Source organism: Monodon monoceros, unplaced genomic scaffold (genome assembly GCF_005190385.1).
Source record: "Monodon monoceros isolate NGI ecotype Baffin Bay Population unplaced genomic scaffold, NGI_Narwhal_1 Super_Scaffold_2, whole genome shotgun sequence".
Lineage (NCBI taxonomy): Eukaryota > Metazoa > Chordata > Mammalia > Artiodactyla > Monodontidae > Monodon > Monodon monoceros.
This window is the reverse complement of record NW_021703776.1, coordinates 48,168,274-48,240,362: the sequence shown is the minus strand read 5'-3', so window position 1 is coordinate 48,240,362 and position 72,089 is coordinate 48,168,274. Positions and strand designations below refer to the sequence as shown.

Genomic DNA, 72,089 nt, shown 5'->3' with positions numbered 1-72,089 from the left:
AAGTACTTTAGTATTTTTCTAATTCATCAGTTTTCAGAGTAATGAGATAATGCCCTAGCAACCTCTAAGTGTCACCAAGGAGGTGTATGTGTAATTATTAACTCATGTTATATTCATATTCGTATACTTATATATTTGTGGTCATTTTTTGTTTTGATGCTCATATTGCCTCATTTTAGGTCAGTGGAAGTCCCCTAATGTTACTCTTCTGTTTTTGTGACGTGATTCATTAGTCTTTTTTTTTTTTTTAATTCATTAGTCTTTGATAGTTTCCTTGCTTTACAGTATAAGATGGCCCAGGTTCATCTTACACATTTCCTGTCCCAGACCTAGACTCAGCAAGCTCTGGTTTCTTTTAGTGACCATAATCTGGACAGTAGGTGTACTTACTCCTACTGGATTGTCAAAAGACTTTTCAATGAAAGGGTGGCAAATACATTTTTATAAAATATATAATATAGTATTCTATGTATGATAGGCTCAAAATAACAATATTACTAATCAGACTAAAAAATGTATTATTAGATATCTTCAGAATTTATTTGACTCTTAGATTATATCCTCCAAAAGATACAGAGTCAAAATACTAGTTTTGAAAGTCACTGAAAATAATTATATACCCTTTTTGTAGTTATGCCATTATTTGATATTCATTTAGGTTCAATTGTTTTGTCTTGTTTCCAGTTTTAGAAGGAATGCTTTTTATTCTTTTTGATTTAATTTTGTTTTTTAATTACACAAAATATTTACATGATCCAGGATCAAAATTATAGTAAGGTACATTCACATAAATTTCACTTCCATACCTGTCCAATCCTTTGTCTCCTACCTCATCTTATAGGTAAACATTTTTAATATCTTTGTATCTTCTGTGATTTGTGTGTGTGTGTGTGTGTGTATTTATTCATATTGTTCTAGACCGTGTTTTTCTTTAATGTATCCTGAGGATCAGATGATATCCACATATTGATAATTTGCTGATTTTTCATCCATAATTTCTTCAACGAACCCCCTATTGATGAGTATCTGGTTTGTTTCCAGTTTTCAGTTATTCCAAATAATATATCAACTATGGCATATAGCATTTTGGGGTTTTTTTTTGTCACAATACCTTTGGGATAGATTTTTAAAGGAGGGATTGCTCAAGAAAAGGGCAAATGTACTTATAATTTGGCCATATCAGGGGCATACTTTTAAACATTAATCTTGCCAAGAAAATGTAGGAATTTTAAAAACTCTTGTTGTTACAGAGAAAGAAAAAAACTGTTTAAAATGGGATGATCATATTTATCAGGAATATTTTATTAGTGGAATTTAAATTATTAAATTTATGCATTGTCTCTGGTATAGTATAAATAAGCACCTTGAACAGTACAAAAATTTTAACGCTGAGTGGGGATGGATGGATAGATGAAGAGAGAGAGAGACAGAGAATCCCCCCACCCCGACCCGAGGAGTGCATTTCTGGTTGTAATTACTTTACTAGCTTTTTAATTCAGTCAAAAAAGTTACTTTATTTTATTATCTTTTAAATGACACTGTAGAAATAGAAGTAAGTTAGCAGTGTCTACATAGTAGCATTTGTAACATTTTTTGAAGTGTTGGTAAGTCTGCAAGTTTGTCTCCTTGGCCCCAAAATATAATCTGACTTTTAAATGCAAAATTAAATATATTTGCTGGTCCTTTTTATAATCCTATGTGTTAAAAGAATATGATTATATTGTCTTATATTTTTCAGTTACTATCATCTTCTGAAATCAGGGAGAGCAACCCCAAGAACTGGGTGAGTCATATTTGCTTTTATATCTTATGCACAGCAAGAATTTAACCTCATAAAAAAATAGTTGAACATTAAATTTAAAATAATAGATTCGCATTTGAATAGCAGCTAGTTATGTATAAAAATACACAAATTTAAAAATATAAGAACTGGTGAATAAATCACTAATGATTCGCTTACTTGTGTTACCATATTATCCTTCAGATATAATCATAAAGGCATTCACAAGATGACATACGGGGAAAAAAAAAGGGGTTAAAATTGCTTCTTCTTAATTTTCAGTCTTCTACTTGCAAAGAGAAGCTTTGGCATCTTCTTGTTCTTTCCCTTTTTCAAGGCTAAGGTCAACAAAATAAAAACAAACATCGTATTACCCAGTCTGTAGGCTCGCTATAAATCACCACTTACGACATGCTTACAAACTCACCTCATTTTAATTTTAATGATTATAAAGTCAGTTTTACTCACTATCCACTTAGTCAATAACACTCTACCCAGCCAGTATAAGCATTTTGACAAAACTGACCAGTACTAAAGTGCTATCTATGTAGAAGTAGTCTAGAAATGGCAATATGTTATTAGTAAAATGGATACATCAAAATATAATTTTGCTTATGAGTTATTTATAGTTAGTTTAAAAACTGAATAAGAAAAAAATCCACTACCTTTTACACAAACGCGTTTGCAGTCCTTCACGTTAACAAAGTTATTGTTATTCCCTCCACAGCCAGTATAGGTGAAGGCCTCACAGGCTTTGTGTCTTGGATTAAAATAATAGCGAGTTGCATTAGCAGAGCATAGTCCCTCATCTTTTGGACTATAGCAAAATGATGGACCTTAATGAAAAAGAAAATAAAATTTAAAATGCAGTAATAGCATATTTACTAAACTGTGCTGATTACTGAAGTAACTGAAGAAAATCTAATCCCATAGAAGCTTCGTTCTGAATCCAAAATATACTACGCCATTTAAAAAGTGTGCCTTGAATTTCAAAACAGCTTACATGCCATATTTTGTTAACTCTAAATTTTTTATAAAGTGGACAGAATATCAAGCTATATCCTTGTATCGTTTGAATGTGTAAAGAAATTAAACCTGAAAAACAGATATGGCCAGGTAAAAATGGGCTACATTTCATGGGAAAATATGTGACATGCTTTGGTAAACTCTCTTGTGTTGGTAGTTTTATTTTAAATGTTTTTATCAGCTCTCCTTCCATTATTAATCAAGAATACATGTATCTAATTCCCAGGTAGCCACTGGAACACTTACATTTACATAAACAATTCAAAAGAACGCCAGCAACAACCATCTCCTCATTAATTCAAGATTTTGCATATTCAACACTGTATAGCTACAGAGCTTTATCAAAGTCTCTGCCAAAGCAAGATTTCCTTGTTTGTTGAACTTATTTATCTCTGTGTACGTGTCTCTGCTGTGCCTACGGAAAATGCCTGTACAAACGTTACATACTACCCAAGTAACCCATGATTTTAGGGATTGTGTGGGGGGAATGTAGGTAAGCAATGGGGAAGAGAGAAAAGAGGGATAGAGATCAATTTGTGCTACAATTTGTAACTACTAAAGAACACAGAAATCTAACCAAAAACTTTAGAAATTTTCAGGTTTCACCATGAAGTCTTTCTATCACACTATCTCATATATACAACTGATTTCATACAAACCTGAGGTCATGTCATTAATGAAGATTGTAATTTTTTACGTGTAAATTATGTAGATGAGAAATAGTTCTAAAGAAACAATGCAGAAGAGGAAGCAAAACTTGAATCATAGCTTTGTCACTTTCCAGCCCTGAGAACTTGGCAAGTTGTTAACTTCTAGCTTGCACTCTAATATGTAGAACAGGGGATAATAATACTCCCTCACAGGGCAGTAGTGTGAAGATTGATATCATATTATATGTGAAATCACCAGAACGCAAACCATGTTCATTCCACATCAAATTGTTAACTTTTTCACCCTAAAGCCTTAATAAAGAAATGAAATAGAAACACTGTAAAAAGAATATTTACCTTTCTTTGGTGCACAGAAGCCCATACAAGTAGCTTCATCCGGGAACCGGTTCTCACTGCTGTGACACCCGCCAGATATGAATTTTTCACATGCCATGGAACTTAGATTGAAGAAATACACTTCTCTGAGCTCCCCACACTGCCTCTTACTGACTTCCAACCGGCAAATCTTGGGAACTTCTAGGACAAGAAGAGCATAAAACAATGTTAGTAAAAATTTAACCTTCTTAGTATTACTTTCAAAACTTTACTGTATTTTCAGAAACAACTGGTGGTGGCCAGGGGTGGAGTGGGGGAAGGCATCATATTTAGTGCTGGGCTAGTAAACCCCCAAAAGACTGCCCACTAGTCCAGTTACAGTGAGACCTTGTATCCCTGGGCCCAGAATCCACAGATTCAACCAACCCCAGACAGAGAATATTCAGGAAAAAAAATTCCAGAAAGTTCAAAAAAAAAAAAAGCGAAACTTAAATTTGTCCTATGGTGGCAACTATATGCCTAGCATTTATGTTGTATTAGGCATTATAAGAAATCTAGAGATGATTTAAAGTATAAGGGAGGATGTGCATAGGTTATAGACAAACGCTGTGGATTTTGGTATGGGTGGGGTGGGGTCCTGGAACCAATCCCCACAGACACTGAGAGGCAACTGGATTCGGCTTTTTTTTTTTTTTTTTTTTTAACAGTGTCTCCAGACTTGGCTCAGCTATGATAAATTTTCAACTTCAGTGGAAAGACTATTTTCTCAGAGTATTCTGATTGTTTCTACATACGAAGTTAATCAGACTTATTCATAGGAATACACATTTTTCCCTGGCTCAATTCCTTGAATAGCAGAGCCCCAGGTTCTGTTACAGGCCTTAACAGAGATAATAAACATAATTAAAATAAAATCGAAAACAGCATCGTGAATCTCCACTATATCTCTATACTAATCTAAGACCTGATGGGGTATCGGGGACAAAAATAAGGTTATAATTAGCTAAATCACACTTTAATAACAAAATCCACTAAAAGTATTTCAGATTGATAGATAGTGGACACGAGAAAATGCTGTTCTCAAGGAGGCATAAAAACCATAGGTTTAGAACTATAATAAATACAGACAAGCCCTTATGTTGCACCTAATACATTATACTCTTGCAGTGTTATGTCTTACTGGTGAAATCTTTTCCTGAGTCTGCACACGCAGTGAATTATGATAAATGCCAGTTAGGAGAGAGGAGATGTCTTAGGCGTTGTAAACTTTGTGATCACTTGTGGTAAACTGAAAAGCATTAAAAGCCTTACTTAATATTTGAGAAAATTCAGGCTAAAACTTACTGTAGAAGATGGGATCTGGAAAATAAGCTAAGTTACTACTAGCCCTTCAGTGCAAGGAGCAGCACAAGAGTCTTGAGCGTGCGTGCGAGCACTTACTCTGTATCCTCCAGCAAGCTTCATCGCAGGCCTCCCAAGTTTCGAAATTGTTGGCATTGCCCTCGCAGCCCCCATACATGAACTCGCGGCAGCTCTGCGTATACCTGTCATAGTAGTAACTGGGGATCCGGGCCCGGCAGGGCCCTTCGTCCGGGGGCAGGAGGCAGATCTCCGCGTTATTTCCTACAGGAGGGGCAGAAGGAGAGCCAGAGAGTGAGAGAAGGAGGTCAGCCACATCTCCGCGGAGGGAGAGGCTTCCCGGGGAGTTCTGTCCCGGCAGCTTCCCAGCACAGCAGAAGGGCATCTGCAGAGAAAGACAGTGCAAACTTGGGTGCAAGTGCCCCGTTGCATGGTTGGTGCACGGCAGGGAGCGGGGAAAGCGGGGCACAGAGAGCGAGTGCAGGGGTCCGCGGAGCCCTCGCCGCCAGGCCGGGGCGATAAGGGGGTCCCCTGGGCAGGGAGATACCTGGCGGCGCTTGAGGAGCATCTCCCAGCGCAGTTCCCACCAGGAGCAGCGGCAGAAGCACCAGCCGGAGGGGGTGAACAGAGTACATGGTGTCTGGATTCAAGCCGCCCGTGGGGTGAGGCGTCCCCAGAATGTGCCAGCGGGAGGAAGGTGCACAGCGTCCAACCTCGAGGCAGTCTGAGTTCCAGCGTGGTGGGTGCCGCTGCTTTATGTGGGGTGAGCGTCCTTCTGACCCGGGACAGGGCGGAGCGTGCCTTTGCGGAGCCTGGAGGGGAGACTGATTCATGCCCTGAGAGCTCTGACCCTGCCGCCCCCTGGGCGTTGGAGAGTGTGGGCGGGGGAGAGGAATTCCCCACCAAGTTGAACCTGCCTCCCAAACTTTCTCCAGTGGCCGAGCGGGGATGACCAGATGGGGCACTGTGTCAGAGATGGGAAGTCCACAGGCTAGAGGGAAATGACCTGGGTGTGATTGCACAAGGTTCCAACTTGCAGCATCACGCTGAAGCTTGAATCCACACTTCGAAAGCACAAAGTCCACGTCTTTGAAGGGCAGAAAGTGTGAAATTCACAGGGCCAAGGGGAGCTGGGCTCATTGCATTAGACCCTTTAATAGAAATTTAAGTATATGTATTTCTTTACATTTATACATAGATATACACATTCATATTTCAATCGAGCTCTAATTTACATTTCATAAAAGACTCATAATATTACAGTTGGATCAGTTTTGACTATATATACCCTTGTAATCACCACTCCAATCAAGAATTAAACATTTCCATCACCCCAGAACATTCTCTCATGCCCTTTCCCAGTCAATCCTTCCAACCCCAGGCCAGGGGCAACCATTCTGAGCACCACAGATTGGTTTCACCTGTTGTAAATCTCATGCAAATGGAATCATAAGATATTTACTGTTTTGTACTTCTTTTACTCCGCTACTGTTTTTAAGACACACACGCTATTGTAGAGTTTGTTCCTTCTAAGTGTTGAGCAGTCTTCCAATGTATGAGTATACAACAAAGGTCCTATTATTGGACATTTGTGTTATTTCTAGTTTGGGGCAACTATGAATAAAGCTGCTTTGTGTGTGCAAACAACTTTTATTACTCTCGAGTAAAATATTTTAAAATATTAAAAACTGCCAAACAGTTTTCCAGAATGATTATACCATTTTACACCGCCATCAGCTATGTGTCAGTGTTTTAACTATGTTTTTGGAGCTGGAACATGAAAGTCCAAAGAGAGGTGGCCTTAGGCAGGGAGGATCCTGAAGCTTTGGCCAGATCAGCCCCTTCCCATACATTTCTTAGTGTCAGTGCATCTATTATAGTTAATTGTTCCTTTGATATATTAGCCTGAGCCTAACTTTTTATCTATACAAAACAAATTATCTACACTGGGATTTTACATGAAATATCAAGGATATTTTTGGAGAAGGTTTTAATGGGTTCTCTTGATGAATGTGTCTTCCCTTCCTCCCCCTTTTCCTCTTGCTCTATTTAATATTCTTAAGGCAATAATTATCCTTGGCTTCTCCTAAAGATACTGGAGGGAGTTTACAGGAGTTCTCTTTCAAGTTTCTGAGAATCTCTATGCTCACAGCGAGTTAATAGTCTGGGATGTTTTCACACTATAACCCCTTGGGCCAGTTTTCAGTTATCCTGATGCCATGACAGAGAACCATATTCCTAGGAAAACTAACCTGGTCTGGAAATGCTGTGTCATTTATGCTGTCAGATTACTAGATATCTATGATTAAGAATGACAGAGATGTAAGGATACATGTTTAACAACAAGCTCACCAGGAGAAAAAAAAAGGGCGGCGGGGCGGGGGGGGGCAATTGGTGGTTTGTATATTTTACTGATTTCCATGGAGTAAATGCTCTCACTTTGGCTTGATTTCAAGCTGCCAGAGTTGGAAATAGATGGATACAGTCAGTTCACCAGAGCCAGTGTGAGCTGAATCCAGCACGCCAAGCCCTGCGGCAGCCAGCTGGTTTTGGAAAAACACACTCATATGAGAATCAGATAAGACCTTCCCAATATCTCCCAAATATTATTAGGGGAGGAAAATTTTACCACACGTTTATACAGGATCATGTTCGGAAGAAAAGCTAATTCAGCGTCAAACTTAACCTATTTCCATTCTTCTGAATATGATTAAATATATCTCCGAAACAGACTAAAACAAATTCAAGGATGGAGACTCAGTCAGACTTACCATTTAGCATTAACTATTGTCACTTCTGTTCTTTGTTCTCAGCTGCTGGCAGTTTTTAATCATCTTTTGCTTCATGTAGAAAGAGAAATCTTTGGAATTAGGGCAGGTTATTTTGGGAAATTGCATGGTGCAATGGGAAAGCAGACTTGGGAGTCTGAGGAAACCTGGATTTTATTCCTTGTTCCTTTGGACAAGTTACATAAAATCTCAGAGCCTCAGTTTTCTTATCTGTGAAATGGATATAATCACTGTCCCGTACATGTGTGCTATAAGGATTAAAGGGAAAGCGCCTAGGAACTCTGAGAGATGTGCTTCTCACATACAGGCACAGAATCCATCGGAATCATCCCATGTCTCAGTTACCACTGAAAGCCTTGGCAGAGCATTTTAAGATGGAGCATTAACCACAATCAAGAAACACAGCAACATGATCTGGCCTTGCAGGACTACAACCTGTGGCTTTGCTCCCATCAGCTCTCCTCTTTGGCTGTGCTCAGAGGTCACCTCTCCACATAGGAAGGTGTCACACAATCAGATACCACTTTGTGATAGTCTCTTCTGGGGAAATGAGCTTCAGGGTTCTCTCAGCCCCAGCAGATACTCAGTCCACTCAGGCCTGCTGTGTAACAGATAAAGGCGGAGGGGTTCAAAACCAGGCTTTTCACCCCTCTGTGGTATGGAGTCTATAGACACAGGTTGAAATCTGTATTCAGAGATTCTCTAGAGATGTTAGTTTCCTCCCTTGTTCTATGCCAAATAGGGTGTGTCTCTAACACCTCTGTGACCGCTAAGCAGGGACAGGGAAGAAGAAGTGAACAAGTGCGGGGGGAGTCAGAAGTTTGAGATTGTCAAGCCAGATGATCAAGAAGGAAATTACTCCTCAATTGCAAAACACTTGAGTATTTTTATATCCATGAAAATATATTTTCCTATATAAGAGGAATCTAAAATTCCGGGGACTACTTTAAATTACTGGATTTATCCTTAGGACTATGTGAAAGTAGCCATGTGACCACCACGATCAGCCTCCCCATAGGGATGTCATAGTACTTCTATTTCCTTAAACCAGTGTCTAGGCCAAAAGGTTACCACAGCTGAGGAAAAGAATTCCTTAATCCAAAGTCAACAGGAAGTACAAGGGTGGAGGGATCAGGGAAGAACAGTCACCCAGATTGATTTGTCATTGCCAGACCAAGTGACAGCTCTAGTGGCTGCAGCTAAAGACAGAGGCTCAAAATAGTTTAGATCTCTGTAAAATAAGGCATGGAGTTCTTATAATTTGAATGCTGAAGAGAACTATCAATACCATCTGTTACAGTATTTTTATTTTACATTTACAAATTGAGACCTAGAAAGATAAAATGGCTGGTCATGTTTAATTACCTTAGTTTGTTGGCAGAGCTGAGACTAGAACCCACTAGAATTCCTGATACTCACTCAGTCTTGTATTCTTTCTGACATACCCAGACCTAGGCTCTTTCTACTGTATCAAGACCGTAGAGCAGAACACTAAACTCCAGAATTGAAACACACAAAGGCTCCCATGAGTTCAGGAGCAGCTTTGAGGTGTCAGACCCTTGCCTCTGTTCTTTTCCACACCCTCCCCCGCATTGGACCCAGAACAAGTAGATGTGAAGTTGACTTGGAACACAGTAGCTCCTAGAATTCCCAAGCCTTGAGCATGCTGTTCTACCCTCTGAGAGCTCCACAGTCTTGAAAGGTGACCGTGAATTTAAAGAAAAGATTGAGGTAGATGGTCTTCCTCTCTGTCAGATACCTTAGGGAGAGGTGGCATGTCTAACTTACGAGTGAATGAGGAGAATTAATTTAGCCCAGTGATTTGGGGTTGCGTATAACATAACATAGTGAGTTAAGGAGTTACACTGATAACTTCTTTTTTTTTTTGCGGTACGCGGGCCTCTCACTGTTGTGGCCTCTCCCGTTGCGGAGCACAGGCTCCGGACGTGCAGGCTCAGCGGCCATGGCTCACGGGCCCAGCCGCTCCGCGGCATGTGGGAGCTTCCCGGACCGGGGCATGAACCCGTGTCCCCTGCATCGGCAGGCGGACTCTCAACCACTGCGCCACCAGGGAAGCCCACTGATAACTTCGTAATAAACAAAGTTCTTGCTGCCCGTTAGTTTAGCCCTGTCAAAATAAAATCTGAAATGAGTCCAGCTGGCACTAACAAGGAGTTTGCACATCTGCTAAGAAAGGCAGTTAATCTCTTCTGAGAGATTAGGGGTCATGAGAGTTCTGTTAAAGTTTAGACAGCTCCTTCACCAACTAGACATTTTTCCAGCGGGTTGGGCCTTGTAGGAAATGTTTGCTCTAATGCACCCTCTGTCGGACACAGAGTGCATTTGTCAGTGTTGTAATAAAGTGGAGTCACTTAGAAGATGAGACATTCCCCATGCCTAATTTTATTATTCTCCTTCTCCCTAGGCAGAACAAGATAATGGAGTGTATAATGTGTCTCTTACCATGGTCATTCTTTCATTCACCTATTTTAAAAATAAGCAGATTAAACATTTAAAATGTGCCCAACTTTGTGCCTTTGTGCACATTTGGGATACAAAGATGAATAAACACATTAGGGATCTCACGGCAAAATAGGGTAGACAGATGAACACTCTATGACCCAGTCACAATATAGTGTTCTTATTATAATATTAAAAATATGTACCAGGTTCTATGGGACTATGAAGGATGAAATAAATAAAACTTAAGCAAGAGTTCAATTAGAAATAAAAACCAATCCACACAAACATATCTCACATTACATCTTCAGTGCCTGTGGGACACAGACACTTTTCTTCATCATCTAGTTGCTTTGGTTGGTTCTTTTAGCAGCTGTGGTTATGACAAAGCATTGCCTTCTGCAGAAGGGCAGAATCTCAGAAACCCCCTTTCTCTTCTTCCTAGATGTATGTTCCCTCAAAGGTCGTGCCTACGTAGGACGCGGACCATCTTTTTTCTCACTCAGGTGCTGCACGTTTAACTATGTAGGGCACACAGAAGGTTGGAACAGATTTTGGACTATTTTATCCAAGACTTTTCTGGCATAATGCAGCTTCACCACCTACCCAGAATTCTAGCTGGGGTTACCAGTCCACTAGAGAGTGATACATTAAGAATGGGAGAAGAAGGGGAAATTTTCCCCTAACTCTTGTATACCATGTGGAAACCTCAATAGCAATAACTACAATACTGGATAAAATGTTTATTATTGAGAGATTGCATTGTACCTTGCATTCATTAGCTCATTAAACCCCCCACGATAACCACTTGAGACAGGTACTTTATTCTCCCCACTCTGCAAATGACGAAGCTGAAGCTTTAGATAGATACATGACTTGGTCAAAACTATACAACTAGCAGTCTGAATTCTGGTCCCCTGGTCTCTGTGCACACATCCTTTTCTTCCACATTAGTGGGGACCAAAGCCAGGCTCATTACATAGAGCATGTGCCCGTGACCCTCGTTCAGTACGTGGACAGCTCTATCTCAGATTTCCTTTTACTTCAAACATGAAGTTTATAATTGAGAACTAACAGATAGCTACAATTTAATACCTTGCTCTAATGCTCTAAGAGAAACATCTGCCAAAGTTGGTAATCAGATTAGAGGATTGAGAGAGTTAATCCCTAAAGACCTTATTATCAGGGTTATATTTAGCAGTAAGTAATGGATCTTGACCTTTCAAGTATAAAGATACCCTTTCATGAAAATGCCTTGTTATTTTTACACTCTCACCCAAATCTCATGTTGCTTATACATTACTTACTAAAGTGTCATAAGCCCTCCAAATGTTCATTTGTTCTAGCTTTATGTAGAAAAGCTTTGTATATTAAATCACACAGGAGGGACAACCTGCCATTTGGGGGCAGGAGAAAACATTAGTTGCAGTTTGAAATGGGCATACATCTCCTAGCACTACCACTATTTTTTTCCTCTTATTGACTATCTATTAGCTGAGGGAAAAACTGAATTGAACTGAAATGTCTGTATTAGAAGAGAATTGAGTACACTAGTCTGGACTAGATATACTGAACCAGCCAGAGAAGGGTCAGTTGTTCCTACTGGGCAACTGAATGTCCTGTATTCTCTGTCTTGCTTTTTCTTACAGTGGAGGGCATGCCCTGGTCTGGTCAGAGACCAACCCCTTGGCTACTGCTCTGGTTCCTTTTCTCTCTTGCCTTCTCAAGGACTTCACTCACTCCTCTGCGACATTCAGCACATACACCCAGGTTTTACGTTTCCATTTGGAGTGCTCTATCTCTGATTCTTTTTCATCCCAAACTTAAAATTCTTATTTGATTCTACATCCCTTTCCTGTAAGGACCCCACTTCACTGCTCGCTCTCCCAGCAAAACTTATCAAAAATGTTATCTTCGCTTTCTGCCTCCACTTCCTCTCCCTTTTTTCCCACATTCCACTCAGTAAACTTTCATACTGGGAAGAGGAAGAACAGGAAGTGCTCTTGTCAAGAGCAACTCATCATGTTGCCACATCTTACTGGACCTCTCAATACGTATGACGAAGCAGCTGGCCCTAAGGTCACCAAAGAACACACTTTTCCATCTGCATTGTGTCTAACCTCTCAGCAGTATTTAACAATTTCAAATCCTTCGTCATTCTTGAAATGCCTTTTTTTTAGTCTTTACCATACCACATTCTTTTGTTTTTTTCCTACTTAGTTGACTGCTTTTCAATCAATCTGCCCTTCTCCTCTGCCTGCCAATTAAAGGTTGGGCTGACTCAAGGCTCTAACTCTACTCTCTCCTTATGTGATTTCAAGTACATATACACATAAACTTTACATACACGTAACATATACATATATTTATGGATAGTCTCGATCTCACCGCTGGATTCCAAACACTTTTATCTACTTAACATATCCACTTGGATGTCTAACAGGCATCTCAAATGCTATATGTCCTAAACTGGTGTGTTGGTGATAACCCCCAATCTTCCTCATTTCTGTAAATGACACACTTGGATTCTCAAGCTAAAAACTCTGGAATCATTCTTAACACCTCCCATCCATTCATTGCCCAGTCTATCAATAGTCCTGTCAGTTCTACCTCCAAATCACATTTTTAATTTGCCCATATCTCTTTATATCTACAGTCACCAGTTTAGTTCAAATCTATCTGTTTCTACAGGACCATTATGTTAGTTTAGTGGAAACTCCCAGTTTCCACTTTTGTTCTCCATTAAACCCCACAGAGCAGAGTATTTTTAACACATTAGACTATGTCACAACACCTGACGCCTTCAGAATAAAAATAAAGCCCCCCATTTAGCTCCTTATTTATTTCTCACCGTGGAAGTCACTAACTGAGTGACTATGGGATCTGACCACTGTCTCCCTTTACTGACCTCATCCCATCACTCTTTCTTGACCTTACGAGACTCAAGTTACACTGTGTGTTTTATTCTCCTCATACAAGTTCGTTCCCACCTCGGGTCCTTTGCATGAGCTGTTCCCTCTGCTTAGCCCTTATCCCTGCATGAAATGCTCATCTCCTGATCTTTACTTCACTGACTCCTTCTTGGCATTTGGGTGTTGGTCCCACTGGTACTACCTCTAATCAGCCTATATGATGTTGCCCAATATCTCAGTCACTCCTTATGACTTCATGGTATCACAAACTATCCTTATAGCTTTATCATTTGAAATCACTATGTTTATTATTTTAATTTGACTTGTCTAATCCTCTCACTATTATATAAGTTCTATGAGAACAGGAAACTTACCTGTCATACTCACCATTGTATCCCGATGCTAAGAACAAGACCCGGAAAGTAGGATCTCATAAATGTCTGTGGAACAAACGAATTACTTATTATTGCCACAATCACACTTCTTTCCAAATGTCTTGAAAACCCATCTGGCTCCGTAGAAACAGAGAAATAGAGTTGCTCTGGGGAAGAAAGCGAGTTGTCATAGAATATATTTGAATGTCTATGAGTCACATGTGTGTTAAGTATAGGCTGTAGGTTGAGAGAGATTGGTATTCATGTAACAAAAATAGCAACATATACAAAAGCAACTGGCTTTTTTTTTTTTATGTTGGAGTATAGCTGATTAACAATGTTGTGATAGTTTGAGGTGTATAGCAAAGGGACTCAGCCATACATATACATGTATCCATTCTCCCCTCAACTGGCTTTGAAAAACAAAATATGATAAAATGTGTGATCAACTTGATTAGATGGAAGAAAAAAACCCAAATACAAACTACCTTTTATGTGATAAGAAAAAAACCCTCAGCTGAAAAGAATGATTTATAGAGTGATGTAGTATAAACACAGTAAGAGAGAAAGTTGATTTTGTTTGCTGCTTCAACCCCTAGCAATCAAGAGTGCCTGGTCTGTGGTAGTTACTCAATAAATATTTGCTGAATAAACAAAAGCTTGTTAGCTGCTATCATTTTATTGGTCCACATACAAAGACAGAAGGAAGAAGAGTAGATACATACAGATATAAAGCGATAGAGGTATTGTATGTGTGTTCAGCACAGTGTCTGGCACATGGTGAATGCTCAGAAGTTATTAACTAATCATCACAACAAACTCACTTTCCTTTATTAATTTTGTCTCATCTCCCTCACTTTAGAGGGTTAGTGTTTAATCCTTTGTTCTCTTCTCTTTCCTATTCATCCTGGGTATTCCCATCCATTCTCATGGCTCCCTCCTAAGCTCTGGCCTTTCCCCTCAACTCCAGACTGCCCATTCAAATGAATGTGTAACAAGCATCTTAAACATGGGATTCCCTTTCTCAAGTCTTCCTCATCTCAGGAAACAGCATTCCTTCTTCATTTGTTCAGACCCAAATCATTGATGTTATCTTGACTTTTTCTTGACTTTTGATCTCTCAGCGTATCCTATTATCTCTACTTTCAAAATATATTTAGAATCTCACCACCCGTCCCCATCTCCACTGCTATTACCCTGGTTTTAGCCGCCATCATGTCTCACCTTAATTACCGAAATTGTCTCTTCTCTGCTTCTACCCTTGCCCTCTATGGTCTAACCTCAAAATAGCTGCCAGAATAATGCTACTAAAATATATGACAGATAGTATCACTCTATTACTCAAAACCCTCCAGTGTTCCCTAAGTCACTCAGAGTGAATCCAGAGTCTTTACAATGGCCCGAAAGACCCACGTGATCACTGATACCATAAACTACTCTTCCCCATATTCACTTGGCTCCTCCCAGTCGTACTAGCTCACTGCTCCCTGGAATAATCTTCTCTTATAATCAATAATAATCAATAAGCAATAAGCATTCATGGCTCACTCCTTCAGGTCTTCATTCAAATAGCATTGTCTCAGAGAAGCCTGCCCTGGCCACTCTCTCAATAATTGAAATACTTCTCTTGACACTTCCTATTCCTTCTCTGTTTTGTTTTTCTCCTTAGGACTTATCACACTATATTGCCTCATTTAATTTTTTTTAACCTTATTCATTGCCTGTCTCCTTCATTAGACTATAAGTTCCCTGTAGGCAAAGTTTTCTGATTTTTTTTTCTCTGCTCTACCCTCAAGCATCTAGAATAGTGTCTGGCACATAATAGCACTTGGTAAATATTTGTTGAATGAATGAATAAAATGTTAGCTGTTATTCTTTAATAGTCCCGAGTATAATGTCAGGATGAAAAAGAACAGTATGAGACAAAATTTATACCCATATGATTACAAGCTCATTGTACATAACAGAGTGGATTTGTTTCTGAAAAAAATGTGTCAAACTGAATGTTTATGAATCAACATATTTAAAGTGCTAACATTTCTATTTCAAAGAATCTGTGATTGACCCTCTGTATAAAACAAAGGACTTTTAAAAATCAATTTTAATAATTTCCCCTAATATAGCCCTTATAAGTTAAATATTTTATTAGTCAAGTTTTCTTTTTTTAAAAAATAAATTTATTTATTTTTGGCTGTATTGGGTCTTCGTTGCTGAGCGTGGACTTTCTTTAGCTACGTCGAGCAGGGACTACTCTTCATTGTGGTGCGTAGGCTTCTCACTGCGGTGGCTTCTCTTGTTGTGGAGCACGGGCTCTAGGCATGTGGGCTTCAGTAGTTGTGGCATGCACGTTCAGTAGTTACGGCACACGGGCTCTAGAGCACAGGCTTAGTAGTTGTGGCACACGGGCTTAGTTGCTCCATGGCATGTGGGATCTTCCTGGACCAGGGCTCGAACCCGTGTCCCCTGCATTGGCAGGTGAATTCTTAACCACTGCACCACCAGGGAAGCCCTAGTCAAGTTTTCTTACTTCAAAATACATTAGTCTATAATTGGTAAAAGCAAACAGGAAACAAGTAGCCTTTTGACTTTACACTAGGCCGTTTTAGTTCTAAATAAATTATCAAGAAACCTATGGAAACTCTGGAAGACATTAGTGAGACACTGAGCTACTCTACGTAGTTCTATCCTCAACATCCCTAACCGGTACCTACAAAACCAGTAGGGGGCACTATTGCTCCCATTGAGAACCAGTGCTCTGTGGATGGGGTACAGCTCTGAGATACTTTCTCCCCCTCCTCTTCTCTTCTTGGGCTTTTTGGGCCTTAGCTCCTCTGATAGTAGTAGTGCAGGATGGAGGAAGAAGTAAAAGGTGACATATATTCTACCTAATGAGGGTATGTTTCTCCCCTGAATTAGCTGTAACTGCTACCTTAGCTTGTTGGTCTATGAGTCTTCAGTCCTCCCGTTATATTCTGGTGAAAGTGGGAATGGGGATACTTGGTAAAAGTTCCAGCAATCTGATCTAGCCTCTCTTAGGTCTTCCCATGGAGGGTGGCCCAACCTGGAAGTTTAGAATATAAGTGGCCTAGTTAGTGGAGGCACTGGGGGATGGAGGTGGTTAGTGCCCTTGGTTGTCAACTCTGTGCTTTCTTTCTCTATGTAATTCTGGAGTGATGGAGTATATATATATATTAAAAAAAAAAAAAAAAAGCAAACCTGCTCTTTTAAACTAGTTTGAAGAGGGTAACTGAGAGAAGTGTGCTAGAGTGGAAAACATCCTAGACCAGAAAACAAACACTTGTGTTATAACCCCAGCTCTGTTGTCACCAACTGTGTGATTTGGGGCATTTCAATTCTCTGGATCACCTTTGCCTCATCTGCAAAATGGGACAAAGAGAAATTAAATGATAAAATGGCCAAAAAAACACATGAAAAGATGCTCAACATCACTAATTATTAGGGAAATGCAAATCAAAACTACAATGAGGTATCACCTCACACTGGTCAGAATAGCCATCATCAAAAAAATCTACAAACAATAAATGCTGGAGAGGGTGTGGAGAAAAGGGAACCCTCCTACACTGATGGTGGGAATGTAAATTGGTACAGCCACTATGCAGAACAGTATGGAGGTTCATTAAAATACTAAACATAAAACTACCATATAACCCAGCAATCCCACTCCTGGGCATATACCTGGAGAAAACCATAATTTGAAAAGATACATGCACCCCAGTGTTCATTGCAGCACTATTTACAATAGCCAGGACATGGAAGCAACCTAAATGTCCATCAACAGAGGAATGGATAAGGAAGATGTGGTACTATATACAATGGAATATTACTCAGCCATTAAGAAATAACAAAATAATGCCATTTGCAGCAACATGGATGGACCTAGAGATTGTTACACTGAGTGAAGTAAGTTAGACACAGAAAGACAAATATCATATGATATCGCTTATTTGTGGAATCTAAAAACGGGTACAAATTAACTTATTTACAAAACAGAAGTAGAGTCATGGATACAGAAAACAAACTTATGGTTACCAGGGGATAAGGTGGAGGAGGGATGAGATTGGGATTGACATATATACACTACAATATATAAAATAGGTAACTAGTAAGAACCTGCTGTATAGCACAAGGAACTCTACTCAATACTCTGTAATGGTGTATATGGGAAAAGAATCTAAAAAAGAGTGGATATATGTATATGTATAAATGATTCACTTTGCTGTACACCTGAAACTAACATAACATTGTAAATCAACTATACCCCAATAAAAATATTTTTTAAAAAGAGTAATTAAATCATATTATATCTGAATCTTTTATTTTTTGTTTGTAATTTTATATTTTCACTATTATTAAAATTAATATATGTATATAACTATATATTCAGTATAATAAATTTACATATAATTTTTAAAGATTCCACTTTTATAATTTTTGAAGGTTCTATATTATTATTTTATTTATTTTTTTAATACATCTTTATTGGAGTATAATTGCTTTAAAATGTTGTGTTATTTTCTGCTGTACAACAGAGTGAAACAGCTATATGCATACATATATCCCCATATCCCTTCCCTCTTGAGCCTCCCTCCCACCCTCCCTATCCTACCCTGCTAGGTCGTCACAGAGCATGGAGCTGATCTCCCTGTGCTATGCAGCTGCTTCCCACTAGCTATCTATTTTACATTTGATAGTGTATATATGTCAGTGCTACTCTCTCACTTCGTCCCAGCCTGCCCTTCCCCCTCTGTGTCCTCAAGTCCATTCTCAAAGTCTGCATTTTTATTTCTGCCCTACCACTAGGTTCCTCAGTACCATTTTTCTAGATTCCATATATATGCATTAGCATATGGTATTTGCTTTTCTCTTTCTGACTTACTTCACTCTGTATGACAGACTCTAGGTCCATCCATCTCACTACAAATAACTCAATTTCATTTCTTTTTATGGCTGAGTAATATTCCATTGTATATATGTGCCACATCTTCTTTATCCATTCCTCTGTCGATGGACACTTAGGTTGCTTCCATGTCCTGGCTATTGTAAATAGAGCTGCAATGAACATTTTGGTACATGACCCTTTTTGAATTATGGTTTTCTCAGGGTATATGCCCAATAGTGGGATTGCTGGGTCATATGGTAGTTCTATTTGTAGTTTTTTAAGGAATCTCCATACTGTTCTCCTTAGTGGCTGTATCTATTTACATTCCCACCATCAGTGTAGGAGGGTTCCCTTTTCTCCACACCCTCTCCAGAAGTTGTTGTTTCTAGGTTTTTTGATGTTGGCCATTCTGACTGGTGTGAGGTGGTACCTCATTGTGGTTTTGATTTGCATTTCTCTAATGATTAGTGATGTTGAGCACCTTTTCATATGCTTGTTGGCCATCTGTATGTTTTCTTTGAATCCTTTTAAATCCTTGACTTCAATACAACTCTGAGCATTTGAACTCTCCATGCGGACAATATATGCTGTGCTTCTCTGTGTATCTAGGTGTCCTTGAGGGTGGTGAGAGTTTTGATCCTCACTCTTTGAAATTTTTCATACAAGACCCATGGTATCAAATTTGGCAAGCGTTCTCAAATCTTCTAAGATTCACCTCCACCAAATGAAGTGTGTTTTGCTTAAATTATTATTAAATATGGTGAATCACAGCATTTTAGAGTTAAGAAATCATTTGTTATTAATATGAAGTTATATACTGGAGGGGAGCAGAATATGCCACCCCAAAGTATTCCTCTCTGGCATAAGGAGTATTTTGAGCTAATTATTTTTAAGAAACAGCAGACACAGGGGAAGCCATGAAAACCAAGTAGAAGTTATCCTCTTATAAGAGACATTTACATTTATAAGGGAAATCTCCATTTGTAATTGTGTCTCCCTCTCTGTACCAGAAAGAGGAGGATGAATCTAAATCTCTAAAAGCTCTTATCAATGGAGAAGGCAGCAACTCAACTCTCATAACTCTTGTTTACTGTGCTTTGCCTGCTAACCTCCCATGTCTGACTCCCCCTCCCCCTCCCCAGCATCTTCTTTTGTCTTTAGCTGGAAGCAGCGTTTAAGGTGGTGGCTTGGGCCATTTGTGGGAGTTACTCAGTTTTCCTGGGTCTCTCCCACGTATACAGGAGGTATATACGTTACTAAACTTCTGTTTGTTTTTCTTCTATTAATCTTTTATTACAGGATGGTCTCAGCCAAGAACCTAGAAGTATAGAGGGAAAATTATTTTTCCTCCCCTGCAACATCATGCACTTTTCTCTATGTTTAGGTGAATATTTCTGATGTAAGTTGCAAGTGACTTTATCAATACTTCATTATTCTCTTCTGTATACCAAACAATATACAAAACAATACACAGTGATAAGGACATAAGTTATGAAAGATACGGATGCTCTTGTAAAGGTCTTTACAATCCTTCGTCTCTTAGAGTTCTTAGAAGCAGAGCCTAAGACAGGGACACTTGTCCAAGTGATTTATTGATGGTGAGCTCTCAGGAGAAATCTCTGAAGGAAGGAGGAAAGCAGGATGAAGGAGGAGAAGACAGGCAAAGATGCGGTTTCAGAAGTCTAGCTTCATCCTGAACCCATGGGGTGCTCAGGAAGTTTCTCAATTACACCAAGGCTTTTCAGCCCAGAGGCAAGTTGTCTGGGCTATTAGAACCCCACTTCAGCCAGCCATTTGCTACAGGACACCCACAGGGGCCAGTTGTCATAATCTTCCAGACATCACCAGCTGAAGTGGCTTCCATCAGCTAAGGACAAACGTATGTAAAGGTTTGGTGGTCAACAACTGCAGCTTCTGGAGGTATAAATACCCCAAAAGGGAAAGGGGGGTCTGGGAAGGGCACCAACGGCATCTACTACACATGGTATTAAAGGAGCTAAATCATGTCCACATGATATCCTTTAAGAGCATTTATAAAGCCACCTATCAGCAAGTGACATGTAAGACAACACAATCTGAAACTCTAGAGGTACAGAGTGAGTAACATCAGCTAACATGTACTGAGGGCTTGCTCCATGCTATGCAGTGTTATGTGATCTTTATTCTTCTCAGAAAATATCTACAATGTAGGTACTATTATTGCTCCTATTTCCTAGTAAACTGAGGCACAGAGAGGTTACATAACTTGATCAGGACCACACAGCCAGCAAGTGCCAGTGAGTGATCATTTCATTGGCAATATATGGTGAAGCTTCTCTGGAACAGAGAAAATGAAATTCTAACCCCTACCCCAAATCAAAATCCCTTAAGTTGGGCCTCTATTTTAACAAATTCTTAAAGTGATTCTTCAAAGTCACTGCCAAGTGGAAAACATTTTCCAAGATGGAGAAAAGTTGTGCAAAAGACAACGTCAACAGGTAAAAATGATCAGCAGAAACAGAGGTGCTTGTGAATTTTTGCAGGTAGTCTGAAGGGAGTAAGAAGGAAGGTAAGAATAACCCTGAGAATGGGCTCTTGAATACCAAGCAATAATTACACAGGAAGAAATAACTTTTTTGTTGTCATATTGATTCTTAAAATAAGAACAGAATAAAATAAAAATTAAAAGGATAGGAAACATTGGCTTTGGGTACCCATCGGGTACCTCTGTGCTGGCCTATGTAGGTATTTATCCCTAAAAAATAGGTTAAACTACCTCCTTTCCAGAGAAGAACAGGATATTATAAAACAAAGAAGGAAAATAATATTTCCTCAAATGTTTTGGAAATGAAAATACTATATAAATGCAAGGAAGTAAGTTAATTGCTGAAATGTGATTAGCAGTGTATTTTTATGTAGATGTATGATGTTGTTTTCTGAAATAACATGTGACCTGAATGTGTCTACTTTAATAAAAATATGTCATCATAGAAGTTGGACCAGAGAAACAAAAGAGAAGAGAGGACCTAAAGAGGACAGATTATAAAGCATGATGCCACTTGGCTACAATGAAATATTTTCCAGGCAATTTCATACAGGAATCACTAGCTACTGTGCCGTCTTTCCCATTGCCCATTGATCTAATTAAGAAGAAGAAGACATTGCTAAAAGGGCAGAAGAGTCTGTTTTTTTATGATGTACATCAGGAGATCAGACTCCCCGCATCCCCTTTATCCTGCTGCATTTGCTCATCATTGCTGTCCAATTCGTTGTGACAATTACATACAAAAAAATTCCAGGAGAAACACATCTAAGTAGTATGCTAGTTTGTTTCTAACTAACAAGGTTATTTGTTTGTTATATTTTCATTCCATTGGTTTATATTTCAATCCATTATTTATAAGGAACTTATAATGACACTTTTTGTATGTTTCTCTGTTAATACCAGATCAGATACTCCAGCGAATTAGGGGATTAATGGGTAGTCCTCAGAATGACCTCAAACTAACTTAAATGGCATAAATCATATGAGGGAGGGCTTTGGAGTTGGGGATAAGGGTTGGAACCTCAAGTTTTTACACTGTGTCAAATAAACAGGGAAAAGGAGGAGCATTGGATATTTAAGATTATTTACTGACTGAACTGACCTCTCCCCACAAACCTACTAGCAGGTGTTTAGAGTCAAATACTTAGTTTAATCATATTAATGAAGATTATAAGGAAGCTTTAAAACCTCAAGGCTAGTGTGCAGTGCTAGAATTGTTCAAAGAGCATTCAAGAGAAATTGACTACCACAGGAAGTTAAAACAAACAGTTCATTTAGTAAGTTAAGAGCTGAGGGAAGGGTTGGCTAACATTAACTTGACGTGAGTCTAGCAATTCAGGTGTATGAACTTTCTACCTTTTCAGCAGGCAAAAGATGCCAGTGATCAATATTGAGGACCTGACAGAAAAGGACAAATTGAAGATGGAAGTTGACCAGCTCAAGAAAGAAGTGACACTGGAAAGAATGCTGGTAAACTGCTGCTCTGTTTTGAATTTTATTTTTAAACTAGAGATAACTGTAGCACTACCAGGTTAAAAACCATTGAAGGGGAGCAGAATTTGCCACCCCAAAATATGCCTTTTTGGCATATGGATTATTTTAGGCTGATTATTTTTGAAAAATAGCAGACGCAGGGGAAGCTCTGAAAACCAACTAGAAGTTTCCCTTTCCTAAGAGACAGTTACATTTATAAGGGAAATCTCCATTAGTAAGGGTGTCTCCTTCTCTGTATCAGGAGGAGAAGCATGACTCTAAATCTCTAGAAACTCTTATCATGGAGAACACAAGGATTAGATCTGCTTAACAGCCTTACCCTTGTTTGCTGTTGTTAAAAAACAAAATTCAACTGAGTAAATTTGAAGATATAATTGGCTTTATTAAATAATTCATGAATTGGGCAGCATCCCATCTAGCAAGTAGAAAGGCTCACCAAGGAACTGTACAAAATGGAAGGTTTTTATAGGCACAAAGGGGTGGGAGAAGGAAGTCATAAACAAAAGAAAGAATTATTTCAGGCAGGAGCAACTTCCTTTGTGGGAAGAGCAGGGGTCTATCATGCAGATTACCTCACTAGTGCTGATCAGGAAGTTACAGATTGATAGGTTTAAATTCCACTCCTGGGAAAGGCTGAAACTGCAGTTAAGTTAGGTATTAAGTTTTGGTTTGTTGATGTGGAGCTTTGTCCATTTAGGGACTGTTCTTTGTTTTTGCTTTGTTTTGTTTTTTTAATACTGTGCTTTTCCTTTTTTTTTTTTTTTTATTCCCAAATAAAAAACGTGTATTTGGGGTGTTAAGAATTACAGTTCAGGAGACAGATTTGGGTAAAACGGAAAGAGTGTTCCAGGGAAGAGAAAGAGTCAGGGGCTTACAAAGGCAAAGCCAAGAGGTTGTACTCTGACATAAGGGAGGAAATATTTGTCCTTAAGGGGTAGGCTGTCGTGAATTATTTTAGGGTAAGGTTCTGGTAATTATCTTAAGCCCATAACTGGCTCCCCACACCCCTGTCATCCACACCTACCATCTTCTTTGGTCTTTCACTGCAGTGGGATTTAAGATGGTGGCTTGGACTATTTCAGGGAGCTACTCAGTTTTCCTGAGTCTCTCCCTTGTATACAGAAGGTATACATGTTATTAAACTTCTGTTTGTTTTTCTCCTGTTAATCTGTCTTTCTTATTACAGGATTATCTCAGTCAAGAACCTAGAAGTGTAGAGGGAAAATTATTTTTCCTCTCCCACATCATTGACTGGAGAAACTCTATAGTTGAAAACAAGTTGTTCAGATAAAATTCATCAGAAATTAAGAAAATTAATAATCATAATTATCTTTTGATTTAGAGTTAAAATCAACAGTTTGGCAAACTATTTTCCATAAGCCAAATCCAGCACTTAGCCTGTTTTTCTATGGCCACTAAGCTAAAAATGTTTTAAAATTTTTATAGAGTTGCTTTATTTTTATTTATTTTTAAATTTTTTTTACATCTTTATTGGAGTATAATTGCTTTACAATGGTGTGTAAGTTTCTGCTTTATAACAAAGTGAATCAGTTATACATATACATATGTTCCCATATCTCTTCCCTCTTGCATCTCCCTCCCTCCCACCCTCCCTATACCACCCCTCCAGGCGGTCACAAAGCACCAAGCTGATCTCCCTGTGCTATGCGGCTGCTTCCCACTAGCTATCTACCTAACGTTTGGTAGTGTATATATGTCCATGCCTCTCTCTTGCTTTGTCACAGCTTACCCTTCCCCCTCCCCATATCCTCAAGTCCATTCTCTAGTAGGTCTGTGTCTTTATTCCTGTCTTACCTCTAGGTTCTTCATGACATTTTTTTTTCTTAAATTCCATATATATGTGTTAGCATACGGTATTTGTCTTTCTCTTTTGACTTACTTCACTCTGTATGACAGACTCTAGGTCTATCCACCTCATTACAAATAGCTCAATTTCGTTTCTTTTTATGGCTGAGTAATATTCCATTGTATATATGTGCCACATCTTCTTTACCCATTCATCCGATGATGGACACTGTCTTGATTACTGTAGCTTTGTAGTATAGCCTGAAGTCAAGGAGCCTGATTCCTCCAGCTCTGTTTTTCTTTCTCAAGATTGCTTTGGCTATTCAGGGTCTTTTGTGATTCCATACAAATTGTGAAATTTTTGTCCTAGTTCTGTGAAAAATGCCATTGGTAGTTTAATAGGGATTGCACTGAATCTGTAGAATGCTTTGGGTAGTGTAGTCATTTTCACAGTGTTGATTCTTCCAATCCAAGAACATGGTATATCTCTCCATCTGTTTGTATCATCTTTAATTTCTTTCATCAGTGTCTTATAGTTTTCTGCATATAGGTCTTTTGTTTCCTTAGGTAGGTTTGTTCCTAGTCCTAGGTATTTTATTCCTTTGGTTGCAGTGGTAAATGGGAGTGTTTCCTTAATTTCCCTTTAAGATTTTTCATCATTTGTGTATAGGAATGCAAGAGATTTCTGTGCATTAATTTTGTATCCTGCTACTTTACCAAATTCATTGATTAGCTCTAGTAGTTTTCTGGTAGTGTCTTTAGGATTCTCTATGTATAGTATCATGTCATCTGCAAACAGTGACAGCTTTACTTCTTTTCCAATTTGGATTCCTTTTATTTTTTTTTCCTCTCTGATCGCTGTGGCTAAAACTTCCAAAACTATGTTGAATACTAGTGGTGAGAGTGGGCAACCTTGTCTTGTTCCTGATCTTAGTGGAAATGATTTCAGTTTTTCACCATTGAGAATGATGTTGGCTGTGGATTTGTCATATATGGCCTTTATGATGTTGAGGAAAGTTCCCTCTATGCCTACTTTCTGGAGGGTTTTTATCATAAATGGGTGTGTAATTTTGTCGAAAGCTTTTTCAGCATCTATTGAGATGATCATATGGTTTTTATCCTTCAATTTGTAAATATGGTGTATCACATTGATTGATTGGCGTATATTGAAGAATCCTTGCATTCCTGGGATAAACCCCACTTGATCATGGTGTATGATCCTTTTAATATGCTGTTGGATTCTGTTTGCTAGTATTTTATTGAGGATTTTTGCATCTATGTTCATCGGTGATATTGGCCTGTAGTTTTCTTTTCTTGTGACATATTTGTTTGGTTTTGGTATCAGGTTGATGGTGGCCTCATAGAATGAGTTTGGGAGTGTTCCTCCCTCTGCTATATTTTGGAAGAGTTTGAGAAGGATAGGTGTTAGCTCTTCTCTAAATGTTTGATAGAATTTGCCTGTGAAGCCATCTGGTCCTGGGCTTTTGTTTGTTAGAAGATTTTTAGCCACAGTTTCAATTTCAGTGCTTGTGATTGGTCTGGTTATATTTTCTGTTTCTTCCTGGTTCAGTCCCGGAAGGTTGTGCTTTTCTAAGAATTTGTCCATTTCTTCCAGGTTGTCCATTTTATTGGCATATAGTGGCTTGTAGTAATCTCTCATGATCCTTTGCGTTTCTGCAGTGTCACTTACTTCTCCCTTTTCATTTCTAATTCTGTTGATTTGAGTCTTCTCCCTTTTTTTCTTGATGAGTCTGACTAATGGTTTATCAATTTTGTTTATCTTCTCAAAGAACCAGCTTTTAGTTTTATTGATCTTTACTATCGTTTCCTTCATTTCTTTTTCATTTATTTGTGATCTGATCTTTATGACTTCTTTCCTTCTGCTAACTTTGAGGTTTTTTGTTCTTCTTTCTCTAATTGCTTTAGGTATAAGGTTAGATTGTTTATTTGAGATGTTTCTTGAGGTAGGCTTGTATTGCTATAACTTCCCTCTTAGAACTGCCTTTGCTGCATCCCATAGGTTTTGGGTCATCGTGTTTTCATTGTCATTTGTTTCTAGGTATTTTTTGATTTCCTCTTTGATTTCTTCAGTGATCCCTTGGTTATTAAGTAGTGTATCCATGTGTTTGTATTTTTTACAGATTTTTTTCCTGTAATTGATATCTAGTCTCATAGTGTTGTGGTCAGAAAAGATACTTGATATGATTTCAATTTTCTTAAATTTACCAAGGCTTGATTTGTGACCCAAGACATGATCTATCGTGGAGAATGTTCCATGAGCACTTGAGCTGAAAGTGTATTCTGTTGGTTTTGGATGGAATGTCCTATAAATATCAATTAAGTCCATCTTGTTTAATGTATCATTTAAAGCTTGTTTTTCCTATTTATTTTCATTTTGGATGATTAGTCCATTGGTGAAAGTGGAGTGTTAAAGTCCCCTCCTATGCTTATGTTACTGTCGATTTCCCCTTTTAGGGCTGTTAGCATTTGCCTTATGTATTGAGGTGCTCCTATGTTGGGTGCATATATATTTATAATTGTTATATCTTCTTCTTGGATTGATCTCTTGATCATTATGTAATGTCCTTCTTTGTCTCTTGTTATATGAGAATTGCTACTCCAGCTTTCTTTTGATTTCCATTTTCATGGAATATCTTTTTCCATCCCCTCACTTTCAGTCTGTATGTGTCCCTAGGTCTGAAGTGGGTCTCTTGTAGACAGCAAATATATGGGTCTTGTTTTTGTATCCATTCAGCCAGTCTGTGTCTTTTGGTTGGAGCATTTAATCCATTTACATTTAAGGTAATATCGATATGTATCTTCCTATTACCATTTTCTTAATTTTGGGGTTTTGTTTTTGTAAGTCTTTTCTTTCTCTTGTGTTTCTTGCCTAGAGAAGTTCCTTTAGCATTTGTTGTAAAGCTGGTTGGGTGGTGCTGAATTCCTTTAGCTTTTGCTTGTCTGTAGAGGTTTTAATTTCTCTGTTGAATCTGAATGAGATCTTTGCTGGGTAGAATAATCTGGTTTGTAGGTTTTTCCCTTTCATCACTTTAAATATGTCCTGCCACTCCCTTCTGGCTTGCAGAGTTTCTGCTGAAAGATCAGCTGTTAACCTTATGGGGATTCCCTTGTATGTTATTTGTTGCTTTTCCCTTGCTGCTTTTAATATTTTTTATTTGTGTTTAATTTTTGATAGTTTGATTAATATGTGTCTTGGAGTGTTTCTCCTTGGATTTATCCTGTATGGGACTCTCTGTGCTTCCTGGACTTGATTGACTATTTCCTTTCCCATGTTAGGGAAGTTTTCAACTATAATCTCTTCAGATATTTTCTCAGTCCCTTTCTTTTTCTCTTCTTCTTCTGAGACCCCTATTATTCAATTGTTGGTGCATTTAATGTTGTCCAAAAGGTCTCTGAAACTGTCCTCAATTCTTTTCATTCTTTTTTCTTTATTCTGCTCTGTGGTAGTTATTTCTGCTAGTTTATCTTCCAGGTCAGTTATTCGTTCTTCTGCTTCAGTTATTCTGCTATTGATTCCTTTTAGAGAATTTTTAATCTCATTTATTGTGTTGTTCATCATTGTTTGTTTTCTCTTTAGTTCTTCTAGGTCCTTGTTAAATGTTTCTTGTATTTTCTCCATACTATTTCCAAGATTTTGGATCATCTTTACTGTCATTACTCTGAATTCTTTTTCAGGTACACTGCCTATTTCCTCTTTATTTGTTTGGTCTGCTAGGTTTTTACTTTGCTCCTTTATCTGCTGCATATTTCTCTGTGTTCTCATTTTGCTTAACTTACTGTGTTTGGGGTCTCCTTTTCACAGGCTGCAAGTTCATAGTTCCCATTGTTTTTGTGTCTGCCCCCAGTGGGTAAGGTTGGTTCAGTGGGTTGTGCAGGTTTCCTGGTGAAAGGGACTGGTGCCTGTGTTCTGGTGAATGAGGCTGGATTTTGTCTTTCTGGTGGGCAGGACCGTGTCCAGTGCTGAGTTTGGGGGTGTCTGTGAACTTATTATGATTTTAGGCAGCCTCTCTGCTAATGCGTGGGGATGTGTTCCTGTCTTGCTAGTTGCTTGTCATGGGGTGTCCAGCAGTGGAGCTTTTGGTTGTTGAGTGGAGCTGAGTCTTAGCGTTGAGACAGAGATCTCTGGGAGAGCTCTCACGATTGATATTACGTGGGGCCAGGAGGTCTCTGGTTTTCCACTGTCCTGAACTCGGCTCTCCCACCTCAAAGCCTCAGGCCTGACACCCCGCTGGAGCACCAAGACCCTGTCAGCCACACGGCTCAGAGTGAAAAGGGAAAAACACAAAAGAAAGAAAGAAAGCAAATAAATAAAGTTATTAAAATTTTAAATATTATTAAAATAAAAAAGTAATTTAAAAAAAGAAGAGAGCAACCAAACCAATAAACAAATCCACCAATGATAACAAGTGCTAAAAACTATACTAAGGTAAACATAAAAATCAGAATCTAGTCAGTCACATACAGCAAACCCCAAGTCTACAGTTGCTCCCAAAGTCCACCTCCTCAATTTTGGGATGATTTGTTATCTATTCAGGTACTCCACAGATGCAGGGTACATCAAGTTGATTGTGGAGATTTAATCCGCTGCTCCTCAGGCTGCTGGGAGAGATTTCCCTTTCTCTTTGTTCGCACAGCTCCTGGGGTTCAGCTTTGGATTTCGACCTGCCTCTGCGTGTAGGTTGCCTGAGGGTGTCTGTTCTTCGCTCAGACAGGACGGGGTTAAAGGAGCAGCTGATTCGGGGTCTCTGGCTCACTCAGGCCGGGGGGAGGGAGGGGTGCAGGATGCGGGGCAAGCCTGTGGTGGCAGAGGCCGGCGTGATGTTGCAACAGCTTGAGGTGTGCCATGTGTTCTCCTGGGGAAGTTGTCCCTGGATCACGGGACCCTGGCAGTGGTGGCTGCACAGGCTCCCGGGAGGGGAGGTGTGAATAGTGACCTGTGGTCGCACACAGGCTTCTTGGTGGCAGCAGCAGCAGCCTTAGCATCTCATGCCTGTCTCTGGGGTCCGCACTGATAGCTGTGGCTCGCGCCCATCTCTGGAGCTCGTTTAGGCGGTGCTCTGAATCCCCTCTCCTCACGCACCTCAAAACAATGGTCTCTTGCCTCCTAGGCAGCTCCAGACATTTTCCCAGATTCCCTCCTGGCTAGCCGTGGTGCACTAGCCCCATTCAGGCTGTGTTCATGCAGCCAACTCCAGTCCTCTCTGGGGTCTGACCTCCGAAGCCCGAGCCTCAGCTCCCAGCCCCTGTCCGCCCCAGTGGGTGAGCAGACAAGCCTCTCAGGCTGGTGAGTGCTGGTCGGCAGTGATTCTCTGTGCGGGAATCTCTCCGCTTTGTCCTCCGCACCTCCGTTGTAGTGCTCTCCTCCGCGGCTCCGAAGCTTTCCCCCTCCGCCACCCGCAGTCTCCGCCCGCGAAGGGGCTTCCTAGTGTGTGGAAACATTTCCTCCTTCACGGCTCCCTCCCACTGGTGCAGGCCCTGTCCCTATCCTTTTGTCTCTGTTTATTCTTTTTTCTTTTGCCCTACCCAGGTACATGGGGAGTTTCTTGCCTTTGGGGAAGCCTGAGGTCTTCTGCCAGCATTCAGTAGGTGTTCTGTAGGAGTTGTTCCATATGTAGATGTATTTCTGATGTGTTTGTGGGGAGGAAGGTGATCTACACGTCTTACTCCTCTGCCATCTTGAAGCGTCCTCCTATAGAGTTGTTTTAAATAAAAGGGAAAGAAAAATAAAATGAAGAATATGAGACATCATATTTTAGCTTAGCAATAAAGTAAAGCAATGCATATAGGCATTTTGTTTTTACTTTTCTAAATTGATAAGCTTCTCTTTATTTGATATTGTTCAAATACTTTTAGCCAAGACATCCCCTCCAGCACTGTCATGGCCAGTAATGAATGAATACATTCTATTCCTTCTTTGCAAATAAAAATGAGTTCAGGCACAAGAACTCACTAGTTTCTCCTAAAAATATTTGTCAGATCTTAGAAACGGTTACCAAAAGTCCTCTGCCAGTAGAAGGAGGAGAAATGGCAAAGGAATAAAAGTTTCCACCAAACAATGACTGAAGCTTAGAAAATGTAGATATGTATTTTAGATTTCTTTGTTTTGGGAACATCAGTAGAACAAAAACTCCTCCACAAGTGATAAGAGTATATTTCATATTTCTTAAAAAAAAAAAAAAACCTCATCAGGCCAAAGCAATAAAAGAAGCTTGTATTATCTTCATACTTTGCTCAAAACTCTTACTCCCAGTAAAAATTGGAATTTTGGCTTCTTTTATGTTTATAGTTGTCTCAAACTTCCCTGTTGCCCTTTCCATACAGGCAAAACATGTAATTTTTAAAAGATAAAATTAAATCTGTAAACAGCACAGAAGCTTGGAACGCACACCAAAAAAGTTTAAATCCTTATGTTTATAATTGGGGGAAAATAAAGTTTTGAGGTAAAGGAGGGTTATCTTTTTCTTCTTTATTTGAAACATCCAAAAGCTGTTTTGTTATTTATATACTCAGGATTGTTTTGTAGGCAGTTTGTTTGTCGTCATGTTTACTCTTCACTTGTGGCAAGTTCACCTGGGAATTTTTGTTTGGGATAAATATCGCATCCATCCCCATTTGTCAGGTTTTGGGGTTCCTTTGCCCTATTACTCAATGTGTCTTTGCTCTTGGAAGTCAATTTAATCTAATATCAGACTGCCAAAACTACACACACATGCACACACACAGAACTTTCCAAGCCTGAACCCAGAGCTCTGACACAGGATAGCATAGCGTCATCATAGTACGGGTAAGTGGGTATCCTCTGGAACCATATTCCTGGTTCAGATTGTGGCTCTACAACTTACTTCCTGTGTAATACTCACTTAAATGAGCTAACTCATCTGTGCCAGTTTCTTATTCTATAAAATGGGAATAGTAACAATATGTAATTATTATTACTTTAAAAATTATTATTTATATCTATGAACCAGACCGATTCATAATGTGCCTCAACCTACTTTGCTGTTAAGGCAGCATTATTGTCAGAGTAAGACAACTCTTTGCATCCAGTTTCTAAAGCTGAAAGATTTACGATGACTATAAGCGAATATAATAGGCAAAAACTAAAAGCAATCTTTATAGTAATAGCTACCATTTGATTGACTATCTCTGTATGCCAGGTACTTAATGCAATCTGTGCTGCTTCTCATATTTCATAGATGAAGTAACTATACCTTAGATAAACTATTTTAACTAAGGACACACAGCTGGTAAGTGGGCAGAGTCAAAATCAAACCTGGGATGGCCTGAATCCAATGCCCATGCTCCTTCTACCATGCCATGTAATCCTGTATTAAACTATATATACTTATAATAAGGCTCCGTGAAATAATTTTGAAGCACATCCACCCACATAGGATTTTAGGTAGTCTGTTCCTCAGGATCCTCAGATCCTAGCCAGGCACTGTCAAAACTAACCCCTCACTGAGTCCTATTCCTGACAACTGGTTGGGGCCCAAAGAGCTGGTGTTTGGAAGACAGGGGAAGAAGTGAATCTAAATCTCAAGTTTGAATTTTGAAGGGAAAAAAGTGAATCTAAAGTATTGCATATTTCAAATGTGTGCATAAACTCCAAGTATCGTCCTGTGAAGGAGCCACCTGAACAATGTCCTGCCCCCGATTAGAAATGATCTGTTCTAATATGTAGATAATGAGTTTGCAGAGTCTAAGTAATCTTAAGTCTTCTGTCTAATGTTGCCTAGAACTTTCATGCAAAAATGGTGTGAAGATTTTATTAAAACAAAACAATAAATTCCTTAGGTAACTTACAGAATGGTCACTTCATGGACTGCCAAAAATGAAGCAGTTTTGTGTTAATGTCATGAAGGATAAATTAAGTGAAAACAAAACAAGTTGACCATTAAAAGAAATGAATAATTTGGTCCCATGTGTGTATATGCATGTGTATACACACACACACACACACACACACGTACACATACTCATACTTACGCATGTATAGAACTTTGCCTCTCTCTAAACAGTATGTTACATGGTACATTAACAGGCTCTGGCTGAGTCCATTAAAATACTAAAGCCTGATTTTTCACAGGGTCATTACTATAATGGAGCAGATGACTAAGGAGCAAGCTCATAAGCAAAACTAATGATCTAGTTTAGCCAGTATTTATTTACCGAGCACCAACTAAATGCAGGCTCTGTTCTAGATGCCTGGGATACATGTGAACAAATCAGCCAAAGGTCCCTTTGGAGCTCACCTTCAAGTTTACAATCATGAGCAATCATTGTAGACCAGCTTAAAATAAAATTACATGTGTATACTTCTGAGAATCCAGGAGTGGTGATAAGCCTGGAATTTAACAATTATTCATTCCCTTCCACCTTCACAGGTCATATTTTTGGAATGAAGTCAACGATTTAATCAATGCTCACTCTGGTAACGTTCTTGACTTGTGCTGTCAGCTGTGTTCTGATCCCTGGACCCTGTCTCCTCTAAAGAAGCTGGAGGCAGCGTGCGCTGAGAGCCCTTAGCTGGAGTATGGCGGCTGGTTAGCCTTTGCCCAGAGATATCCACAAGGGTAGGGCAGGGAGCAGCTATTTCTTCTTCTCTCGTAGAAAGTACAAATGCATTGGCAGAAAGCAGAATCACATTAAAAAGATAGAACAGACACAAAAATTATTATTATAAATGCATTCTTGGATTCTGCAGTATTCTCTATTAAGCCAAATGAGTCATCTCTTTCCTTTTTTCCTTTAAGGTGTCCAAATGTTGTGAAGAAGTAAGGGATTATGTTGAAGAAAGATCTGGGGAGGATCCATTAGTAAAGGGTATCCCAGAGGACAAAAATCCCTTCAAGGAGCTCAAAGGAGGCTGTGTGATTTCATAAAAAAAATTTTTTTTAATTCCATGGAATACCTTGAGCTTTAATGACATACTGTTTGGTCATATGTAATAATACTGTTAAGCATGTACATGAATTTTTAAATTATAAATATGAGCATTTAATAAAATTTGGACTGTGATAATGCATAAGTCTATGCTTTTCTTAAAGTACTTAGCACAGGGTTTAACACATAATTGACAACAAATATTGATTGACCCATTTCTTTAACAATAATATGTTTTATAAATGAGTCTATATTATTCTGGATGCCAGCATATAGTTAATGTTTTATGTTTCTCCATTACCCTTTCAGCACTCTTAATTTCATGGTTAGACTTGTATTTTCCCCAACCTTTCACTTACTTAGAGAATTAAGAAATCTATTGTTTTGGTTCACGGAAAACCTATCTTGGCAGAATGTATGCTGTGAAGAGTTTTGTTGTTGATGTTCTGTTTTTTGTTTCCCTCTTTCAACCCCCAGTCAGCAGCAGTGGTTTTACCATAACCTCTTTCTGCATTCTTACCAATTCTACTTGTCACCAATGACATGACTTTTTCCCAGAATGCCAGTTGGATTAAGGGTTCAGTCTGTGGTCATGGAGCATGGTGGATTTAAGCAGCCCTCAAATAAAGGTCATGAGAAGCCAGAAAGGTCTGGCTCTGGCACTTCACTGCCTGCCTGACTTTGGATAAATTACTTAATCTCAGTTTCTTCTACTGTAGGATAGGGATAATAATGATCCAACCCCCTTTTTCATGGTGGTTAAATATTATACTAGGGTAACTACAGCACTTAGCGTATTGTCTGACATGTAAGACCCAATAAGTGTTAACTAGTATTATTATTGGGAACAGAACTAGACAAAATACTTAGAATCCTTTAAGATGCATGCTATTCCATCCCCTCCCCGTGGAGACTCACCAGTATAGTCCTTTTTTTCTGCATCAGTGTAAGGGCAAGATGATAGAATAATAGCCATCACCTGCATCACCTTCCTAATCAGTTTCCTCCCGGCATCTTAACCGAGTTTTCATAAGCCAAATTTCACTACCTTTGTGCTAATGACTAAGAGATAACTTGCCTATGCTTCTGTAACAAATGACAAGTGTAAAATACCACAACTCGGAAACTATTTTTGTTGTTAGTGTCTCTTTGTTGCTATCCCACATTTACAGTGCTGTTTTTGGATACATTAGTAATCAGAATACTCACAAATGTTAATTGATTGTCATCCTTTTAAAAACAAGATAAGGGCTTCCCTGGTGGTGCGGTGGTTGAGAGTCCGCCTGCCGATGCGGGGGACACGGGTTCGTGCCCCGGTCCGGGAAGATCCCACATGCCGCGGAGCGGCTGGGCCCGTGAGCCATGGCCGCTGAGCCTGTGCATCCGGAGCCTGTGCTCCGCAAAGGGAAAGGCCACAACAGTGAGAGGCCCGCGTACAGCAAAAAAAAAAAAAAAAAAAAACCAATATAAGAGTTATCTATGATTGGGCCTGGAAGGGAACCTAAAGGTCGTCTCAGGTTTGGCTCCTAGCACAGTGCCCTCCTACTCTGGCCAGAGTAAATGTTCAGCAAAGATCTATTGACACTTGTCCAACCCCTTCATCTTGGAGTGGAGAAAATCGAGGATCAGAGAAATGAATTGGCAAATTTCTCAGGGCCAGATTCTGGATCTCTGGATGAATCACTAGCAACACACTCCAACACATATCAAACTGTTACTGAGTCTAAGCGCATACTGCTTGCCGCACGACAGGCCAATAATCAAGAGATGAGTTCTTCGGGAAACAACTCTATTCAGAAAGCCAGCAAACTAAAAAAGATGGTGGGCTTGTGTCCCAAAGAACCATCTTGCCTGAGTTAGAATTCTGGCTTCTTTTATACTAAAAGGGGAGGGAGTAAAGTCAAACCTTTCCTGGTTCCCATCAGCCTCTGGAGGGGATGTATTCATTTCTTCCTCCCTGCCATCGTTCACAGGTGGGCCTGGTCAGAATGTTTCCTGTGAGCTAAACAAAGGTATTTTAGCTAAATGCATATTACCTAGGAGGCAGGGTTCCCAAATATGGGCCATTATGTATAATTTAAGCTTATAGGCAATATCCCTTTAGTGATTAACTTGTAATAGAATACAAAAGATTCTTCCCTATTACAAAACATGCTTTGTGTATTAAGGGATTCCAAGATAAACTACAGGAGTCTCATCTTTTTTCCTCAGGAGAAGCTTTTTTCCCCTGTGTAAAATTACAAAAACCCTCTCCACCCTTACCCCCAGCACTCCCTATCTCCCTTTCCCACTCTAATTTTCCTCCATAATACCCACCACCTTCTAGCATCCTATATGTTTTATCTATTTGTTTGTTTAATTGTTGTCTGTCTCTAGGAGCTTTTTCCATGTGCCATTTAATGTTTATTAAGTGTTCAATATATCTTTTTTTTTCTGATTAAAAAAATATGAAGTCTTGGCTTTGGCATTTAGTAACATGTATAGTCCTAACAACATCTCTACCTTTCATCTAACAACTGGAAATAGATTTGGGAGCCAGAAGATGCTACATTAAAACCCTGACTCATCCACTTTATAGCTGAGATCTTCAGATAAGTAATTTCAACACTTGAACTTTGTAAAATGGATTAAGGTGGATCCTTATGTGACTATATAAAATCATTTAGATAGGAGATAAACATATAGAAAAAAAGTAATAAATGTCTTCTATTATTATAAAACCTTTAGACTTCCTGTAGTCAACAGACTTAACTATTAAATAATCCCTGACGTGCCACCTCATTTTCTCACCTGGATTTAGTCATACTGAGCTCTCCACCCGAAATGTCCCTCCACTCCATCTCATTTCAGCCTTTTGAAATCCTACCCTTCTTCTGAGGCTGACTAAAAACTATCTCAGTCTCTCATTCCATTCCCAGTGTATATCTCTTAAGTCATTTAACATTACTTTGCTTTCTCTTACTCTAATTTATATGGTTGTCTTAGTATCAATGCTATACTGTAAATTTCCCAAGTCAGAAACTGTTCATCTGAAACTGCCATATCAACTAATAAATTGTCTCTACAATTTAATTAACTTAATAAGTGTTCAATTAAAAGCAGGCAAGGGAGGTATTTTTTATATTGGATAACTCAGAATTCTTATTGGCTTAACTAATGATTAAATCAACCATAGGGTAAAATTCCTGTTGCTTAAAAATACAGATTGTCAGCAGAAATTTGAATAAGATAAAAATTATAGGAAAGATGGTCCAGGAAGAAGGTAATAAAATCAGAATGTCCCTCAGCCTACACAGCTACAACTGGCAGTCAGTGACTCTGGGTTTTTTTCAGAAGTTGTTATTCCAGGGCCACCAGTGTACATATAGGTGAGTTTAAACTTCAGCAAGAAAAAAAAAACAAAAACGCTCACTGTTATTTTAATTTGGATTGATTTGATTTTAGCCCAATTTCAAAACAAGGCTAATTTCAGACTTCCTAAATTCTTAAAAGAATATATTGCCACAAGGAAGACAGTAAACTGAGTAATGAAAAAGACCAATTATATGCAGTAGAAATTAAACTCTTATATGGACCGAATTGGTAAATCATTTTGATACGATGAATTGTAAGTAATTGTTAATGAAAATTGGAACATCAGACCTGGTCATCTTGTGATTTCCTATTATTTTTATCTGGAAACGGAATCTTATAATAAATTGAACCAATATCAAATGAACCGAGTGCATCAAATGTGGGTTAAATATTTCCCTTAAAGAAACAATCATTTTCATGGCCTAAACAGTCACCATTTACTTTATAAATTTTAGAAGAGCAGAATTTGGGAGGTAACCTAGTTTTATTTATACTACAGCACAGAGGCAGAAGGGATCTATGTCTTGAAAAACTCACAAGATAAAACCAGAACCCTGCTTTTTTGAGCTCATGTTATATTAAATCAACTCCAATAAAATTAACCTCAACATTTGCTTATAGACTTTTCTTTACATGGATTTTTAACAGCATACTTAATACATTAGAAAAATAGTCAAAGAGCTTTCCCTTTCTTTACATGCCAAGGTAAATATGTCATAGTCTTTGCTCTTTTATACTTTAAAAGTGAAAATAACCACATGGTTAAGTTTTTTTTTTAATTTAGCAGATTCTTTAAAACATTTGTCAAGAGACAGTGGGCTAATAAAGGTTCATTTCTGATTACATCTGTCATCTTCATTGCAGAATGGTTTCTACACATACTATTTTGTAAAGTAACTTCATTAGAGGTAATATGTACAATATAAGTAAAAAGTTAACACAATTGGATACAACTAATAATGGATTTTAACATTTGTTTATCCAAAATATTTTGCTGATGAAATATGTCTTCGAGAATACACGAGAAGTTGCTTACCATGGTTGCCCCCAGGAGGTGAAGTAGTGCTTAGGAACAGGGAGCTACATACTCTTGTATTTTGTTTTTTTGTTTTTTAAAGAAAAAAGTACCCATCATTTTACCATTTAAAACCAAACAACAGCAAAATGTTTTTCAGTGCCATGTGATCATGAGATGTCAGCATTTCCCAACTCAGTTTAATCAGTTTACTTAATATGATATTATTAGCATGTGAATTATTTGATAAGAATAAATTTTTAAAATTATACTAATATGTATTTCATTTCTAATTTAAGTCTCATAATACTGTGGAAGAAGTTAAAGAACCATTTAAAGAACCATTATGGATTTATAAATATCACTGCATGCAACTAGATGATTTCACAGGGAAGAAATTTCAAGGCCAAAATAACTCTATTCTTATGATTTGGAACAGACGAACATTTATTTACTTAACCAACTTATTTAATCTGGGTGCTGAACTTATTTAATTCAGGCCACATTAACTTACTTTCACTAACTTATTTAAGCTAGTTTTAACCAACCTTTTAAATTTAAGCAATGGGGAAATTAAAAAAAAAAAATCAGTTCTGGAAACAGATGTGAGCTTTTTGTCTTGGCTCACTGCTTGCTAACAGGGAAAACTCCTGCAGCTGATCCAAGTTTTTTGAGCCTGGGAGATCCTGGAATGTGTGGTATTTCAAATACAGAAAATGAAGCTCCTAAATATTTTTCTTTGTGAAAGTGATGTGTCAGATGTAGATACATAAATACAATTAGAAATGAAATTCACCTTAGCTAATTCACCCCTCCCCTACCCCATGACATATCTCACAAACTAGAAAACCAAAATCCGGGAAGAAATAAGTGACTTTTCTAGTGATGGCCAGTGGCAGAGCAGGGACTGCAACCCATGAGTACTCATCAAGGGGCTCATTGTTCTTTTCATGCTAATATATTTATTGAGGATAAGTGGGTGGAGCCTGGTGAGGAATTATGAGCAAACAAAAACCTCTGCTTACAAAACAGGGAATGGCTATGGTGTCTAAGGCCGAATACCCTGAAATATTCAGTTACTGCCTCTACTCAACTTGAATTTGACTCTATAGGCAGGAGGTAATCTCTGGGGAGAAAGGAATATGTATCTGACTGCTTGGGATACTTTATTTTTTCTTCCTACATGCTTTATTTTTCTTCTAGTCTTTTGAGCATCATTAACAACATTTTAGATAGTCAAAGGGAAACCTTGTATTGCATGCAAACGTTTGTCACATCAGACATTGTTCCTGGCTTCACAAAGTAGCAGCTAGATGCATGTTGCTTTCCAGAAAGTGGAGTAACCAATACTAAGCGAATCCACTGCAAACATCCAGGAAGATGCTTGAGCCAGGAATTCAAAACCCTCGGTGTCAAGTGTCACCCAAACCTTGACAGATGGGGAATGGAGAAATACTTTCTGGTAAGAACTTCAAGATTTCTGCTTCTGTCTTTTCTAGGATCATCCGCTTATACTTCGAACATTATAAAACATTCCCCTGAAGAAAGAATAAAACTCTGTTGTTGAGGATGACAATTTATTAATGTCAGAAAATGGCCGTGCGAGTTATAAACAATATTCACATCCCGATGCCTTTTTTATTCCAAAACTTGTTAATCCACTTCAGGTATTTAACAGACTGGGTGTGTATACATCAACAGATGTGATGGGCGTTTCTGTGATTACAGCTCAGTTTCATTTTCCTCTTAGGCCTTTTCTTAAGCGTCCACATTTCCCACAGTAAACATGTATGTAGCTGGAGGAAAGTTACATGCTGTATATTTTTGAAACTCTTGGAGAAGTGAAGGGCCGTTATTTCCTGCCGGCTAGTGTCCTCCTTTTCTTGCTTCACAAACAAAACCCGGATGTGACTTGGGGGGAAAAAAATGGAACAAAAAGTAAAACTTTTGTTGTTTCTCCAGGAAAGTGGGCTCGCTCAACTCGAACCCTTTGGCCCCAGCCCAGGCCGGTCTCCCGCGGGCGTGGCAGGGTCGGGAGCCGGGGCGGGCCCGGCCAGCATCCCCGCGGGAGACCGCACAGCGCAGCGCGCAGCCTCTCTGCGTCCTTGGGCCCCCTCGCAAATTCAACCCTCCCCGGGCTCCCGGGGGCAGGCTTCCTGGGGTTGTGGAGATCTGAGAAAAAGAGCAGGGGTTTTAAGATCCTGGGACGCTAGGCAGGGCTGGCGTGAGGGGAAGTCGTCGGGGCGCTGGGGGAGGCTGTCACCTCCTGCGCTGGCCGGGTGCGCAGGCAACGTAGTTAGTTCGGGGCGCGCCCTGGTTTGCGGCACGTCCAGCCGCCCCACTTCCACAGCTGTCCCTGCGCGCAGTCTGGGGCGAAAATGCCGGCCCTTCACATCGAAGATTTGCCAGAAAAGGAAAAGCTGAAGATGGAAGTTGAGCAACTTCGCAAAGAAGTCAAGTTGCAGAGACAACAGGTAAGTTGGATGTCCCAGAATATTTCCTTCTCTGAAATGAACCAAAGTCAGCTTTTCCTAGTTTGTTGCAGTAAAACAGTTTTTGGCTCGGGGGCTGGGGGGGTGGGGGTTGGGGTTTTGTTTTGGGTTTTTGTTTTTGGTTTTTTTTCTTTTTTTCTGCAGCTTCTTTTGAAGAAGGGCTTTGGTGGTGCTTGGGAACTGCCAGCTGATGTGGGGAAATCACAGGAGGTAAAGGAGAGAGCAAGGATCTCATGAGTAATTTTAAAGCCAAATGTTTGAGAATGAGGGGAACAGACAAGAAATTCTGCCTGCTGTTAGTTGGTTTTAAAAACTACTCAAGCTGTAGGGAAAAGGCAGATGGCTACTTAGTTCCTTGATCTTTTTCATAATGGGAAAGAACGGTATTTTAAAAAAATCACAATGTAAGTCTTGAATTACCTAGTTTTGAGTTTCTTCAGGGCTCTCTAGGAAGTGTGTGATGAACAGTCCCCTGGGGCTTGGGAGCAAAACATTACAGTATCTATCTTTATTTATTTGTAAATCTCATCCCTTTATAATTTCCACTTTATGGTTTGTAAGTATGTGCAATGAACTAATACCTATACAGTAGTATCTGTATTTATTTATGAACAAATAATTATACTGCATACAAAAGTTCTTTTTCGTGATCATGATTAGAAATTTTAGAGACCACTGAAGTGGATTACAAATTCTGTTAGAACATATGTCCCAGTGTTCAGAAGTCTCCACTGAAATTTGTTGGAGACTTTGTAATTTTTACTTTAAGTTTTTACTGGGAATACAGACCTTCGTTTCTTCCCTTTTTCCTCAATCAGGCAACCTGTAGTCCAGGAATAGGTTTTTGGATAGATAATTTTTTAAGGGAAAAATAGTCCTTTCTCCCCAACAAGAAACATAGTCCCTTCTCCCCAGCAAGAAAAATTTAAACTGATTTTATTTCTCTATGGTCTAATACTAGAAAAAGGTAAGGAAAAAATGGAAAGGAAGTAGGTATGGTTAATACGTTCACTTACCTTCCTGCTCTAGTTATGGTAAATCTGTTCATAACAAGAGTCTTGTTACTCAGAAGGCACATTTTGAGTGATGTTTGGAATGTGCAGGCTTTTTTGTGTTTTACTCTTTATACATTTCTTTCTCAAATTTAATCTGTAACTTCCAAATCCCTAGTCTTCCAGGATTTTGAAGTTCACAGTCCTTTTTGTACATGTTGAAAGTTTCTGTGACTTATTAATACTGCTGTGTTTAAAGGAAAAACCAAAGTTACAGGACCCAGTGCATAGGATTGTTTTTTGAAACTTTAAGGGATCCATTTTGTGGATGGCAAAGCCCACAGTTTGGCATCTGTTGATCACTTAGATTTTTTTCACGCATTGAACCTCAGAGGTTACAAATTAAACAGAGTTGCATATATTGAAGTAAAGCATTGTCTGTGCCAAGTTGAAATATCTTAATATTTGATATCACTATACAGAACTTATAGGGAAAAAAAGAGACAAGTGTCTTCCAGTTATCAAGCTTCAAATTAGAAATTGGGCAGGGGCCTGGATGCAGCTGACTGTGTGGAGGTTAAAGGTATCATTCATTAGCCTTTCCTCCCTGCCAGCTCCCTCCACTCCTTAGGACACACCCTGCTGGATTGGCTTTCCAGTTCCAGAAACCCCAAGTCTGTGCCAGAGGGAGAGAAAACTTCAGGGATAACCTTAGAGGGTAGAGGGAGAGGCATCTACGTCCTAATAATAAGGTTCCAGCATTTTATTATGCACTTTGAATTATAGAGTCTTAGTGCTAGAAAAACATTATGGCTCTTAGAGATCATTCAACCCACTCACTTTTAAGGATTAAAAAACCTGAATCCTGAGGAGGCTAACCAGCCTTTTATTTAAGACCCCAGAGATAATGATAGAGCAGTTATTAAAACACTAAAACACGTATCTTCTTGATGCCCAGTCCACTATTTTGTCAATAAATTGTTCACTTCTGAGCTGTGTACTCTGCTCAGGCCAAGGATACAAAATTCACAGGCTGAATTCTGGCTCTAGCTAGTTGTTGTTCAAACATATCCTCTTGACTGTGGAAGGAAATGCATCAGAGAAGTCATTATTCACTTCTGGAGGTTACACATCTTTTTGGAAACCTAATGAAGAAGCCTCTCTAAGAACAGATACAATTTGGGGAAACATGAGTCTTATCCACAAATGTCTCTGTGGCCACAGAGCCCAGCTTATGGACACTTACATCATCACCTCTGAGAATTCACTTAAAATGCCCGCACAATGAATGTCAGCAATGATTGACAGCAAATGTTACCTGAGAGAATGGTACTTGTAAAGATTTGTAAAGATTTTATTTTGCCACATTTTAACTGTATCACCTAGGCCTCCACCCTGACGTGCCAAGAATCTTTGAGGTGTGGGAGTAAAACACTAAATTTTTTATTTTTAAAAAATTTTAATTGTGGTATAATAGACATGAAACATTATGCTAATTTTAGACACATAACATAGTGATTTGATATGTGTATATATTGCAAAATGATATATTTTTGGCTAGTTTAGAATCTCATCTTTTAATAATTTCTAGTTTATATTTTATGATTATACATGATGTATTAACACAGTAGTAACTGCACTTAGGTATAAGTAAATAATTATGTACATTTTGGGATACATATGCAAACATTTTTTAGTGATCAACATTAAAACAGTTTGAAGATTACTAATCTAGATTACAAAATCAATGGGAACATTTGCCTAGTTTTAAGAGGACTCCACTGGAATTTTCTGGAACTTCTCTAATTTTTACTTCTAATTTCTTACTACTAATGCAGGCCTTCATTAAGACAGTAATCCTTTTTTTCTTTCTTTCTTGTTTATTCCCCTCCTTTTTTTAAAAATCAGTCTTACAAACTGTCTCTTTTGAATGGAGTTTCTGAAGAAACTATTCAATCCTTCCTCCATTCAGAAAAAGTTTAAACTACTTACATAAACACAAGCCTCAGATAAGTCTACTAAGCCTCTGGTAAGTCTTTTCTTATGATCAGTTCTGAGCAGAAACATGGGGTGGGGATGGGGGTGACTTTTGGACAACATTAGCCTCTCCGGAGTCAGACTTTCTCCAATGCTTCTATCATTTTATGAAATTGCAGAACCTGGCACATACCCAGTAAGTGAGACTTTTTGCAGGTCACACCCCAAAACATTTGGGGAGTATCTACTATTGCATCTGTTCATTAGCATGCAAAATTGAAAGTGGAGTATGTTTCAGTTCCTAAAATATGGTGGACACGTCATAATTGTATTTCAGCAGAGGAAGGAAATCATGAGGCATAGTGGATAGAAAATGCTGGTGGTAATTTTTTTTCTTTCAGCAGCTTTATTGGAGTATAATTGCTTTACAATGGTGTGTTAGTTTCTGCTGTATAACAAAGTGAATCAGCTATACATATACATATATCCGCATATCTCCTCCCTCTTGTGTCTCCCTCCCACCCTCCCTATCCCACCCCTCTAGGTGGTCACAAAGCACCGAGCTGATCTCCCTGTGCTATGCGGCTGCTTCCTACTAGCTATCTATTTTACATTTGGTAGTGTATATATGTCCATGCCACTCTCTCACTTGGTCCCAGTTTACCCTTCCCCCTCCCCGTGTCCTCAAGTCCATTTGGAGGTAATTTTTTTAATACAGTGACTTTCAAACTTTTTTGACCCTGACCATAGTAAGAAATATATTTTACATAGACTGTATCATTCATATATATTATATAGGCTCTGTGCTGTACTCTAATATTTTTATTCTATTCTATTTCATTTAAAAACTTCTGGTTGTACCCAATTATATTAATTTCACTGAAGGGTGGTGACAAAGTTTGAACAATCCTGACCTGATTCATTCTTTCTTTCCTTTCTTTTTCTCCTTAAGGTGTCTAAATGTTCTGAAGAAATAAAGAACTATATTGAAGAACGTTCTGGAGAAGATCCTCTGGTGAAAGGAATTCCAGAAGACAAGAATCCCTTTAAAGAAAAAGGCAGCTGCATTATTTCATAAATAACTCTGGGGAGAAACTTCCTCCTCAGTGGAAGAAGTAGTTTGTTGTAGTTTTCTGAAATAAAACCGACGTGCCTTTTAAAGAAGGAACAACAAAATTTAAAGGAGACTTTCTTAAGTGCTCACAGAGATACGGTTTTGTCTGAAAGCTATGTGCTTCTCATCTTGCGCACTACACACCCCTTTTAAGAGGACAGAGAGTATCAAATGTACGATTATGGGAATAAGGACATCACTTGTGCATGACTCACCTCTTTCAGTATATTGCTTGATGCCTCAAATAAAGTTTTCTCTGGAAAATGAGTGTGGGTGATTTAAGAAGTTGTTTTGGGGGATTTTTTTTGTTTGGTTGGTTTTTTTGCATTACCTTTTATACTTCTCCCATAACCTTTTGGGTGTTTGGGACCTGTATCTAAAGATTAGGTGGTTTGATAAATCAGGTCTCAGATCCAGCTCTCTCTGCTTCAAATCTCAGGAGGTTTACAGCACTGAGTTCTGACTCCTGGAATGTTTTCATCTAACATTAACTATTAGGGAACTGAGTGAGTAGAGTACCTAAAGTTGATGGAGTCAGATTATTTGAGTCAGGAACCAGGCCAAGCCACGTCTACACTAGCACTTCCCGGTTTATCGTCATACAGATTTTGTTCAGAGTGTTTCTACGATAGTGGCCTGGAGAAAGGGAGTGGGCTGGGAATCAGGAGGACCCCCTGGGGGCCAGCGCTGGTCTGTCCTCCCGCAGGGAGCTGCATCTCCAACGTGATTGCCAGGCCTTGGCGTGGCGACCCTCCAGTTCTGTGGCATTGGGCACTGGCACAGATGCTTAGCTCTGCGCCTATGCCTACCAGCCTCTTCCAGCAGGCCCGGGCCAAGCTCGCCTCCTTTATTTCTCCAAAGGGACAAATTAACCTTTTGCCACTTTCTAAAATTAGCTTGCCTTATTTCTCATTGCTTCGTTGGAATTCTTCATGTATTCTGGCCACTCATCCTTTGCTGGTGAAAGGTGTTGTGAATACTTTCTCCCGATTCACAGCTTAACTTTTCACCATGGGATCCTAGCTACAGAAGTTTTAGCCTGAGGATGCAGTACGCCAAAGTATATGGCCTGGCCCCAAAGGTATCTCAGAAAAGCTGTGGACCAAGATTGTAAGGGTTCTGCTGGGTATGTAGGTGTGGAATGTATGGTCAGGCCACTCAAGATGGCTGTTCCCTTGCTCTGTGTACATCCGCTGCCAGACCAGGGCCTGCTTCACCTACACCCTATGCAGGGTACTGACTGACCTTCCTATGTCCTTGCCCCAGGCCCCAGCTGGTGATTGTTATCAGCAAAGGGGTTGTGAGGGGCGTGCCCCTCTACTGGTTTCCCTGGTAACTAATGAGCCGGCCTGACGTCAATTCCCCTATAACTGGTAACCTCTCCCAGCACACCCTCCACCGGCCCCTCCCCACACGCCCTTCCCCGGAGCGAAGATTCCTGCCGTCGCGTCCTGCCTGCAGTCCGCAGTATCCGGTGAGGTGTCACTCCGGGACCTTGCTTCAGACATGTAAGCTCCCCCGTTCTTTAAACCATTGATGTCTCTGTTGCTGGAAAAAAACAAACAAAAAAACCAACAACAAAGTATATGGCCTGCTCAAGTCTTTCATGAAGGCACCGGCAGCACGACCTCAAAGAAACGGACCTTTCTTCCTTTCTTTGAGCATTTTTGCCCTCTTCCTCTGTTTTTTTGGATGCAAATTGCACCAGGTTAAAGTGAAAAGAAAGACAAGCAAAACCGTGACAGGTTAGCTCCAGCTGAAATGGGTTTAGTTACTAACTTGCTCTGCAATTTTCAGTGTGGCATGGAAGCCCAGGTTTCTCCTCAAGGAGGCCTTTTCTCCTGCTTATATGCATAGGTGTACCTTATTAAACCAGAGAGGTGCCAGTGACCTCTAGTAGCTTCCTAAAGTATATCAGCATCCTGCTTCCGAAATTACCTTCCTTCCCCTCTCAGAGAAGGAACAAGATACCCCAGGCCTTTGAAAGAGCAGGTTATAGCAAACCAAGAGCTGGAACGATTTCCTTCCGTTTCCTGCGTTTTTTCCAAGTGTTGACGTCAATTGGGATTACTGGGAGCCCAGGGATAATTTTATCACAAAGCATGATCAACTCCATGGTAGAGTTTAAAAAAGTAAAGATATTTTTTCCAACAACCATAGAACAATTAGTATTGGGGATGTATTGCTATTATTAGTTATTTAACATTTAAAGTGGCATGGGATTAGTACCTTGGTGCTTGAAAAGTTTTACTTTAATGAGCTGTTTCATTTCTTTCAAGTCATAAGGTTTTCTTCTGTTGTATAGGGAAGCAACCATCTGGTATTCTGGTTATTGGGAAGATAGGTCAAATCATTTGTTTCCTTCAGGGAGGGCCAAGTCAGCACCTGTATCCCCTAACTTCTTGAGAGTTGTGGATTACGAGGCTGATCCTGAATTTCTGTGAGTCACATTCACCTATTCAGTCATGTATGCCTCCAAGTCCTAGCGTTTGCTTTTCATGTACTTTCAACCGTATGACAAATTAGTCAGCCCACTTCAGTTTTTTCCTTAATAAATATCCAATCTCACAGATGTTTCTACTAAATCTAATTATGTTTTTTTCTCACTGTTTCATCATAGTAAATCAGCAAACCTGTAGAATTGTAATAAAATCCTCTTGATTTTAGAGTGTTCAGCTGCTAAAAATGTATTAGCTTACATTAGGAAGAAAATGAAAAAATATGGTAACTGTGTATTTGGATATATTGTAAAAGTAACCTTCAGTAAGTGGGAATTTGTTAAGTAGAATTTAAATCATGGGTTTAATTTCTTCCCACATATCTAGTTCTGTAATCATTCAGTATCTGATTAAAGAGTTACTGTGCTTTGTGCTTTGAGACTTAGATTCTATGAACTCATATTAGCAAAATTGGTTTTTCTATTTCTAGGCAGAATTAACAATATGAAGCTTACCCATACTTGGTATTTCAAGACAATTTATTTTGTATATTGGTTGCAAACTGGTATCTCATTATTGTCTAAATTTGCACTTCCTTGATTTCCTGTGATTTTTGCAGTCAGATTTTCATGTACCTGTTGACCATCTTCACCTATTTCACTCTCTCAACACCCCACCTCTAGCAACCACCAATCAGTTTCCTGTATCAATGAGTTTGCTTTTCTTTTCTTTTCCTTTTTTTTTTTTAGATTCCACATATATGTGAGATCATATGGTATTTATCTTTGTCTGTCTGACTTATATCACTAAACATAATACCCTCAAGGTCCATCCATGTTGTTACATGGTAAGATTTCTTTCCTTTGATATGGCTGAATAATAATTTCATTGTATATCTATAACACAATTTCTTCATCCATTCATCCATCAGTGGACACTTAGATTGTTTCCTTATCTTGCCTATTGTAAATAATGATGCAATGAACATAGGAATGCATATATTTTTAGAAGCTTATGTTTTCATTTTCTTTGGATAAATACCCAGAAGTGGAATTGCTGGATCATATGGCAATTCTATTTTAAATTTTTGATGAAGCTCTGTACTATTTGCACCAATTTACATTCCCACCAACAGTGCACAAGGGTCCCTTTTTCTCCACATCCTCGCCAACACTGTTGTTGCTGGTCTTTTGGATAATAGCCATTCTAACCGGTGTAGGTGATATATATCAGTGTGGTTTTGATTTGCATTTGCCTGATGATTAGTCATGTTGAGCACATTATATTATACCTATTTGCATCTGCTTTTATTTGTTTAAATAAACTTCGGATGTTTGTACAGGGAACTAATAAAAATTGCTACCTATTAGGGCCAATGTTGGGTACAGTCAGGTGGGAAAGGATGAGATGGAGATTTCTCATTGTATATTTTTGTATAAAGTTTTGATTTGGGGATCTTGCAAATATATTATCTAGTTTAAAAATAAAAGTAATTTAAAATTAGAGCAAAATTCATATTTCTATGTATAGCCTTTTGAAAGTAAGTATAATTGGGTATTAATATCATATGAATCAGTAATAAGTTTGTATAGTTTACAGGATATGACTAATCATCATAGAGTTTGATCTGTTAAGCTTATCCCACCAAGTAAGACAAATATATTGAGTCAGTAATAGTTATACTCCACCTTTATCTCTTCTAATTGAGTCTTAGAAGGATGATGATCAATGAGAAGTAAGCCCCTATTTCTATTAGAACAGCCTAGGAGAGCAGGGACCAGTGAGAAGGTATCTTTGATTTAATAGAAGGAGTGGGAAGATCACAGAAGGAAAGTGCTGGGGGCCCTCTCCTGTTAGGGTGAAACCTCATACCGTACTCTGTGCATTGAGCTGTCCTAACCAGGGAAGACCAGGACATCCTCAGCACCTTTTCCAGTCAAGCTACACTCAATCTGAAGGGAGGAATCCACAGACCATTAAAAACCATTCACTGACATTGGGAGAATGTAGAGCCTCACTGATGCCATTGCTTCCTTTTCCTTTTGGCTCACACACGCATTAAATGATGACCTCTTTTTCTTTGAACAAAGAATAAAATCTAATATTAAAGAGTACATAATTTCATTGAACATGAAAATGGACAGGGAGGGATTAAAATAGGTGGATTATAAATTTCAGAAATTGGCTCCAAAGTTATTGTGCAAAAGTTACACTTAAGGAAATAGATCCTTGTAAAATTCTACAGTCATGAGAAATAATCCATATTAACAAATATGTAAAGGTATGTATGCATTTATTTATTCAACAACAAAAATATTTGGAGCTCCCTCTATGTACAGGGCACTGGTTTAGGCCTAAGGGGTACAGTATTGAATTAGATAAAACCCTTAAGATCATGGAATTTACAGAAATTATACTTACTCAGATATAGGTGGAAATGACAGAGTATATTATGATCTCTAAGGAGAAACAGGAAAGTATGTTTTGTATTTTTCAGTGGTGATGCTGATGATGGCATGATGATTACATTTAAATGATTATTATTCTTAATTACTTATTTATTTTTGGCTGTGTTGGATCTTCATTGCTGTGTGTGGGCTTTCTCTAGTTACGGCGAGCTGGGACTGCTCTTCATTGTGGTGTGCAGGCTTCTCACTACAGTGGCTTCTCTTGTTTCAGGGCATGGGCTCTAGACACGCAGGCTTCAGTAGTTGTGGCATGCGGGGGCTCAGTAGTTGTGGCTTGCAAGCTCTAGAGCGCAGGCCCAGTAGTTGTGGCGCACGGGCTTAGTTGCTCTGTGGCACGTGGGATCTTCCCGGACCAGGGCTTGAACCCGTGTCCCCTGCATTATGATTATGATGATGGTGATAAATGATGATGCTGATAGCTTATATATATGAAGTGCTTAATATTTGTCTGACACTGGAGTAAGGTTTTGACATAGATCGTGTCTTTTAATTCTCACAGGTACCTTATGTATTGGGTAAATAATTCACTCAAAATCATATAGCTAGTGTAACTAGCAAAACAGAGACTGGGCCTTAAACATTATGCAGTCGTACTCTCTTTTAGAAGCCAAAACATATTCAGAGTGAAAAGAATTATTAGCTCAAGAATTTTCCGAGGTGGCTTTTGGCATATGTGTAGCCAGCTACTATAGCCTCAGAAATTTTTGCCCTGTGTATGACGTAGAGTTTTATCGTCACTTATTTTAATTGTTTTCATTTGTTGGTTGATTGGTTGGTTGGTTGATTTTTTTTGTAATCACAGCCTAGCATAACAATTTTAACTTATCAAAGGGGTGAATTTTGCTTTGTTAAAATCATATCACAACTCTGAATTATAATTATAACAGTGATGAATTCTAATTATACAATCAAATAGCTTTGCTCTTTTGCTGAATAATATAATGTCTCTGTTTAGTACCAGAATTTATCTGATAGAAGCTACATGAATTATGGTAGAGTGCCAAGAAGAGATAAATCAGACTCTATAAAGACTTTCTTGCAAATACCAAAATTATTAGTGATACCCCTAGAGAACTGATACCCCTAAAGAACAGGTACCAAAGAATCTTTTCAAAGAAGTCATCAAATTCAGTCTCTGTAAACTGAGTTTTCTTTAGTAAAGGTAGCCATAGGTTTTAGCTTGTGTCATCTCAACCTTTCCTTACAGCCAGCCTGAGACAGACGAAGTAAATGACCTACATCACAGAGTTGTTTTGGGAATTAATGGGTCTGATTGTCTAGATTGTGAGTAGAGCTCCTTAAATTCATAAAAAGTCCTCATGTATTGATGATGATCAGTATTTATCAACAAACACCCTCAAATCCCATTTGGAAATAATTCGATTAAATATAAATATATAAAGAATTATCCATCCTACAGACCTGGCATAGTTACTCCGACTTTCACAGCTCTGATGGGCACAGTACAGAGAAGGAAGGGGAAGGAGTTGGTCTTGCCTTGTTGGGTGTTTTGGAATAGTATTAAAGCCTGGGTGTGTCTCAATCTAAGGGAGACAAAGAAGAAAGGAGAGAAACATTTAAAGCGATATTAAATATTTTGAAAACATCATCTAAAAACTCTGATAAATACTGATATAGTTCACTGATTACTTAAGAACAGTTCAAAGACCATTGTTGCTAAATGTTTCCTTTTTATAACTAAAGTCATGTATTAATGAGGAACATACAACAAGGATGCACTTGCTCTTTAATTGCCCATGTCCAGACTTGCCTTTTCTTTTATTGTTTTAAGTAATTGTTGAAAGATTGGGTTTTCAACTGATTCTTATTTACATATATTATTTTAATATAAAAACAGATATAAGATAGAATAAATTAATATTTGGACTTTTCCATTTGGAGCAGGGAGTAATTCAAACATTTAAAAACCATTCATTTTAATTTGATTTGACAAACGGATTAAGGGCCTGTAAACATGATACTCTATGGACAAGTTCTGCCAACATTTTGCCTGCATTCTAGGAATTGGCAGTCGAGACAAATGGTGGTGACAGTTATCAAGTTTACTTAATGAAGCCAATTTTATGTGCAAAGTGTAAGTGGATTAAGTGTCCGAGAAAAGGAGGGGTAATAAGTGAATGATGAGGGTAAACCTAGGACGTTTTCTACCTTTTCTTCTGGGAACATTTCATGGAGAGAGACACAGTAGCATAAGTGAAGGAAAAGAATTTGTGGTATTAAACTAAGAAAGAGAAATTCCACTTACTGAGTTCAGCTTGGCCGACTAAGAAGGCATTTATCAAATTTATATCGCAAGAACAGAAGGAACTTATAGTTAATTGGGTACACTGTCATTGATAGAAAGTCTTTAAAAATGCTTTTCAGTTATTGTGGGCAACAAACTACCCCAAATCCAGTGACTTAAAACAATGCATTTATTATTGTTTCTGAGTTCACCAGTCAATCTATCTGGGCCTGGCTCTGTTGATCTTGGTGGGTGTCACTGATTCATCTGTAGTCAGTTGATGGATCAGCTCCGGGCTGACTAGTCAGTGGGTTTCGGCTAGGGGTTGGCTGTGGCAAAGTTGGTGACTTTCATCCTTTAATAGACTTGCCTGGGCTTGTTGTCATAGTACAGCAGGGTTCTAAGAGAGTGGAAGCAAAAACAGTGTCTTAAGGCCTAGGGAAAGAACAAGCACACCATCACTTCCACTGCGTTCAGTTGTGCAAAGCAAGACACAAGACAAACTCAGATTCAAAGGAAAGGACAATAGATGCCCCCTCTTGAATGAGGGAGCTTCAGAGTCACGTGGTAAAGGGCACAGATACAAAGAAGGGCGGAAAGTTGGGGGTATTTCACCATCTACCTGCATCATTGGGTGAGGATCTTGGTCTCAGTTTTGGACCGTGGAAGCCAACAGGAATAGCCTAGGGATACAGGGGAAAAGCAGCTCCAATAGAATAAACTAGAAGGTTTTGGTGCTAAAAGCAAAACATGGGCATGTTTAGGGCACAGACTCAGGCAGTAATTTAAAAAGGTGGGAAGGGGAAGATTAGAAATCTGTATCAAAATGAATTTGAGAGTTTCAGTAACTTGACAAACCTTCACAGCTAGTGTGGCAAAACTGAATTGCACTAAGGAGAAAATGAGCAGCCTCTTGAAAATTAATTTTACTAAATCCGTTTACAGACACACCAATTTCTGGAAAGCGGAAGGTTACGGGTTCCGACTATGTTCTTTTCGCACCTTAGGTTAGAGAGTAGAAAGGACCCCTGCGACTTGATCACCTCTTCAAGCAGAGGGGATCATTTTCAATAGGGTCAAACCCCGTGAAGTCACAAGCTTTTATTTCTGTTCCCAACACCGGTCAGTCAGTCTGGTGAGGCCAAAAGCCAATCCTGCTAATATTTCAGTCCACTCCTAGCTCACCCTCTGGGGAAGCCTGCATTTCTTTCTCGTCTCTTCCTAATACTCAGTCTTAGAGGGCTGAGATGAGAGAGATGTCCAGAGTGAATTGTGGGTACTCCTCTCCTCCCAAATTTGCTCTTGTTTTAATTCTTCTGAACATTTCGTCTGAATGTGGACTTTAGAGGGACCCCTACTGACATTTCTTTAGGTGTATGTGTTGGAATTTTTTTTCTTGGTACATTTCTCTTAGGAAGGCTGAACTCCTTCTCTTTAATACTGATCAGTATTTCTCTGGCTTCTGGTGTCTTTTACAGTGCCAGATGTTTCTCACATAACTTCTCATACTTTGCTATAGTTAAAAGGGTGCAGGTTATCTAGAAGGGAGGGAGTTTGCAGATGCTTTTTGAATAGCGAGTAGCACAATCACACATTGGAGAACACAAAAATCATGAGCTTAAAGTATCCCCTGGAATCTAATATTTGTGTTATTATCATGTATTTGTACAAACTACAAAATGGGTAAGTTTATGAATTTGTCATATATTGGAACGGATATAAGGCAATATCATAAATGTATTTTCCTGAGGTCACAAATCATAATACTACACTAGATCAGGGGTCGTCAGACTTTTTCTGTAAAGGGCCAGGTGGTAAATATTTTAGCCTTCGCATGCAGTACTACCTCTGTGGCAACTACTCCAGTGCTATTTTTATAAAAATAAGCAGCAGGCTGTATTTGGCCCACAGGGTCCTGCTCTGAATCACTGTCTTTCAAACTGCACGTTAAGGCCCATTAGTGGTCAATTTAGTGGAAAGTTACCAATATTGTTAATAAAATAAATTCAAACAAACTAGAATATCAGCATACATTCCGTATAGTAAAAGGGTATTTGTCTTATGAAACACGTATATGTTGAAATCAACATGTAAAATTCATTTCTTTTCGTAGGTTCCAGTCAACAAAAATTTGAAGGTTGCTGGTCTAGAGTGTTAGAACTGGAAGTCCAGCTTTTGATAGTATAAAGAATTTAACCTCATCCAAAGAGAGGTCTGGCCTTTCCCTACCTACCTCTGGGGGTGATCTCTAAGCCCTCTGAATGTCCTGCCTGATAAGAGTGTCTGTTTACCTGGGGACTTTGGGCCATGTCAGACAGTCTAATGGTGTGACTTATGGGGAATCTTTGAGTAACGTGGTATCAGCTTGATCTCTGGAGAGGCTGGAGACAGGCCAGCCATGGGGGCAGTTGATCATGGAGCCCCAACAAATATTCTGCATGTGAAGGCTTTGGTGAGTTTCCGTGCTTGGCAGTACCCAATGCATGTCACACACTGTTGCTGAGAGAGCAGTGTTGGCCGTGATTCCACTGGGAGAAGACAATTGGAAATCTGGAACTTTCCTAGACTCTGCCCCATGCATCACTTTCCGTGGCTGATTTTACTCTGTCTCTTTAGCTGTAATGAACCGTAACTGTGAGTGTAACAGCTTTCAGTGAGTTCTGTGAGTTCTTCTAGCAAATTACTGACTCTAAGGGTGGTCTTGGGGACTCCTGAACTTGTAATTAGCCTCAGAAGTGAGGGAGGTTTTGTGGACTGTGTCTTTCTAAATTCTCAGATGAGGAAACCATGGGCTAATGACATTAATAAAGGCTGTACAGCTAAGTAGTAGCAAGGCCACAGTGAGAGTATCAGCTCTGTAAGTCTCCTTATTCAGAGGCTTCTTCCTATTCCTGTGTCATTCCTGCTAACAAATGCTAACGTTTGTTGAGTTTTTCTGACTTTATGCTAAGGGCTTGCTACACATTAAGTCATTTAATCCTCACAAGGACCCTATATGTTTGTACTAGAATTAGCCCCATTTTACGGTGACAAAACTATGGCTTGGAGAGCTTAGGTACATTTCCCATGGTCATACAGGTTTTTTGTTTCTTTGGTTTTTTTTGTGGTACGCGAGCCTCTCACTGTTGTGGCCTCTCCCGTTGTGGAGCACAGGCTCCGGACGCGCAGGCTCAGCGGCCATGGCTCACGGGCCCAGCCGCTCCGCGGCATGTGGGATCTTCCCGGACTGGGGCACGAACCCGTGTCCCCTGCATCGGCAGGCGGACTCTCAACCACTGCGCCACCAGGGAGGCCCCATACAGGTTTTAAATGGTGAAACCAGCACTCAAAGCCAGAGACTCTGATTCCACCTGAATCTCATTGCTCAGTATTGTTTCCTTGGATGTTGTACATTCCATTCTCTAGAGATGTTGATTTTATTTCACAAGAAACCACCTAGTTACCTGGTAGATATGTACATAACAAAGAACTGAATCATATACATCTTCAGTATTTAGTACACGGCACAGTTAACCCTTAATAAACACAGGTTGATAATGAATGAGGATAAAAGATGTAGGGTCTTGGGTTAGAATCCCATATATCTTCCTGGTTTCCCACATTGTTGTTGGCATATTGGTTTTCTTCCTCTCCATCTTTTCCTCCTCTCCCTTCTCCTCTTGTCTCTCTCTCTCTCTCTCTCTCTCTGTCATAACTTGCAATATACATAAGCATGTGCGGATGAGTTTTAGGAGTTAATCAACCTTCTAAAATTTAATTTAAAATGCTGTTGTATATGCTTCCCCCACCTCCTACCCCCTTTGGTAAGACAATCTACTATTTTCATCTCAAAAGTGTCAATAAGCCAAAAAACGGTTAGGATTCTTTACGTTGACAGGGAGGTTGCTTATATAATCCATATGAAAGTTCTGCCTTCAGTTTAGACCCTGTTACTGTTTCACTGTGTTGGAGGCTTGGAGCCCAGTCCCCTGTGCCCTCTGCTGAGCCCTGCCTACCTTCCATTCTGCGGTAATCAAATGGACCCATCTTCTCAATTGTTTCCTTCCCGTGGCTTTCCCCATTATCACAATCACTCAGAGACTTCTCCTCCTTTCACCGGTTTTCCTTCATGGGCCGAGGGCTCCCCACTGCCATTTCCTGACCACCACCGGACTGCCTTCACTCACCCACGTTCGAAGTTCAAGCTGCTCTCTTTTGCCATCCGCTCTCCCTGCATGTAGTCACCTGCTAGCCTTGCTTCTTCCTTGATGACATCAGGACCTTGCCTCCACCCTTCCCCCTAGTCTCCCGCCAACCTAAGATGATGAGGTGACTTTTGACACTCCCACCTTAGAATTTCTCAATCTCCTTAACCCCAGTGATTACAATACTAGTATTGCCCATGATACCCTTCCATTATACAGGCCTACTTTGTGCCATGCCATTTAAGGTATTCAAATACTAGTATTTTTGTTGGTATGTTACCAGTTTGGGATATTAATAATTTCTATCTTGAACTATGCCCAGAAAGTATTAAAAATATGAACAAAATAACACTGTACTTTTTAATGCAAAATCAATCCATGGTGTTAAAAGTCAAGATTGTTGTTGCTGTTAGGGGCACGGCATGACTGAAAGGGGGACAGGAAGGCTTCTGGAATGCTGGGTATAGGTTGAGGTCCCTAATTACACAATTGTTTTCACTTTGTGAAAATTTTTGTGTTGTATACTCTTACGAAATGTACTCTTTTTGCCATCACATAGCAAATATGTGATACCTTTTAAGCTATCTAAAAGGTATTGTTTTTGTCTTCATTCTAATTTCTCAGGTTACTAGTGAGTTGAGAATCTGATGTTTTAGTCGTTTGGGGTTCCCCAAAGACAGTTTGTCCCATGCTTCCTGAGGTCCATGAGAGGACCTTAAAAACATGCGGGGAGAGACACTAAGAAGGAGGAGTGTGGCAGGGGGATTGTAGGAGTTGAAGAGAGCAATGAAGGGTGGGAGGTCATTACCTTGTCGAACTCCCAGACTGTCTCTCAGGCTGATTACTGATGCACTTCACTCTCCTCCTCTTCTTATTCTAAGCCTGCTGCATTGTCAGGGGCCTGACCTCTGGTGCTCTTATATGATTTATTTAAACCAGGACTTTATTCCTCAATCACGGAAGCCACAAGGTCAAAGAGACTTCAGGCCTGAACCCTGACCCTCTTTCAGGCGAAGCAGCATCTGGGGCAGAATGTACAATATAATGGCAACCACGTGCTGCTTTGTGAAAAATTACCAACTGAAATATCAGAACTCCAGTATTGTTCTTTTGCTGCAGGATTGCAGTCACTACTTTGTTTCCTTCATCTTTTCTTTCACTTAATCTCTGCCAGCACTGGCTTATCTTAAAATTCTTTCCCCTTCAATCCCAAACTTGTGAGTTTTTCAGGCCTTCGTCTTTCTTTCTCTCCCTTATAGAAATCTTGCTGTTCATCCACCTTCTCCTTTATAGTCCCTCTACTTTTCCCAATATTTTTTCCCCACATTTTGAACTTGTTTGCCTCTATCCAGCCGGGCCCAGGTAGTCACCCATTTTAAGCATCATACTTGTATTACTCTGACATCAGATAATTTCATACCGTCCTTTAAGAGTTGGACAAAAATCACTCAGCTCCCCTGTTGTAGGCCCCGTGGGAAGTCGATCCCCATGTATGTGAATTCCCGAGGCTTACTTTCTCAAGTCACCTCTGGTTCTGCGTTCTACCCAATTATCCCTCCAGCTCCCTCACATTCCACTTCGGGCCAATATTCTCTTCTCTGAGTCTTTTCTTCATTTCCCCAAAACATTTCTCCCAGGGCATTTCTTTTTTTTTTTTTCTTTTTTTGCGGTACGCAGGCCTCTCACCGTTGTGGCCTCTCCCGTTGTGGAGCACAGGCTCTGGACGCGCAGGCTCAGCGGTCATGGCTCACGGGCCCAGCCGCTCCGCGGCATGTGGGATCCTCCCGGACGGGGACACGAACCTGTGTCCCCTGCATCGGCAGGCAGACTCTCAACCACTGCGCCACCAGGGAAGCCCTCCCAGGACATTTCTGTATGTAGCAAATATTACCCATGACTTGAGTGAAGAGGAGTTTATAAGATAAAAGAAGAAACAATCTCAAGTGAAGTATCAGGTATCTCTGGTACTGTCTTTCCACCATATTTCTCTCCAAGCCTTGCTATCCAGTTTCCCGGATGATGACGAGGTGTGGAGAAACCCTGACTAATTTTGGCAAAGCCCTTTGCTGCAGTGGGGTTCTTTTACTTCTCGCCTGGATTCTCCACTACATCGGTTGCCAACTTTCTGTCTTTTCTTCAAGAGTCCAGCCTTATTTCAACTGACCATCTTGCTGGCAAATGTCCTACCATTTTATTCAGTAGGAGAGTTTGAGAATAGCAGATGTACACTCCCCTACTTTTTCTCCTTTCTACATGAGAATGTGTCAAATACATCTTTCTTGATCCCTTTCTTTTCTGATGGAGAAGCAAATATTTTCCCTTTTTTGCTAAGCCTATCTTCTTGAGCTCTGTTATCCCTGGATCTCCTAGGACCTAAGTCTATAAAGTATGCCATATCTTAGATTTTTCTTTCTCTCCCCTGATTGGTTTCTTCTTTTCTGCCTAAAAGTGTGACTTGGATTCTCTACCCAAATTGATTAACAACAATCATAATAGCAAAACTTTACTAAAAGGAGAAACTTGCCCTTGTTCCTGCTTCCTGTCAGAGCAATACTCTCCATGCTTTTATTCAATTTCCCACTTTTTAGAGCATCGCCTGTATCATTTGCCTGACTCCATTCCTTACTAATTACTCATTCTTTGAGTAATCTTTGAAATCTTGCAATTTCACTTCCATTCTCACTAACCACTTTCTCCACATGACTTTCTTTTTTTTTGAAATATGTTTCTGTTTTATGAAAATAAGTGCAACTTGTGAAAAGTGAAAGAAAAAATACTTTGATAAGCCCAAAGTCTTCTCTTCTATACACATACTTGTTCTGAAAATTCAAGATGAAACAACTTCCCTATGTCGAAACAAAACTGCCAGGCATTGAACCTTCTCTAGGCACTAGACAAATGTTACGCTTTCTCAATTCAAATCAGAAGAAAGGTATAAACTCAACTCCTATCCTCCAGGCTCACCTGTGACTTTTACTCTAGGTAGACCATAATGAATCACATGTTTAACTGGATACCTGAAATGTTGCATAGAAGGTCATTCCTTTCCAATTCACTTTTTTTTTTTAACAGGTACTTGTTGGTTATCTTTTTTTTTTTAAACATCTTTACTGGAGTATAATTGCTTTACAATGGTGTGTTAGTTTCTGCTTTATAACAAAGTGAATCAGCTATACATATACATATATCTCCATATCTCCTCCCTCTTGTGTCTCCCTCCCACCCTCTCTATCCCACCCCTCTAGGTGGTCACAAAGCACTGAGCTGATCTCCCTGTGCTATGTGGCTGCTTCCCACTAGCTAGCTGTTTTACATTTGGTAGTGTATATATGTCCATGCCACTCTCACTTCGTCCCAGCTTACCCTCCCCCCCGTGTCCTCAAGTCCATTCTCTATGTCTACATCTTTATTCCTGTCCTGCCCCTAGGTTCTTCATAACCATTGTTTCTTTTTTTTTTTTTTTTAGATTCAATATATATGTGTTAGCATACGGTATTTGTTTTTCTCTTTCTGACTTACTTCACTCTGTATGACAGACTCTAGGTCCATCCACCTCACTACAAATAACTCAATTTCGTTTCTTTTTATGGCTGAGTAATACTCCATTGTATATATGTGCCACATCTTCTTTATCCATTCATCTGTTGATGGACACTTAGGTTGCTTCCATGTCCTGGCTATTGTAAATAGAGCTGCAATGAACACTGTGGTACATGACTCTTTTTGAATTATGGTTTTCTCAGGGTATATGCCCAGTAGTGGGATTGCTGGGTCATATGGTAGTTCTGTTTTTAGTTTTTTAAGGAACCTCTATACTGTTCTCCATAGTGGCTGTATCAATTTACATTCCCACCAAAAGTGCAAGAGGATTCTCTTTTCTCCACACCCTCTCAAGCATTTATTGTTTGTAGATTTTTTGATGATGGCCATTCTGACTGGTGTGAGGTGATACCTCATTGTAGTTTTGATTTGCATTTCTCTAATGATTAGTGATGTTGAGCATCCTTTCATGTGCCTCTTGGCCATCTGTATGTCTTCTTTGGAGAAATGTCTATTTAGGTCTTCTGCCCATTTTTTGATTGGGTTGTTTGTTTTTTTGATATTGAGCTGCATGAGCTGCTTGTATCTCCACATGACTTTCCAACTGCCAAATCCAGGGCATTTAAATTCTCATCCCTCGTGACCTTCTCTATCATTGGAATCTGCTTTACACTCAAAGTCCTTTCCTCCTTTGATCTTGAAATCTCACCGGTCATGCTCCTCCAGCTGCCTCTGCCTCTTGGAGCTTTTCCAGCTTCTTTATTAGCAACTCTTTCCAGGCTCTTATACACAGACATGCCATGACCCCTGCCTTTCACACTTCTCTGTCTACGCCTCTTCATGAGGAATCTCACTAGTGATCCAATAATACACTTCCTTTTTCAAAAGCCTTCAATGGCCCTATATTATCTGCTGATAGAAGTAGAAACTACTCAGCTTGGCTTCAAAGTTCCACACCACACATTTTGAATCCACCATGTTATATTTTCCTCCCATTGTTTTTCTGTATATACCTATCCAGGGGACCGCTGGCTGATAGCTAAGTAAGCCTTAAGCTTTTCTGTCTCCCAGTCATTACATATGCCATTTACTCTGTCTGAAACCCTGTATTCCCTCCCTATCTCTCCCCTGTCCAGGTAGCCCCAAGGCTAGAATGCAGGCTGAGCAAGGGTTCAGCCTGGGTTATTAAAATAAGAAACTTGCTTAACAACTAGCCTTTCTTAATATATTATTCTTAAAGAACAAGTTAGCTTTTTCTCTCTCTAATCTCTTAAATAACTCTCCACTTTCAGAAGAGAAAAAAATGTAAATTCTGTTCTATTTTTGGAAGATATTAGAAAGCAAGTCTATTCTTCTATGGATTAAGAATTTGAGTAGAAAAAAATAGCATTTTTTAGGTAAGAAAGGTAAAATAACATTAGAATGATGTTCCTCTTGTTTTTGTTTCATTTTGTTTTCTAACTATTTAAATTGCACATTTTGCTGTGTGCCAGAGCATTGAACTCTGTATTACAGGGGAGGCCGTGGGTGCTATACAGTTCATGACTATGTCAGGGACAGCATGATCATACTGTTGGCTGGTTTGGCTTAGACAGTAGGAAACATCTGGTAGTTTCCTGATATTTATCAAGACAGAACTGTGTTTCCTTTAAAAACAGCTTCACATGAACAATGTACTACATAATAGCAGAGGAATTTTATAACACAAGTATAGAAAACAAGAATGCAACTATTAAGTATAGAGCTTAGTTTCAACAGTGCTAACCAAAAAGTTAACTATACTCAAGAAATATATCAATATTTATATTGTTGGTAACATATCTCTACTAAAATGATGGACCTTCTGATTTTCTTTCCTATAGCTAACTTCTACCTCCAGTTAAATTGAGACATTGAAGCAAATGAACAGGACTGTGCTGTCCCAACCATACCCTCCCTGCCTTCTTCCCAGGGCCCCTGACCAATATTTACATGATAGGGGCTGGCGCTATAGAAGGTGTTTTGTCATGGTGATTCCACCAGCCCTGCCTCATCTGCAGAGACCTCCCTCTACACAGAGATGCTGCTGCTCTCCTCCCTCTCTGCCATCCTCTCTTGCTTCATCCCACTGAAAAGAGTACCTTTTGAAAGCTTTTTGATCCAGAATAGTATTCTTTCTACTGAAAAGAATATCAGACAACCAATCTTGGATGGTGGTGCAGATTTTGGTTGTATGTATAGTTTTTAAATGTAAAGTTCAAATGTGTTACAAGCCAATCCCAGATGAATTTGGGAGGAAGAAACAGACTTGAAATCTGAAACAGTTTAGAAAAATGAGTGAGGTCTGGTATTTCTGCTTGAATTTTGCAGGTTTCAAAACCTGGGTTCCAAAGTCCACATCTTTCAGCTAAGGAATCTTAAAGTGGATGACTTTGCCTAACATTTCTACTTTCCTATAAACCTGTGATGAATATCTAAATGCTGTCTTGCTTCTGATCTGTACATCAGAAGATTAGACTAAATAACTAATAGTTATGGTTCCAGAGTTAGCAAATATATCAACCCTCTGTGCTTGGCCCAAAGTAGACATTGCTAATCAATTACAGGGCGCTCTCCTGCTGAGCCAGAACAGGTTTCATAATCCTTTCCAATAGCACTGCAGGTTTACTAATCAATTGGAATTGACGTGACAGATTAAACCTATTTGCCTTCCCAGGGTCAGACTTTTCTAAACATAACAGATACAACAATTGTTTGGGCAAAACTCATTAATCACTTTTCAAAAGAAATATTAAAAAACTATCTTGGCAGCCCCTCTTTTCTGTTTTGTACGTGGCCATTTTAGGAGATGAATAACTGCAGATCTGATTCCTCCCTTATCTTTCTTTTCCAACAGTGCCCTAAAACTTTATCTCATCCAGACTCCTGAGTACCTCATTCTCAGGTCCTCACAACTGAGCTGTTTTTGCCAAAACCTCTCCAATAATTGCCCCTCCACACTGTATAAATGTGCTGTCAGGTTTTCCTTAGCCTAAAGTAAGCAAGCAAAAACATAAATTTTCCCCAGGTTGACTCTCTCCTTAGACTAGTATGTTGTAACTTTTTTCTTCCTTTAACCACAACATTGTTCATAGACTGAGCTGCTTTCATCAATCTCTTCCTAACCCCTTGCAAGGGAATTTGCCATGTCCTTTCCTCTCCCTGTGGCTCCTCAGAAGCATTCTTGACGTGCTTCCTTTCCTTGGCTTCTCTGGCCCTGCACAAATTACATTCATCTTTGCTTGTCTTTTGTTTGTTTGTTTGTTTCCTTCCTTAACATTTTATATACCTCCCAAGATTTTAGCCTTGACTTTCTTCTCTTCCATTTCTCTACTTATGCTTCTCTTTGGAAAACTCAGCTGTGAAATTTTCAGCTCCCATCTCTTGGAGTGTGACTTTCAAATTAATAAGAACACCCCAGGCCTCTTTCCAAGATGCTAGATCTGTGTTTTCAAATCGCCTTCTAAGCGTTAAATAGTGACTCCCCTTTTGTGATTACTTTCAACCTTCAGGAGAGTTTTCAGCCTGAATTTTCATCTGCTGCATGTCCCGCATATCACATTTTGTTGCTGTCTTTCAGTATGTTTTCTGGGCCCATTCTTCCAGTTGTCATTGTCAGCTTTTTTTTTTTTAATAAATAAATTCATTTATTTACTTATTTATTTATTTATTTTTGGCTGTGTTGGGACTTCGTTGCTGCGCGTGGCCTTTCTTTAGTTGCGGTGAGCGGGGGCTACTCTTCGTTGCGGTGCGTGGGCTTCTCATTGTGGCTTCTCTTGTTGTGGAGCACAGGCTCTGGGCGCAAGGGCTTCAGTAGTTGTGGTGCATGGGCTCAGTAGTTGTGGCTTGCAGGCTCTAGAGTGCAGGCTCAGTAGTTGTGGCGCATGGGCTTAGTTGCTCCACGGCATGTGGAATCTTCCTGGGTCAGAGCTCGAACCCGTGTCCCCTGCATTGACAGGCAGATTCTTAGCCACTGCACCACCAGGGAAGCCCTGTCATTGTCATCTTGATTGAGGCCTTTATCACCCCAAAACAGGAAACCTAAAATAGTTATATCCCAATTTCATGTTCCAGCTTCTACAGTCTCTTTCCCTAAAGCCACCCTGCGTAAGGCCCTGAGGTTTGTCATCTTAACCACTGTTTTGATACCATATGACCCTCACTGAAAACCATCATGGGAATACTCTTATCTTTTGAGTGAGGACTGGGCTCCTTACCTGACAGCCCAGTGCCTCTGTGACCCTATTTTTAAAGCTTGTGCTCATGTCAAGCAGGTTACTTGCCAATTTCAAAATTCACCTTGATCTTTTCTTATGAATTTATGCCTTTGTTTTGCCATTTTCAATATCTGGAATAATTTCCTCTACTTCTGTATTCCACCTGGTAAAATTCTCCTCAACCTTTAACACCCAAGTTAACCTCCATATTCAACTTGAAGTAGAGGTGTAGTTGAGTCTAGGTGGGATGCTGACCAAGAAAAAATAAGGAGGCAGTTGGGAGACATCTTAGGAGGTACATGAGATTTACGTCCAATCTAGACATATGGATGGTAACTAAACCATGGAATTGCTTAGGGGGAAGCGTGAAAGCAGAAAAGAGCCTAGGTTTGGTCCGGAGGAAAGCCAAGAATTACTTCCAGGGTAGAAGAGATAGAGCATGTAAAGGACACCAAGAAGCTATGGCCAAACATAGGGGAAAAGCCAGGAGAAGAAAGTGTCTTAAGAAGGAGATATATTCAACGTCGTCAGATGCTACTGAGAAATCAAATAAGATGAAAACCTAAAAAAAAAATTCCATTTAGTAACATGGAGGTCACTAGGGACCTTGATGAAAGCTGTTTTGGTGGAAGTGGTGGGCGTTCAAGCCAAATTAGAGTGCTGACTGGTGATGATGAAATGAGAATTGGAAACAGCAAAATATGCACAATGTTGTTGACAGGTCTGTTGTAGCTGAAGGGGAATGAGTGATTAGGTAAGAGTTTTAGTTTTTTTCTCTGAGAGAGGCTTGAGAGAGCTTAAAAGCAATTGAAAATATTCAGGCTTAAGGGAAAATTAGAAACTATTGCAGAGGAAAAAATTTTTGATTGTGTAAAGTTCCTGGGAAGGTGGGAGAGGGTAGCCTCTCAGTCACAGCTGGGACATTTTGAATTTTACAGGGAGGAGGACCATCTCCTCTCTTGCCAAAAGAGAGGGTGGAGATGGGTGAAGAGAGAAGGGATGTTTGGTGATTTAGAGATGGAGGAAATGTTACCTGATGGCACCTACTTTCCCTCTGAGAGACTAGGTAGTATGAACTACTGACACCAAGGACAATGTGGAAAGTAGCAGGGATGGAAGCTCCAGGAAAATGGAAAAGGTTTAAAATAGTCACTGCTGAGTAATGTGACTGCAGAATTATATGGGGGGAAAAAAGTTATTGGAATGCCAACAATGAATATAAGCAAGTAGAGAATCAATAAGTGGGTTTATCCAAGGCTGGTATTTTGCAAGACCCATGAGATCAAAATATAAGGACCTAAATATATTATTGAAATGTTGGATAATGGAATATCTCCATTCTAGTTAAGAGGAAAACAAAGAGAAACAGAAGGCTAGTATATTTTTTAAAAAGGAGTTGTAAATGGATTGCTGGTCCTGAGGAGAGGCAAGAAGGATCTCGGATGTCTTATCTGATTACCCAGCTAGAAGCTCTCTTCAAGCAACCCCACTTAATCACAGTTGTTGATAGGCTAAACATAAGTGGAAAGAATAACGTCATCCACCATGTACCACCATATTTCAGTATGGTGTCCTAGCTTCCTGATGTGTGCTGAGAGCACAGTAGACATAGCCACACACTTGACCTTGCTCATGTTAGGTGCTCAGTAAATATTTGTTGAATGAGTGAATAAAGGAAGCAAGGAAGGAAAGAAGAGAAAGTAAGGAAAATATACTTTAGTTTGGCCTTGAGTCACAGGTTATTTTGTCAGCACACGTCTTACTGATGCCACTTCCTTTTCTTGCTACTTTAAGAGTTAGTGGAAGGTATTTTAGTCTTTTACTGATCAGAAGATTGAAGCATTAGATTGAATCACTCAAACTAGCAAAGCAAATGTTTTATTTGTTCATTAAACATACTTGCGTGATTTCTTAGTCTTCACAACATGAGGCCGAAAGTTGTGAAATTTTCCGGTAATTACGATTCTATCTAGAGAGCAAGTCTGGGAATGAGTCATCAGCCTGTCTGGACAGCATCAGACCATTATTTACGTGCATAGACCCTGTGGCTATGCCTGCAGCTGACTCTGAATGGTAACTGCTTTTCCAATTCTTTTTAGTTTCCTTCTTTAAGAAGAAAACAATTGGACGTAACAGGAAAGAACTACATTGAACATCACCATTAAGAGAATGTCTTTTTGACTTTGTTGCTGGTGACATGAATGCTCTTCTTATTAGACAATTAGCTATCTACTAAAATATGAATTTTCATTTTTACCTCTGAATCCGTAAAGAATACAAGTAAATCTGATTTACTTCCTTTATATATTTTATTATGATTGTACTGATATCTTTCAGTCCAGCCTGTCTGTCTTAAATTTATTTTACCCTTTTTCGTATTAAGGATATTTCATGTAGTGTCAAAGTGGTTAGTGAAAAGTTTAAAATTTCTTAAAAATAAACAACTGTAAACTAGATTGTGCATGCTATTTCTTTTTTTTTTAATTTATTTATTTATTTTTGGCTGCATTGTGTCTTCGTTGCTGCTCACGGGCTTTCTCTAGTTGCGGTGAGCGGGGGCTACTCTTAGTTGCGGTGCATGGGCTTCTCATTTTGGTAGTTTTATCTTGTTGCGGAGCACGGGCTCTCGGCATGCAGGCTTCAGGAGTTGTGGGCATGTGGGCTCAGTAGTTGTGGCGCACGGGCTTAGTCGCTCCACGGCACGTGGTATCTTCCCGGACCAGGGCTCAAACCCGTGTCCCCTGCATCGGCAGGTGGATTCGTAACCACAGCGCCACCAGGGAAGTCCTGTAGTGCTATGTCAATGACAGTTCAGAGTCAATATCTGTTGTTTTATTACTGAATTAAATGAATTTATCACCTGCCCAGATAATGTCTGACCATTGAAGTAGCAGATCTATTTTAGGGAGCATATCAAAGTTTGTGTACATAATGCCTAATGGACTAATTGAGGTTAAAAATATTATGTCCTAGGGGTAGAACTTTGCTCTCTCCCCCCATCCCATTACTAGTTCTTCATCACAGGGATCATCATCATCGTCAGGCACCTCAAGGCCGCGGCCATCACCAGCAGGTGGTGTTGACTGCCTTCTTTTATAAAGGCCTCATGACAAAGGTGATGTAATATACAACCCCTCAAAAGGACAAATTCTCCCCAGCGCTTTTTTGCTGTCAGCTAATTATCAGGAGGTTTCCAGAGTTCTAAAGAAGAGTTAGTGTGCTGTGCTATAAAGGGAATGAGGAAAGGATTTGGAGTCAGAGTGGTTTAGATTCAAATCCTGGATGTACTCTGTGTTTGCTTGATTTTGAGAAGACTATTTTGGCTTCTTTAATCTCAGTCTCCTCATTTGTAGATCAGGGATAAGAGTAGCTACATGATACGGTTCATTCATTCATCTCTTTCTTAGGTATCTATTCTATGCCCTGGGAGCCAGGTAAATAGTTGGTGGCTTTGTGAAACCTATGATTTAATAAAGACTTTAAGCAAATGATTTCAATTTGAGTGGCAGTACATGAGTTGTTGAAGAGCTAGAAGTCTGGAGTCGGCCTACCTGGGTTCAAAACTTTACCACTTACTAGCTACGGCACTTTAAATTGCCTAATCTCACGTTGACTCAGTCTGCTTATCCATAAAATGGGGGTAATATTAGTATCATATCACAGGGCTGTAGTGAGGATATAAATTATTATGGATAAGGGTGGGTTTCTTTTTCCTTCTGATGAGAGAACTGAAGTTCAGTGAGTGTGAAATAGGAGTTAGGAGTAATTCATAACTCTTAAGATAACTTCTTAAGAAAGAAAACCTCTTACCCTTCTGGCACCTAAAGAGAAGCAGAGAGATATTGCACTTCTTTAAATTGGTTTTTGATTTTTAATGTCCGTATTGGGAAACATTATGGGACACTAAGGTCCAGTTGGAACTACTGTGCCACCACTAAATGCATGTGCTTTAGTGATATCTGATGCTGCAAGTAAAGTCCCAGCTGCTTTCAGGTGGACACGTAAACCAGGAAAAGACGAAAGGGACCCTGACGTGCAGAACACATAAAATACATACAGGCTCACTCTCTCTCAGAAACACACATAGTCACACCATCAGAAACTTGTATTTTTGCTGTAAAGCTTTTCAGTCAGTGAAAATAGGAAGGCATTATCCATTCTTTAGAAAGGAAGAAAAGAGTAATAATGTTTAAAAATAATTTTATGACCAAAAAAACTCTCTTTTCCTATACTAAAGTGTTTAGAACATGATTAAATTTCAAAACCAAATATAACGAGAATTTTAAAAAATGTAGGGATCCAAGAACAACAACAAAAAAAGAACATCTACTGAACATCTAATTTTTGGCAGGATAAAAGTTAATATTATATCATAAATTTTCACAACATGTAGTTACTTGTAGCATTTCTGGCAAGGCAAAATAGAGACCTGTGTAATTATTTATTTTTGTAAACTCTTTTGTAGTGCTTACTTTGTACCAAGCACTGTTCCAGAAGCTTTATGACTAATGTTCCACAATTGAGTAGGAAGTTAGCATTGGTTTTTTGTAGACTCCTTTGATTAAATTTGTGATTTCTCTTCTACTCCTACTTTGATGGGAAATCCTTAACATTAATGGGTATAAATTTTTGTCAAATGCTTTGTCTGCATCTATTAAATGGATCATATAACATTTCTCTTTCATTTTGTTAATAATGCACGGTTGATTTTCTATTGTCAACCCAACTTAGCATTCCTGGGATAAATCTCATTGGTCATGATGTATTATCTTTTTTATATATTGTTAGATTAAATTATCTAATATTTTGCTAACGTTTTGAATATATGAGTTCATGAGGGATATTGGTCTATAGTTTTCTTCTCATATAATGTCTCTCTCAGGTTGGTATCAGACTTAGGCTGGTCTCCTGAAATGAGTTCAAAACTGTTCCACTTTCCTTTGTTTTCTGAAAATGTCCATGTTGCATTGCTATTATTTCATTCTAAATATTTAATGGAATTAACGAGTGGAGATAGCTGAACCTTATGTTATCTTTATTCATGGTAGTGAATTCAATTTTTTTGGTATAGTGGTTCTTAAGTTTTAGCATGCACCACAATCACCTGGCAGGCTTGTTAAACCCCAAATTGCTGAGCCCCCTTCCAAGATTCTGTGGGTATAGCGTGAGGCCCCAAATTTGCATTTCCCATAAGTTCCCTGGAGCTACTGCTGCTGCTAATCTTCCAAGCACACTTTGAGAACCACTGCTTGAATGATGAGAGGGCTGTCGATCCTATTCTGCTGTTGCTGGCCGATAGGAATGGTTAATCTAAAGTCCCAGTCTGATCATTTTACATCTGTTCCATGCCTGGGTTTTCATCTATTGACTGTTGATTCTTGACAATGTGTTTTCTTGCTTTTTCATGCATAGTGTAATATTTTTTTATTGAATGCTGGTCATTGTGCATAAAAGACGTAGTGTGGGGTATGGAGCGTTGGCGAATTTTGGTCAGTTCTCCTCACACTCAGACACAAAAGGTCTTAAGTTTCCTGCATCTCATTGTGGGTCCCTCTCAGCTCTCCTGCCCCTCCCTCTGGGGTAGACTATCACTGCCTCATATTTGATGCAAGGCCCAGACTGCAGGAGGCTTTTTCCTGGCTCTTCCGCTCTACTCTCTGACTTAACCCTGCTTCCCAGTGGAGAGGGTGAGGGTTGTCTCTCTCAGTCCTTCTTTACGCCCTTAATGAGGCTTTGCATTGGCCGCAGTGGTGACTTGTGGGACCTAACATGCCTGGCTGTGTTCACAGGATGGATCTCAGGCAATATGATGGCGTGAATTTTTGCGTATAATATATGCATATATAGGATTATTTTTAAATGCTTGAGATATTGGGAAACTACACTCATTTGACAAGAACACTCCCCTTATGGGAAGAATAGGAAAGGGGAAAGGAGGTGTGTCTAGAATTGAGACACTTAAACCAGGGAGGGACTGGCTGGCTTCAGTGGGTTATAGGAGCCTGACATCAGTGCTATCCAAATGAAACAAACACAAAAATCTCACTTAAGAGAGAAATAGAAAATTAGATAGAGATGGGAGGGGCAAGATCTTGAGGGAGAGTGTGCCTTTAAAAGGCATAGGGCTGTTGGACCAGGTAAAACATTTTGTTTTTTTTAATTTGTTACGTGTGAGTCATGGCCAGATTCTCATACACAAAGCAGCACTCACTGGAGATGTCACAGATAGTATTGTGATTGAATCGATTCAGGAGCTCTGAACTAACAATAGGGGCATTCCACATCCCTGCAAGGCAGTGCCAACTGTAACAGTGTATAACATGGTGTTCTTGATCAAAACTGCTTCAATAGGTTAAAAAATGCCACACATTTGCTCACAAATTATAATTCTTACAACAGCCCTATAAAGTAGGAGTTACTAATCACATTTTCCACATTAAAACAAACACATTACCAGCAAAGGAAACTATAAATAAAACAAAAAGACAACACTCAGAATGGGAGAAAATATTTGCAAACGAATCAACAGACAAAGGCTTAATCTTCAAAATATATAAACAGCTTGTGCAGCTCAATATTAAAAAAAAGAAAAAACCCAATCAAAAAATGGGCAGAAGACCTAAATAGACATTTCTCCAAAGAAGACATACAGATGGCCAAGAAGCACATGAAAAGCTGCTCAACATCACTAATTATTAGAGAAATGCAAATCAAAACTACAATGAGGTGTCACCTCACACCAGTCAGAATGGGCATCATCAGAAAATCTACAGACAACAAATGCTGGAGACGGTGTGGAGAAAAGGGAAACCTCTTGCCCTGTTGGTGGGAATGTAAATTGATACAGCCACTATGGAGAACAGTATGGAGGTTCCTTAAAAAACTAAAAATAGAATTACCATATGACCCAGCAATCCCACTACTGGGCATACACCCAGTGAAACCCATAATTCAAAAAGACACATGCACCCCTGTGTTCATTGCAGCACTGTTTACAATAGCCAGGTCATGGAAGCAACCAAAATGCCCATCAACAGACGAATGGATAAAGAAGATGTGGTACATATATACAATGGAATATTACTCAGCCATAAAAAGGAACAAAACTGGGTTATTTGTAGAGACATGGATGGACCTAGAGACTGTCATACAGAGTGAAGTAAGTCAGAAGAGAAAAACAAATATCGTATATTAACGCATATATGTGGAATCTAGAAAAGTGGTACAGATGAACCAGTTTGCAAGGCAGAAATAGAGACACAGATGTAGAGAACAAATGTATGGACACCAAGAGGGGAAAGTGGGGAGGGGAGGTGGTGGGATGAATTGAGGACTGGGATTGACATGTATAAACTAATATGTATAAAACAGATAACTAATAACCTGCTGTATAAAAAATAAATAAATAAAATTAAATTTAAAAATTCAATAAAACAAAACAAAATAAAACAAAAACACATTACAACAAAAATGGAGGGTCTTCAGTATACATACCATATCCAAGCACAAATAACCAGTGTAAGACCAAAATAAACCTTTATAGCAAAAGACTTTATAGCAAGATGAGTTAGCTTAACTCTTTATGTTTTTTCTCCTTTGCCACCATTGTTTCTTTGCAGGCTTCAGATGTCCTAGATTGGACACTTCCACTTTATACTAATATCATTTATCTTTATAGTTTTGCATTTCCTTTGCTTATTATTATTATTTTTTTTAAAGAGCTCAGCTTTTTATTGAACGTGCTACTAAAGGTTTAGTGAAAAAGACCAAAGCCCACGTCATCATCAGACTCTTCAGATTCTTCTTTCTTTGCTTCCACTTTCTTCTCCTCAGCTGGGGCAGCAGTGGGGGAGGGGGCGGGACCTCCTGCTGGGGCAGGTCCACCTGCCCCCACGTTGCAGATGAGGCTCCCGATGTTGACATTGGCCAAAGCCTTTGCAAACAAGCCTGGCCAGAAAGGTTCAACATTTACACCGGCTGCTTTAATGAGGGCATTGATCTTATCCTCCGTGACCGTCACCTCATCATCGTGTAGGATGAGGGCCGAGTAGATGCAGGCGAGCTCCGAGACGGAGGCCATGGTGTGGGCGAGGGCTAGGCAGGGTCTGCCGGGCATGGTGCTAGTCGCCGGATGAAGTGAGGGCCTCACCCCAACGCAGCCTTAGCTTCCTCGGAAGGACCGAGCACCTTAGCAGAAGCTGAGGAAAAGTTCCTTTGCTTATTTTTGTTGTTTTGAAGAATGATTCATTTTGGAAATTACATCCTGGCTTGTCTGCACTGGGGAGAGAAAGGAAAGGGAGCTGGTTTGTCCACGCTGTGCCCGCGGGCGCTCACCTAGTGCTAGGCTGGACCATTGAGAGATGCTGCTAGCCCTGTGGGGTGAGGCATTTATTAAGAAATTCTTCCTGGAGAATGCATGGGACAAAAAAGACTGCTCTTTGTTCCCCTACCCAGGGCTAGTCTCTTGCAAAAGCACATGTGAAAATGGTTGAAAAGGATCCAGTGCTATTAAAGTGTGCCAGATACTACATTTTTAGCGTAGCTCTCAGTTCAGTCTAAAAAAGAGCATAGTGTGGTTTATACATAACACAGAGTCCCTTAAAAACAAAAGAAAATTTGACTATAGCAGAGAAAACCTAAACGCTGTGCACTCAATGAAATTTAGACCCTGGGTGAGGTACTTTTAGGCTCTCAGCAAACGGAAATAATTTGATTTTT

The 72,089-nt window shown here is 39.4% G+C and overlaps 3 protein-coding genes and 1 pseudogene across 3 annotated transcripts; 2 read left to right on the top strand and 2 right to left on the bottom strand.

Moving 5' to 3' along the window:
* Positions 1-1,281: 1,281 nt before the first annotated feature.
* Positions 1,282-6,021, bottom strand: TFPI2 (tissue factor pathway inhibitor 2). Its single transcript, XM_029233817.1, has 5 exons — positions 5,699-6,021; positions 5,233-5,415; positions 3,814-3,993; positions 2,446-2,616; positions 1,282-2,118 (listed from the first exon to the last, which is right to left on the bottom strand). The coding sequence occupies exons 1-5, from the start codon at positions 5,982-5,984 to the stop codon at positions 2,036-2,038; spliced, it is 903 nt and encodes a 300-aa protein (XP_029089650.1). The 5' UTR covers positions 5,985-6,021; the 3' UTR covers positions 1,282-2,035.
* A 16,316-nt stretch (positions 6,022-22,337) lies between these two features.
* GNGT1 (G protein subunit gamma transducin 1) lies at positions 22,338-33,451 on the top strand. The gene is made up of 3 exons (XM_029234255.1): positions 22,338-22,387; positions 22,478-22,580; positions 33,188-33,451. Exons 2-3 carry the CDS (start codon positions 22,485-22,487, stop codon positions 33,314-33,316), a joined length of 225 nt encoding a protein of 74 aa, XP_029090088.1. The 5' UTR covers positions 22,338-22,387; positions 22,478-22,484; the 3' UTR covers positions 33,317-33,451.
* Positions 33,452-39,672: 6,221 nt separating this feature from the next.
* GNG11 (G protein subunit gamma 11) lies at positions 39,673-44,519 on the top strand. The gene is made up of 2 exons (XM_029232946.1): positions 39,673-40,160; positions 44,100-44,519. The coding sequence occupies exons 1-2, from the start codon at positions 40,065-40,067 to the stop codon at positions 44,223-44,225; spliced, it is 222 nt and encodes a 73-aa protein (XP_029088779.1). The 5' UTR covers positions 39,673-40,064; the 3' UTR covers positions 44,226-44,519.
* Positions 44,520-71,124: 26,605 nt separating this feature from the next.
* On the bottom strand, positions 71,125-71,557 carry LOC114901343 (annotated as a pseudogene).
* Positions 71,558-72,089: the final 532 nt, after the last annotated feature.

Bases quoted from the DNA above. Each gene is read 5' to 3' on its own strand.
- TFPI2 (XM_029233817.1), bottom strand. From the start codon at position 5,984: ATGAATCAGTCTCCCCTCCAGGCTCCGCAAAGGCACGCTCCGCCCTGT. The intron at 5,416-5,698 runs GTATCTCCCTGC...CCCCTCCTGTAG, and splicing joins TGCTCCTCAAGCGCCGCCAG to GAAATAACGCGGAGATCTGC. The intron at 2,617-3,813 runs GTAAATATTCTT...TTTTTCATTAAG, and splicing joins CTTCTGTGCACCAAAGAAAG to GTCCATCATTTTGCTATAGT.
- GNGT1 (XM_029234255.1), top strand. From the start codon at position 22,485: ATGCCAGTGATCAATATTGAGGACCTGACAGAAAAGGACAAATTGAAG. The intron at 22,581-33,187 runs GTAAACTGCTGC...TTTTCCTTTAAG, and splicing joins TGACACTGGAAAGAATGCTG to GTGTCCAAATGTTGTGAAGA.
- GNG11 (XM_029232946.1), top strand. From the start codon at position 40,065: ATGCCGGCCCTTCACATCGAAGATTTGCCAGAAAAGGAAAAGCTGAAG. The intron at 40,161-44,099 runs GTAAGTTGGATG...TTTCTCCTTAAG, and splicing joins TCAAGTTGCAGAGACAACAG to GTGTCTAAATGTTCTGAAGA.